Raw genomic sequence first — 60,948 nt, forward strand, 5'->3', positions numbered from 1 at the left:
CTTGGAGAAGTCATGGGCAGACTTTGTTCCTTCCCCACCGCAGCCAAGTTAAGGGAAAGGACTCACTGTGCCACTCACAGGTGCCACCCTTGGAGCCTTGCCCCACTTTTGGGAGACTCATGAAACAGTGAACGCTTACCACCTCTCCTCCATGTGATTTTGGACCTCAGCATGATCCTCAATCATCATGGAGAAGGAGCAGCCACCTCTGCCATAGGGAACATGCTGGCTGCAGTCCATACTGTGCTGTAGGACAAACAAACCATGAGAGGAAAAGAAAAGCGTGCTTCTACAAAGGTTGGAGGAAACCCACTGAGATCCGTATTTCTCTTAGATCATGAGAAGGGCTTGGCTGATGTTCTGATTGGCTGTTAGGAGATAGCGATGAATTTGCAATCCCAAGGGAAGCAGCCAGGACCTCCACACTTTGGGCACCTGAAATACCATATAACTCCCTTGCAACTCTGCTCTGAGTCTCAACAGCCTTTAATGCTGCTTTGTGGTGAGTTTGAAGACTAGTGAAACGAGCTATATTGAAGCCTTACTAGTAGCAGTCTGCAGTGTACATCCTACTCAGACTTCCTACAGCTCTTTTGATAGGGAAATGCCACTTCAAAATTGCTGGCAATAGGAAGTGCCCTTCTGAGTTTTATATAGTGTTGCACTGGCAAAGGTGGGCTGGCTGGCAGGCAAATGGGCTGCATAGAGATCAAGTGTGCCGACAGGGTGTTGGGAAAGGGAGGCAGGGAAGAGGATGGGGAGCTGGCTTTGAGGCCAGGCTCCCTCTTGCAGTCCGTGTTTGTAGGGAGAGATTGTAATGTGGGGTTGTTCCACAGTGGCATAAACCAATCTAAAATGGGGCTACTGTGGTGTTCATCCTCCTCTCCAGCCATAGACACACTGGCCTTGTGCACCCAGGGCTGGCAGAAAGCTGGCACAGGGAGCTCAGCTGGCTGAAAGCTAACACCACGGGGGAAAATGAGGAATCTTCAGACAAACCAGCTCTCTTTCCCAGCCATGGTATGGTGGCACTGGAACCAGTGCTGGTGCCAGGGGATGGAGACAGGAAGGATAGCTGCAGCCACAGATTATACCAAATTGAGGTCCCACAAATTATGTCAAATTGTCCCAGCTTGGAAGCTCCTTGAAAGACACTTGGCTCCTGGGTAATTCCTTCCTTCCTCGTCCACCCAATGTGCAGTGTGTTGCAGAAGGGGTGCTTTGTTCCCAGAGGCCACAGGTATGGGCCTCACTTCCTTGGCCATAAGGGCAAGTGGCATGGCTAAACTCTCCCTATCCATCCTGCCTCTTTGGGAATGGTCCCTGTATTGTTCATGTTCCCCAGACTGGGCAGGACTGGAATCAAAATTCATGCCAGGGAGTGCTCTAGTAACACCTGAATGGAGTGACAGTGCAATGGGTTGGCTCAGGAGGGTAGATGCTCTAACAGGGAATGGCTTATATGCAGGAATCCAGCTGCTGAGGACCAGCTGCAGCACAAGAGGAAGATATGGGAGAATGCCCATAAGGAGCCACTGACTGCCAAAGGGCAACTTATCCTGAAGGGTTATTCAGGATAAGTTGAGATGCCATGCGATGAGATGTGCTCTAAGATGCGATGTGCTCTGTAAGTATAGACGTCCCCCTGCCCCAAAGTAAACATGTGTCTGTAAAAATATCGTACATTTCAACAGTGATGTTGCTGTAAGGAACTGTGCCTTGCAGTGTTGTGAAGTGTTTGCGCAGCCAAAAGAGACCCAAGAGATGCTGCACAGTCTGTTCTGTGAGGGGCTTTGGGGCAAGACCTTCAAATGTCCTGGCTGCTGATATTTAAAGGTCAGTTCTATTCCAAACAGTTATCTTGATGGCCATGGTGGAAGTCTGTCTTTCTAATCCACTCACAGATTTAACCAGCTAACAACTGAAAATGTGGATTTCCAGACTTGCCAGTTCAAGGGAAGATCAGCTGCAAAAGCCAGAGCAGCTTTTCCTGGGTCTCCCATCCTCAGCAGTGAGGGCTGCCTAAGAAAGGTTTACAAGTCTGCAAATGGGGCTTGGGTGAGATGTGCAGATGTGCCTGGGAACAAGTCAATTCAAAACAAAAGATATATTTATCCACAATCAATATTTAGAGTAAAACTGAGCTTTGAACTTTTGAAGGCACTTTTGCAATAGAGGGGTTTACCATGGTGCCCTTGGCCAAAAATAGTCACTTACCTTATTTTCATCCTGCTAACATATGCCAGCTGGCTGCCACCCTCCGTTCCTGACATGGCCGCACTTCAGTTTTGTTGTGTGTGTTAAGTTTGTGCAGTGTGATTTTGGGTTCTTCAAGATGAAATGTACTATGTAAATATAAACTTTCCTTTCCTAAGCCTGTCTGTAGACATTAAGAGCCTAATTCATCCCACCGAGCAGGTGTCCACATGAAGAGCTGCCCAAACAGATGTGTCTCTCAGCATCTACTGGCACCTCACGTGTTCAGGCTCTGAAGGAAACTTCCTTGAGCAGCTTCTGGAAATACGACAGTGCTGTTCAGTGCTACAGCTCTTGGCTTTGGTTTGGACCAGGATTTTGAACATCCCGGTGGAAGGGTTGTTTGAATATAAGGGTTTACTTCAGCATTTTACTACATAAACTTGTCATTTGCAAACAGATTGGAATCCGGATTTGGAGTTTTGCATGTTCCTTCACACGAGGTTGTAGGATAGTCTGGATCCATTGGTTAATTTACCAATAGAGCCAAGCAGATGATAGGAATAGGGTGGGCTACAGCCATCTAAGTGCTTCTTTTTCAACCTTGTTATAAATAAAGACTGAGATTGAATTTTAGCACCATAAGAACTCCTTCTTTTCCATCTCTAGGTCAGATATCCCTGAATTGTGAATAATGTGGGATCTGGTTCAGTGTGATTATATCTTGCCACCTGTGACAAGTAGGGGCCTATCCCAGATCCTATTCAACACATATCCACAAGGCACACTACACAATACAAAATGCAACATTTGCAACACAGCAAAGCAAATAATCTACAAAATATAGCTGCCTATGTAGATAGCATCCTGAATATTTATCCATAGGCATTCCTGCATCCTTCCAGCTGTAGAGGGAGTGGAAAAATGGAAAAGTGGAAATTATGGCTGGAAATGTAAGAAAATAAAAAGAAGGGTAAAGTTTGCAAATCCAGCATGGTAAAGTCAAGGGTCCAAGATCACACACCTGCAATACCCTTCCAGTGGTTTTTAATCAGGGATCTTCAACCTCCATTGATTGAACAACAAGAGATTTCACTTAGTTTTTAGAACTCACAAAGAATAAAGCAGAGCTCATGTGCCTTAACAGCAGGTGAAGTTGAAATTTCACCTGTGCCCTGCCAGTACCAGCTTCTGTCAGCCCAGGCAGAGCCTGTGATGCAGAAGCCCATGCCCGTATTGTGAGCTGGTAAGCAGAAAAGTCTGCAGCCTTCCAGCTACACCTCCTGCAGCTGATTTAACTCAGATGAACATCTCTGCCTCCAAGAGCAGCAGAAATGAAAGTGGGCATCTTCCTTCATGAGTCTGTCAGCTTTGCAATGAATCCAGTTTCCCAAGGTGCAATAGCAGCCGCACATACTCTCAGGCTGGGCCTTTCATGTGCACCTCATATCAGCACCACACCTGCCAGAGCAGCAGGAAAGGGGAGCTGCCTCAAATAGGTGCTGCTCAGGATGCCCTTGTCAAAATTCAAACATGAAAAGAGACTGGTGGGCATTTGCCCCCAGGCAAAAAAAATAAACAAGAGCAGAAAGAACAGAGCAACATCCATGCCGTGGCTGGTATAAAATGCTGGGGGTTACTGATTAGAGGAGGGAGATCTGCTCTGGCAGCCCTCCTTGCTTCTGAGAGCAAGTGCTACTGAACAAACACCCTGGTCACCAGCAAAGCTTCTCATAAGCACTGGGATGCCATGCTGGAGATCACTGGATGTCTTCCTCAGACAGCTTATTGGGACTTCACAAAGCAGGCAGAAACACTCCACAGTAAATTAAAACCTGGAGCTGCTGGATTTATAAGCAGCAGAACTAACCTGGACATTGAACAGACACAGCCGATACAATCTCCAGGCCAGAGCTGTAATTCTCTGATGATGCACCTCTCCAGCCTACTTCAGTGGAGCCTGTGCCCTCCTGGAGGAGAGTCACCCCTCATACCTGTCTGAAGGCAGAAGAGATCACCAGAGAGAAGTCTTGGCTGTTGTACATTATACTACCCCAAGTGAGGGCTGGAGGCAGCACAAGGCTCAGGCACTGGATTTAGTTTAGAAGATAAAGACTGCAAGGCATTATTTGGGATTAGGTTTGTTTGGGATTAGGCACTATTAGCAGTTTGCTGACAGCATTTTGCTGACATTGTGTGTGTGACACCAGCAGGTGAGTGTGGAGCAGGGCCAGTGACCATGGCATGCCACAGCCAGTGAATGGCCTGACTCTTCTCCACTGAGACAATGCCCTGGAGCACATCAGCTCTCTCCTGGCTTCCTTACAGCTAAGTGACCACAGCATAGACACTGCTGCCAGGAGAGTTGGTGGGTCCATGAGTGGTGCCACTGCATGAGGGCTCCTCGGGCCAAGGTGCAGAGAGAAGCTCATTTCCCTCAGCTCAAAAGAAGGTGTTCTGGCAACCTCTTTGCAAGCCAGTATGTATGCGCATAGGAGTACATATACTCACCCCGTACACCTCATTCTCATTTACTAGGGTTTTGCCTTCCACCCCCATCACGAATATCTCAATCTTCTACCCCTACCTTCCCACCACACATCCCAGTCTCCCCTGCCGTACCCCAGCTCCTGTTCTCCTACTACTCATTTGCCTTAGGATATTTCTGTCCCAGATCCAGCTCCCTTATGCCCATCAAACCTGGATCAATCCCATCCCTACCTCCATCTGCTGTAAAGTCTCACCAAAGCCCATTTGTGGCCTGCCTGGACCTGCCTGGATTCCCACTGGGCTCCTGCAGCATGTGCTGGGAGGTGACTCTCCTCCCCGTATTACTCTCAATCAGCAGCAAAGTGTCTCTCTTGTTTTCCCCTGTAAATTCAGGGAAAGAGGGAAATTATTTGAGTTTTCAAATGTGCCTATGATTGTTTGAGGCTACCTGATGCCAGGGAAGAAGAGGGAAGTGTTCTGCACCTTTCCCCAAGTTCCTCTTTATCTCCACATCCACTACAGCTGCACCAACCTCACAGCACATTAAAAATCTGATGTTGAGCTCAGAACCAGTGAGGAGCAGGAACCGGCTGCAATGGCGATGCTCATAGATCTCCAGGACTGAGGTGCCTGTGAGCACCATGCCGGTCCTTTTGTCCTGATTGGGCACCGTGAAATGCCAAAGTGGCATTTAAACAAAGCAAAAATAGTAAGCATTGATGGAACCTTGACATAGCCACAGAGAGCTGAAAGACTCTACTCCCTTGCTGCTACAGAGATTGCTGCTTCACTCATGGTGAGCGCTTCTCCAGCACTGAAACACGGGACTGGTGCCAATGCATGAACTTGCAACATCTCTTTAAGCCCCATCCTTAGAAGAAGTTGAACTTCTCTCCCAGGAGCTCTCACAACTCACTTTTTCTCTCCAGGATCCCCTCTCCTCATTACATTCCTAATGTTTTCAGCTTTTTTCCTTCCAATTTGGCAAGGAGAAGTTCACTGCTGGGTTGTTATTCCCGATGCAAGAGTTAGGGCAGCAGAAGGTGCACCACAGGCTGGTGAAGGGGCCGGGGTGTGTAGTTTGCATATCTCTGGTATCAGCTGGGCTTGGGATGAGTCAAAGATAAATTAGGGAACAAACATGTGGGAGAGAGGGTAGGCCAGTCAGCAGCGTGGCAAGGGTGCGTCTGCGCTGACTCAGAGACCTCATCAATGTCTTATCATTTCTCACGCCTTCCAGCTCCAACACCAAACCTCCAGGAGGTCTCACTGGGGCTGAATTCCTCCTTCTTCTCTTCATCAGGAGCAGGCATTTGGGCCCTCTGCATGGGAAACACCCATCCAATGATTACACACACCAGATAATGATGGACACATGTATCCCAGCCAGTTGTACCTCAAGACATACTGCAGATACATTCTCCCTGGTTGCAAGTGCTATTATCAGCCTAAGGAATTATTAAATATATTTATGATGGAATTAGGAGATAGTAAGGGAAATGGAGCCTCAAAGGAAGAAGTTCAGGCATCCTGAAGAAAACCAGAAATGGTACGTAGGAGGACACCTATTATGCTAAAACATGAGTCCATGAAAGGACTATCTCTTGCTGTCATTCTGCTAGAGCTATGAAGCTTCATCTGAAGATCTGTTGTGAAAGCTAGAAGCCATGTTGTCAAAGAAATCCTCTCATCCTGAGAAGAAGAGGGCTATCCCAGTGCCTTGCATGTGAACCTTTCTGTCTAGAAGGGAGCCATACTGCAGTACTCCCTAACACCAGGCTTGAGACCTTCTTTGGCACCTTGGTGGAGCACATGAACACCTCCTAAAGCTCTTTGTCTTGTCCTTATTTTCCTCACCTGCTCTCTAAGGCCTTTCACTCTGGACAGGTTATGGTGGTTGTTAGTAGTTGCCAATCATTTCAAACAGCCTTTTTTCCTTCCTCAGGGCTCCTGACCCCTCCTCATCCTGGGCCTGGCTATAAATTGTGTTCCTTCTTCCTGCCTTGCCCCAGCTTTTGTTCTTTCTGTTCTCTCTCCCACTCCTTCATTCTCCAAAGTGCTTGGCATATGTCTCTCATCCGCCTAGACTGGGTTTCATGGGTATGCAATGAGCACAGAAGCTAATTAGTGACTGATTCCTCAGGGTTTTAATTTGAACCTTGTGGTGCAGCCACATCTAGAATGCAAATAAGGCACACGCTTTTGGGTGAGCCTGTGGGGTCCTTTGAGACCTCTTCAGTGGAGACCAACCTGCTGCTCCAGCTCGGGTGAGGAGTGACCTCTGCAAACAGCCTCTGAAATACTCAGTGTTACCATGTGCAACTCACAGAAGGGCTTGAGGATTTCCCTCAGTGCTCGAACAGATTTCATTGGAACATTGGTGAGCTACCTGCAACTGCACACACGTGTGTGAAAATGGTGGAATTCACTAGGAATCTTTAGAGAGGGAACTGTGGTGGTCAAGCTCTCAGGTGGCTGACTGGCACCCATTTCCGACCTCCCTTCTGGCTCATATTTACTAAAAGAAATTGAGTTTAAACAGAGGGAATAAAATCAAGGAAAAATGCTCCTAAAGCTAAGTTAGTAACATCGTAAAGAAAATGAGACAACAAATCAAAATTAAATAAATGCACCAAGATGATCTCAATAACCTCAACACAAAACCAGTTAATCCTTATAAATGTTAAGAAAGGCTCTTCAGGAAGCAGCTGTCCCTTTGGTTACAAACATGCTAAAGTCAATTTAGCATAGAAACTGGAACTGCTTAAATAGTTTAGTTTTGAGACATTATTATCTAATGTTCACATCACAGATCTAGTTGTAAAGCTCCTGTCTTGGATTTCCATTCTCACAGAGTAGGTAACCCTTTCCTCCCCTCTGCAGGCAGACTAAATGGCAGATTTCAAGAGAACAACTCTAATAAACAGAATTATCATGTTTTATTAACCAGAAACTATCTAGGGCAGCGTTGAGGGCTCTAGGTCACTTTTTTAAAGTATGAAATACTTCTTCTTTATGAGCCAACATTTAATTCTAAAATGTTTTCTTCACAGTGCAGACATTAGGGACAGACAAGTGCACCCATCCACACAGCAACACTTCCATGAAATAGCGCAAAGTCTAAGAAAGTCCTGACATTTCCTAGATATTAAACACAAACAGCAAACATTGATACAGAAGTCATTTCCAAAAGGACTGGGCCTGGAGCTGTAGTCATGGAGGCAGCAGACTTCCCCTTGGCTCAATGCTTCCCATGAACAGACCTTGTTTGGGTGCTGGCAGGGAGGCAGGAGGCAGGGACAACGTGGCTGGCAGCGTTTTCACTTCTCTGTAGAACAACTGTGCTTGGAGAGACTGGAGAGCCAGTCTACTGTCAGCATGCTCATTGAGCTTAAAGGTGAGTTATCCCAGGCTGGTCTTCAAGGTTCATGAACTTTGCTTACTCTGCCTGGTGACATCTCCCTCCCCAGCCTGCAAGCAAATCTGGTGCAGGGCCTGACTTGGAGCTACCCCAGATTTGAGCTTAGCAAGTGGCAGATTTGGAAGAAGTCCCATTTATATCCACAGAATAGAAAGTATTTGGTGCCTTACGGATCAGACACTGTACTGCTGTGAACATTCCCCTGAGTCTTCATTCCCCTCCCACCTCCCATTTTTGTAAATAAAAAATTAAACACTCAAGATGTTTCCTGAAGATTTTGGCATGGTCTTATCTGGATAAGAGGTCTCATGACGACTCTGTTGCCAACTTATAGAAATTTCAACACAAAACTATCCTATAAAAATAGCTGCTCGCCGGGGTTTGTTTGTTTTCTTCCCAACCATCACTCAACATTCACCCATCTGCAAACTCAAAAATAAATGTGTACAATTTATTACTACTGTCATCATTCTTCTCCTAAAGAAGGCAACTTATAGTCAGTGTTCTATTTTGGAAATAAGCTAGAAGTCAAGCAGTTTGTCTCTTGCACTCGTTTAGAGTAGCAAAACCTGCCAGTTACTTCTTTGCTGACTTGGCCTCTGAGCAGTGCAGGGCAATTTCCACAACTGATACCAAAAACCTCCATTACTCCAAGAACAGCATTCGCAACATCCCTTTGGAGAAGGGGTGGCTATGGGGTTTCTGAGGAGCTGGGATCTTACTATCATCCCCCGAGGAGACTGGCCTGGATGCAGGGCAAGGCAACAGGGAGCAGGAGCCTCCTCTCCCCATGCACAACCCTGCTGATGAGCACCGAGCAGCAGCAGGGCGGTGTCATCCCCTTCCCCATTTTGGGGGAAAAGGGAAAGTGTCGTGGCAGGGGAAAGAGAGAAGGGAGACACCATGTTCCTCCCTTCCCAGCTGTCCTTCCTTCCCGCTTTCTGGGAGGGCAGTGACGATAGCACTGCTCTGACACCATCATTAGTTTACAGTAAATAGTAACAATAATACATATTCTGTTTTCTGGACTTCTGTGTCCTTGGCCCCAACTGGCAGGGAGAAAGCCTTGTCCCCCGTCCAAAGTGTTTGGAACCTGACTCAGTGGGACTGGGAGGACACACTTTTCCCTTCTCCATTGCAGACTCATTTCGCAAAAAGGAAAAGATGTCCAGAGCTACAGAGAAGCACCCAGTTGGCTCATCCTTTGAAAACTGGACCCTAAACATTCTGTGCCCGAGTTCTCCACCTCTTCCCTATGTCCTGTTGAGAAACACATTCAAAACTGAGGAGTACTTAGTGATGGGGCAATCAAGTCCCCATGATAACAATAGGGAGCGAGATGTTGTGGGGAGGTGCCCCAGCATGTCCAACTGCTCTTGGTGGGACAGGACCACCACACTGATAGAAACTGAGGCCTTGCTACCACATCAGCTTTGTGGAAGCACAAGGAACTGAGAGCTTTGGCTGAGTGAAGCAAGTAGTGGGAGCTGAGCATCACCTGAGGCTCATGGCACCAGCAGCCCCAACGAGGAGGAAGCAATCCCATCGCTTCCTTGCTCCAAAGAGGAGGGAAAATAGAAGATTTGGACCCAGTTGCCTGATATAAACATTAAAGGGGTTTTGCATGTTTTTTTTTCTCAGAGACAAATTATGCTGCTTTGGGTTGCCATGGCTCCCTGTTTCCCTGGTTACCCCTGGATAAGGGGTGGGGGGCGAGGGAAGATGAGGGGATGGAAGGAGGAGCCCAAAACAAACAGGAGCCAATTGCAAAGATCCTGAACAAGGCAGATTATGTCAGCAGGCTTTTTTTCCACAGGAAAAAGAACAAAAAGGCAGAATGGATGCCTCTTGGCAAAGACAATGGCTGTGTTTTGCACCTTTTGATGTTTTATAACTCAAAAGGGGGAGAAGACTGTGCAACAAAATTAATGGTCACTGAAAGCCTACAGCCCAGTGTTCAATACTTCCTCAAACTTAGAAACAAGAAGATCAGTGGGGAGAGAGCCACGATGTGAAAGAAGAAATAACAGTGGCAGGAGCTCCTGGGGCCAGGCGGTAGAAGAGCATTGATGCAACTCGAGCTCCAGAAACAGCAGGTCAGCACAGCTCTCCTCCCCAGCCACATCCCACACAGCCTCACGCAGACTGCCCCCTTCCAAAAATCTATAGGACAATGTACACAGGGAGGTTTCCTTGTGTGGCCAAGCTCCCAGGCCTTAGTGAAACCCCCATGTGGTTTTCAAGCAGTCAAGCTTTGAGTAAGGACTGAACCAAGCCTGCGTGAACCCTCTTTATACAACCACATGTTTCAGTGGTTGGGTAAGAAATCCAATCTGATCCCAGTGGCAGCGCGCCAGTAATCCTCTCACCTCTGTCTTAATATCCTGTGACTCAATGATATATGTCAGGCCATTTAAAACGCAGCAGCGGAGTTCAGGTGCTGTACCAATTATATTGAGTGGATGGGGAGACATGCTAGTTGAATGGGAAATAGGTCACTGGAATGATTTAACTGATAAATTACATTAATGAAAAGTTCTTCAGGGAGCTGTAGGGTTTATAGTTCTGCAGAGGAGAAGAGGGTCAGCAGGAGCCAGAAGAAAAATGACAGAGTGGGTAGTGAAAGGACCTGGCAATAGATCTGGGTAGAGCAAACAGGATGAACTGAGCAGATCTTCTCTCTCTGGCACAGACCCCACTGTGCTGGCACTGAGATTGTCTCCATATGGCATAGAGATGCCCATGTCAGGAGGAAAACTTAACTGAGCTGCCTGCCCAGGTCAAAATAGGCACTTTCTCGTCAAGGCTAATTAGCTGGGATGCAGTGTCTCACCAGCACAGCAATACCCCAGCCCTGGCAGTAGCTCATTTAGATCTAGCCTGGTTGTCTTCACACAGCGTTGCATTCACCACACAGAAATATCTACAGGCCTGTCCAAAATCTGCTGATGTCAAGTCTTCCCAGCACTGGGCTTTGAATCAAGCCCAAGTCTGGCATCTAGAAATAGAGTTAGGAAAACTAAAACCATTGCCAGGAACACACAGTATCCTCAGGTTGCCTTCATTAACAGATCAGTTTGAAATGATTCCTAAGGACTAATTTGCTATGTTCTGATTGTTGAGATTTGGAAATGCAGGAGAGGGTTTTAGCAAGGGGGGGAGCAGAGATCCTGCTCCTTTCTGCAAGGTCCCATGGCTGCCTGCAGATAAATCAAGACAAGACATGCTTTCAAATGGTACTAATGGTAATTGCCAGGGAGTGCAGGACATTACTGGATGTTGAGCAAAAATTGCGATTAGTGAACAAAGTACCTTTGGAGTCTGGTCTCTGCCTGTAATAACAGAGATAACTTCAAAGTTATGTTGTCATCACCGCAAACAAAGAATCCGTGACATCTAATTCTGTCTGGTTTGAAGTTAGATCACTGCTGTCAGCCAGGAGCATAGCTCCAGCTGTGTTAAAAGGGAGGAGGCAACTGGGACCACATGCCATAGAGGTGTCCCTCTCAGCACTGGTGTAGGGTGGGATGAAGCCTCTGCTGCTGGTGCCTGCTCCCTGCCACCAGTTCAGACAAAGCCCAGAAACCTGATTTCAGTTACCTGGCTTCTGAGTGGGCCACATCAGGTGTACAAGCCCCACCTGCGCTGTCTGTTGGCAATGAAATTTGTGTCCCCTGTCCCAGAGCTCCTGCTGAATGTGACTGGGCCTGAGATCCCTCCTGGCAACGAAGGATGAAACTGATCCTGTCAGGAGATGGGCACGGGTTGGGACACCTCCCCATGGGGAAGGCATTTTGACCTTCTGCTTTCTCTCTGCCATAGAGCATCCAGTCCACAGAGTTTAATGCAGGTTGTGGGTGAATTTCATTTAGGGCTGATGCTGAGAAAACCCCTGAAACAGGTCCTTTATAAAAGCATTTATTTTTGTAGCAAGATTTGAAGGAGTTTTACAGTACCACCAGTCTGAAAAATAATCTTCAGCATTCATGAGATGTTATAAATTGGGGCTTTTATGCATTACAGACAGGGCAGTAAATGCCAAAGGGGATTTATTGGTTATTGCTGCTCTGATAAAAGGGTCATTAAGAGTTATAAAAGTCTAAACGATAATGGGGAGATGTTGTAAATGCTGTAAGTGAATAGAATGAAAAAACATTATATACTCGTCAGCTGAGGTCACTTCCTAATAGTTTATAACCCTCTTTTAAGCACTGAAGAGAAGCCTAGGTTTGCCCAGCCAGGCAACTGAAAATGCCTATCAGCCACTCCAGCTGGAGTACTGGGGCTTCCTAACCAGCACCTTAATGATGAATATCATAGAATCATAGAATAAGATCATCTAGTTCCAACCCCCCTGCCATGGGCAGGGACACCTCACACTCAACCATGCCACCCAAGGCCTCATACAACCTGGCCTTGAGCACCACCAAGGATGGAGCATTCACAACCTCCCTGGGCAACCCATTCCAGTGCCTCACCACCCTCACAGTAAAGAATTTCTTCCTTAGATCCAATCTAAACTTCCCCTGTTTAAGTTTGAACCCGTTACCCCTTGTCCTGTCACTACAGTCCCTGATGAATAGTCCCTCCCCAGCATCCCTGTAGGCCCCCCTTCAGATACTGGAAGGCTGCTATGAGGTCTCCATGCAGCCTTCTCTTCTCCAGGCTGAACAGCCCCAACTTTCTCAGCCTGTCTCCATACGGGAGGTGCTCCAGTCCCCTGATCATCCTTGTGGCCTCCTCTGGACTTGTTCCACCAGTTCCATGTCCTTCTTATGTTGAGGACACCAGAACTGCACACAATACTCCACGTGAGGTCTCACGAGAGCAGAGTAGATCCTGAGAAAGCCCAAGCCTACAGAGTAAGCTTATATACCATGCAGGGACTGGTCTCTGGAAGGGCAAGTTTGGAGCACGGGTGGGCGTGAGTCACACATGAGACAACACATGGGGGGCCATTCTGAGTGAGGAGGCACTAAATGTTCATGCAGGAGAACAGATCTATATGCCCCAGATATGCATAATGGAGACAAACCTCATCTTCCTCTTAAATGCAAAGAGAGTTTTGTCTGAAATACTCCTGAAGGGCTGCTGGTGACCTAGCAGCACTATTTGCTTTATCTGCCCTGCACGCAGTGTCTGACCAATGAGTCCCATCAAAATTTAAATGTGAAGATGATTTTAAAAAGAACACCATCAATTCCCACAGCTTATTATAAGCAGAGCTGCTGACAGCATCTGTTATTAAGGTCTCCAGCATGTCCCATTAGGAGCCTTGTTTTCTGTTGGTTATGATTTTGTCAAACTTGAACTGAAATTTTCATTCCAAACCTCTTTCTCCTGCTGAATTACTGGGGAAGATTTCAGGCAGATCAGTGCAGCTGTGTCCAGCTATGAGCCTAGAGGAAAAGACATCATTTTGTCTGTGTTAAATTAAGACACTGGCAACTTTTTCTTTGAGGAAGCTTAATTTCTCTAATCAGAACTCTGTCACAGCAGTGTTATTTCTTTTCAGTGATCTATTTTTTGCAGTTTCAGAGGAAAATCAGGGAAATCTCATAAATTATGTTCTCTGGAAGAAAAATAAATCAGCATGTGCCCAGTTGAGATGCTAGGGTATCACAGCTGACTTCCTGGGGTGTGCTCCAGCCCAAGGTGGTTAAGACTTTACCTGTGGTAAAGGTGGGAAGTGCTGTTGGTCCAGCGAGGGCTATGTGCCAGACCTAAGGGGAAACAGTGATTTTAGGTCCCTAAGGTGACCTCTGAATGCAGCTGGGAAGAAATCACCCAATATGAATGCAGAGCTGCGGGAAATTTAGGCTCTGATTTATGAGATATAGATGGAATAAACTGCAGGAAGTGGGGAGAAGAGGTTTACACAGGAGCAAGGAATTGTGGATGGAGATGGAGTGTCTGTACAGGAGGCTTTGAATTTCGCTGGGCTTCACTGTGATAGCACCCAAGGGAATTGCCCCTAGTTTGTTTCCCCCACTCCCCTGCATGGATGAAAGCCCACTCCCCCCTCCCTCAGGAGTGTTGTTGCAATTGCCATGTCAAGCATCCACAGATGGGAGCTGCCAGGGACTTCCTCCACATCTTCTGTTTTTCTGAGCTAATCCAGCAATACAGTCATATGAAAAAACCCAGGTAAGAATAAATAGCTGTTTTCAAAACAGGGTTTGAAGAGTGTGCAGTAAACATGGGCTGGGCACTCTCAATACAGAGTAAACAAACTGCTCAACCTGGGCACCGGAGGAGGGGAAGACACCAGTGGGTGATCATGTGTCTAGAGATAGCATCAAATCATTTGCCACCAGGAGACAAATGTCTGTTGAGTAAGCATTCTTAATTCCAGCATTTCTTAACTTTCCAATGTTTGCCTTTGCAATCTAATTGTGTTTACAGCTTATGTGATACACATGATACCATGCTGCGTATCACGACACTGTAGGCTCTCTCTGACCTACTAAGAGAGGCACATCAGATTTATTCTCATAACAAGACTTGAGCAAGCACACTGCAGACTTGCTCTCTGCAGTAGATGAGCTAAGGAGCTTGGCATTTCACCTGGCCTTAATTGCCCCCGTCGGCTGGCACAGACCAGTCGAATCTTCTTGTGGCACCTGGTTGATAGAATGCAGAAGCTCTATGGAGACAAGCTTGCTTAGTAACTTATTTGCTCTGCAGGTACCACAGCACCTTGAAATATCAATTTCACATGAGTAAATTAATCTGAAGAGGATTAAAAGATTGGCTGGCATTTGGCAAACAAGGTGGATATTTTTTTTCCTAGTGGGACCTATGCGTCATCTCTTCTTTGACTTGTGGGACAACTTTCAGATATTAAAATGCTTCTTGAAAATACTTCTTGGAAATACTTCTAAATCCTTCACTTATTTTAGTCAAAAGAGCATCGTTGTTGACTATACCTGGTCTTAAAAGCTTTTCATTTTCCAGTCAGGAGCAAGTACAATGATACATTTTACAGCTTAACTATAAAACACAGGGAATAAAGAATTTCAAAATATCACATGAAACAAGAAGTTATTGTCTGAATTATTCACAGAACACTCGCAAATAAGGAATTATGTAGAGAAAATAAGGACGGCTATGCCTGCTCAAAAGGGAAGTTTATCAGTGAAATAGTATGAGCAACCGTAACTGTAAACAACATTTCAAAACACAGTAACAGTATCAGAGAAGGCTTCTCAGACAAATACCTTCAAGCAACTGACCAATTATGACATTACTCAGAAAAAATCAGACCAGTCCCAGCCCTGCGAAGACTTCAGCAAATTATCAGCATCCACAGAGAGGATAACCTCATTTCCAGGCCACTGCTGAGAACAGACAAGTTGGGTTTGTTTTCCGTTTAATTTTTGTCTTCTTGTAAGTGGCATGCTGTTGTTTTGGTTTCCAGCACTTACGGTTAAGCTACTTATAGACAGCATGACTGTAACTTCACCCATGGAAATGATGGTGGATTTCTTTATAACATAGTCATTTGCACTTGTGTAATTGAGTGGAGAATTCTCCTCCAACCTGCATGTTCTCACCTGGCATTCTTCCTGTTTTCTTGTTTTTAATTACTTCTAATATGCATACTAATCCTCTTAATAACTTTGCTCATGAAATCGACATCTGCAGTGGGCTTTTAATTTACAGCTTGAATGTTATTGTTTTCATTTTCTTCTTTCCGATAACAAAAGAGCTTCAGATACAATCAGAGGATTTAAATATCCCTTAGGTGCTCAATGGGATGCTCACTGCTTCACCCATACCTTTCTTAGAACAAGCCAGGAACACGCATGGAACAGCTCCACACTTGCCACTCACTGTGTCACCTCTGACAAGCCCACAGCATCCCTCTGCACAAAGCCTGAGTATGCCCTGTATTGAAGTTTCCAACTACTGAAGCATGCTGCAAAAGGAAAATAAGGAGCCTTATTCCAACGCCTCTTCTCTTCATCAGTTCTTGACTTCTGTATCCTTTCCCTTTTCCCCAGTTAAAATAACCTCACAGCCTTCATAGAAAGCAACCTGACACCTCTAGTCCAAATCCTGACTGACTCTTCGCTTACTCATGCCTCAGTATAGTTTGCATAAATTACAGAGTAGCATGGAGCCTCCCATGCACTAGCAAACCTCACATCAGAGGATTAACTCAGAAGTCATCAGAGCAACATAGTGGGAATACACTTGCCTTCACGGTTTTCTGTCTTTCCAATTTTCTATCTAACCATGAAATTTGGGAATTTGCTTTTTTTTAAAAAAGCAACAAAGTGCACCAGGAAGATAACTGAGATCCTTCCCCCGGCACATGGCTGCTGGAATGTGAGTTAAAAGCAAAACATGAAACAAAAATTAAAGCTTTAGAAGTCACACGAAGCAGAACCACTGCAAAGACTAATTTGTGGGTGGCTTTTATTGTGTTACACAAGTAAATAAACTCCAAGGTCACATACCAAATAATGATTGTGACAGATAATCTATACTGTAAAAAGTTCTAGGTTCGGTCTAGGTTTTTACACATAAGCTAGCTAATTTTCTGGGAAAGCCTGTTTACCATGCATGGGCTTTAAAAGCTCTTTAACTATGCAGCACTATGTGGAGTAAGTAACATTGAACTCTGTATTTACATACAGTAAATGTGTACAGTGGTGTGTTTTGAAAAGGACTAGAGTTAATAATGCATGAAGGGTGCTACAGGTGGAGGTGGAAGCCTTGGCCTCTGGTTGCTGAAAATGATGTAGAGAGACTCACAGAGCTTTAACTGTTAGCTTCCCTGGGAGGCTTTTCTGGGGTTTGTTGGTAAAGTTGTGATTCATTTTATTTTTAGTTGCAAATTAAAAAAAAACCAAACAAATGTTTTCTGGAAAAAAAATGAAAGAAAGGTTTTGCATGAAACAAATATCAGCTTAAAGAAAATAAAAATTGCATTAAAATGTTACAAGTTTATGTTTATTTACATTCTATATAAAATTTTAAAATATATTGTAATATAATATCTTAAAAATAAACTGAGATTTGTAGTATGTTATAAATAAATAAATAACATACTAGACAACCCACAGTGTAAAATATCCTTTTCTCCTCTATTCATCCTATGTATCTGTTACCGTCAATTTGTGCTTCTTGGTGTTAAGCCTTTTCTCCCTTTCTAAGCCCTGCAGTCGTGCTCAGGCACAATTCATTTCACACACCTCCAGCTCTCAGCATATCCACGGCAATAGCTCCGACTCCAGCAACAGCATTTGCCGGGTGTGCTCCCTCACACCTCTCCCAGCCATCTCCTCCAGGATCGGCTGAATGGCCCCCAGGAGATGTCTCTTTCTGTCCATTAGCTCATCTGGAGCTTGAATGATGAGCTGCAGCAGCATGCCAGGCCTTCAGGTGGCTCAAGACAGGGGTGAGAAATCCCACCCCTTTTCCCAGTAACTCTGGTTTACTGGTGTTCCCAGGACTTCAGCTGAATTGTTTGGTCCTGGATGAAAAGGAGGAAACAGAACAACCGAAAAAGAAACCTGATTCTATCAGGAGCTGCTGATGAAAAGCATTTAATCCGAGCTCTGAAAGTGAGGCAGAAATATTGATCTGTTTTATTTTAAGTGACCCGTATTCATAAAGCAATGTAAAAGCGAAGGGGTCCAATGGCCTTCAGAAGAGGAAAAAACCCAGATTTTGTAGAAAACACATTTTGCAATCACCACCACGGGGCACTGGATCAGGTATGACAACAGCCATTAAATCAATAAATCCTTACAAAACTGAAGGCCGGTGCTATTGGGAATCAAACAGAGAAGGGCACAAGACTGGCTGAATTCTGCACTGATCAATTTCATAAACATTTGAGGACTAATGTGGACTCAAAGAAGTCCAAAGCTCTCCCATAGCAGCTGGCATCAGATGGGGCATGGTGTTTGTCAAGTGAGAAAAGCTGCCCTGCCCTTCTCCACTCTGAACCTGTTTGTGGGTAAATACATTAATTCGATGTCCCAAATGACTTCAGTACTTCAGGCTACTAGCCTGACCCTCAACTCCTATTGAAGCCTTGTTTATCAGTGCTAACGACCTATTTTACAGGGCAAGTCTTCATCTTGGCTGATATACTGTTCTTCCAAAGGCTGATGTAACAAGGGGCGCAAATGTCTTGTGACATATCTCTTCCACCCTCTCTAATTCCCATGTGAAATCAACTTGCATGTATCCTAGATTATATATTACCCAGCAAGGGGATGGCATCTTGGCACAAGCACATTTAAATCCCCCAGGTGCAGGGAAGGAGAAACAAAGATTCATTACAGTAATAAAGTTTCAGCCTTCTAGGGATGAGGTCAAATGAGAGCAGCAGAGTGCTGGCTAATGGGAGAGCAGCATCTTACATACACACGAGCTATAAATAAGCTTTCTGACACGTCTGTTCAACAGGGTCCGTTGAGGAAAAACATCCACCTCATCACTGAGCATTTCACAGGGAAAGAAATGTTCATTGAGCAGTGTTGAAGGAGTAGGATTTTGAATTTTGTCTCAATTTGCTTTCTTGGTTACTTACCTTTGAACCTGGCTAGCAAGTGATGAGTCCTGACAATTTCTGTATGTTTAATCCAGTGGAAAAACACTGTATTTTACTGGTGCACTTAACAATTTTGTATTTACTGAGAATCCTTTCTTTGTAATAATGGAAATTCAGTGTTTAGGGTAGGAACTGCTCACTGCAAACCAAGTCCGGAAACTGCAAGAATGCTGCCCACTTCTTTCGAGTCATTGAAAACGCATGTTCCTATCTGTATGATTATATTACCACATATTAGTATGTTTTTGTCACAGGGTAAAAGCTAGCAATCAAAATGACAAAGCAAACAGAAAAGTACAACTAATATCTAGGTTGCAGCATGTTGCCATAACATTTCTGAGAAACAGGAGCCGCCTGGGAGCAGTGTAGGTGGCATTTGCTCACCTCCAAGCCCCAGCATCTCTATCAAATTGCATTTCCCTGCCACTGCACTTGCCAGAGCCTGCCTTAATTTAAGCTGTGTTCTCATAAGACCCTGAACTCCCTTCACTGCTCCCTGTTGCAGCCACAAATGGCAGCCTCCAGGCAGAATCTCCCAGGACTGGTCTCATAAGCCTCTTGCCCCTCCGTTCAGCTCAGCAGAGTTAGGTGGCATACACATCAGCTTGGATTTAGTTCAGTAGGTCTCCAAATGCCAACTGCAAAAATAGGGTTGAGGAGGAGGAGTAGGGAAAACTCCACAAGCTAACTTAATACCCACAGGCCAATACTTCCATTAACCTTTCTAAGGAAAGGCAGGCACACTCATCTTCTAGCAGTCTGTCAGTTTTCTCCCCATTTATATACATACTCTTTGCCCTGGCCATAAAGTGTCTTAAACAAAAATTTATTGCAGGGGGCTGGCTATTGATTTGCAAGCCTGCACATCTGGAAGACATGAACCAAGAAAAATTACCACTCTTTGAACTAATGAAAATTTAAATTCCAGCATATAAGTAAATGTTTCAGGATAAAATTAACTGACATTTTGAGCACTCATCATCTATGCTTGGTTTTAATTTAGTAAAATCCTGTTTACAAAACTCACCAGAGTGGGACTATTTGCATTTACTGAAGCCTCATTGGACTCTTACAGCAATTAATTACACCCTCCTGAAGTATATTCCAGGAAAGGGTTCTTGGCTGCTGCTTCTCAGGGTCCCTGATGTCAATGGCGTGGATACTGTAGATTCTCTTGAGAATATCTGTGATGTTTTCTGTGAATGAAACAAGCTAGTCTATGACCAAGCAATCTGAGTAAACTTTCTCTCTGGGAGGGAATCCAGGTTTCTCCCTCTGTCTCTTTGTGTTTCATTCCTTCCCTGGCATATCTGCCAAAAACAATGAGTTCAACGACGAAGCTTAAATTTCCTGTCAATTCCTGTCCAAGTCATTGCTGTTGACGTCCTGACTCACTGAAGAGGAAGGTATTATCTGCCTCTGTCAACAAACATCGTTCTCTTTGCAATTCCCTGGGCAGGACCAAACTCTTCACCCGTAAGGTCAGAGTTACGTAAAGCTGGGAGGGATATTTAACAAATGATTTTAACATGATGTACACAAGAAAAAGTAGTACAGCCAACTAAGCTCAACCGCAAAGCCTGGTTTCCCCAGATTCTCTCATCACAGAAACCATATAAACGCTTGGCACTTTCACTAGCAATATGCACCAACACGTTGAATGTCTGCTCATCTGAACTCTCATAAATTAATCTCTTCACAAATTGCTCATTAATGATAGGTCTCTCATCCACCTACCATCCAGGTTGTCTGTTTTACCCGTGCAGAAAGCAATTGCATCATCAATTCAAAAATACCCAGAAAGATTCACATAGAAGTAAAGAATCTGCTTTTGTTTTGAGATTACTCTATTCAAATCAAAAGTCAAGTTTAGCCACTTTTTGCTTGAAGTAAACCAACAGCTTTCCTTCCCTCCCTCCACCTGCCAATGTATATTTGCTTCCTGTGTAAGCATTGCAATAAGGTATTACAGTAACAGCCAGTACAACACTGGTAATAATACCACTAATAATCATTATCTTGCATTAGCATAGTGCCTTTCCTCTGGGGATCACATTGTGCTTTAAAAAATAAGTGGGGGAATCTCCTTCAGAGTTCCCATTTGAATGGAATAAGCTGAGATCCCTGCATAGGCAGCTCCTCTCACTCATGCCATGGCTCCCTTTTGTTCTCCTCTCCATCTAAGCAATAAGGTTTTGTCCAGAGCTAGCTGAATGGGCTACTCACACTATTAGGGGTACCAGAAATGATATGACAACTTTCGCTGGAAGTAAAGTGCAAATCCAAGTGCGGCAAGTGCTGAAGCAATGCAGTTGTGCTGCTCAAAGTTTGAACAGCTTGACGAGTATTGGATTGTGGGACAGTTTGAGAAGAAATATTCAACTGCAAAAATGAGTCTAAGGCGAGTGGCATAAATAGAAGGATGGGGAGACTTAAGATGGAGGAGGAACGGAAAACCCAAATCATGGTTTATATGCTTAGATTTGTTATCCCAGCTGGGAGAATGCATCTGTCAGGAAGAGGAAGAGTCAGTCTGCAAACAAGCCAGAGATATTCTAGTAACAACATGAGCTTTGACACGTGGGGCAAATCATTCCTCTTCTTCAGACGACCCAATTTTACCACTGGATGAATCGCTCATCTTCATTAATTACTATTGAAATTACAGGCAGTAATCCACTTACTGTAGAACAAGCAGGAAACAAAGTATTCAGAGTATGATGAATCAGTGCTTTAACTAGCCCAAACACGCTAAGCAAAGCCTGCTGCCGTCACTGGTGATTCCCCAAGAAAAGCATTTATGTAACCGTATAGTTATGCATAATAATACAGTGATGTGTGTCCTGCTTACACGTTAGGTATATTTGTTCCGTGCTTTTTTCATAATGTCCCATGTCTCATAAAAGCAGTTATACTGACTGATGCAGGTGCCAGTAAAAGTAATGATCTCAAATGCGGCATTTCAATTCAGAGAACTCCAGGCTTGGGGAACATCGCTTCTGGGAATGAAGTCAAAGTCTGGCAATGCCAGCCAGGAGTCAAGAAAAGCTCAGGGAACAAAGCTGCTCTTCCTAGAGGAATCACACCTTTCCAAAATAAAGTGCCTGGCTTACGTTTGCTCCTTGGAAAATTACAGCTGGGATTTTCAGAGTTCCCTGGGAGTCGAGAATCCACATCCCAGGTGGATGTTGCAGCCTACATTGAGTAGCATTGAGCCTACACTGAGTGCCCCATCCACTTCTTTTCCTGTTGTCTAGGAAATCCTAGCAGACAACAGTTTACTAGCTTGGTGATAGCTAGTAGGTAAGCACAGCATTTTGCCTGTGTTGGAGTCTGTTTCTACTCACTCCACTTAAAAGCAGCACCAGCTGCAGAGGGCTGCTTCAGTCCAAAAAGTTTTAATAACACTGGATGCAACTCTGAAGAAGGGATCTAGTGTCTGTTTAGTGTTAGGGCTCTGAGCTATACTCCAGATTTATAATCTTCAAGCATCAGGCCAAACTCCTTCCTGCTTTAAGTTGGAAACCCATCAAAAGCAATGATATTGCCCTTCCTTCTGCCAGCAGTAACACGGCCAGACACGAACATGGAGCTAAGAGTGGGAGTCACTGTGTTAGAATGGGGAGATGTGCCTGAGTAGTTTATTTAGTAAGACACTAATGCACGAATACATTAAAGATTACATTGCACCACTTCTTTGAAAAATACTTATATAAAAAAAGGCCAACACAGTATTCCAAGAGCAATATCCTGGATGTGATCAGTCATTCCTGCTGATGTCAGTGCCAGGGACGGGGCTTCAGTGACATTCAGTCATGCTAGCCCTGCCCTGCAGGGACAACAGAGTGCCTGGGAAATGACCTGGATTCTAGTGCTTGTTTTGCACCAGCTGAAGTGTTTGCTAAGCCCTCATCCCATCATCAGCACCTGTGCAATGCCACCAACTGCACTGTCATCGCACAAGTGTCACCAGGGACGTCACTGGGAGCTGAGGAGGCTGTGCTGCTGCTGGCCAAGCGGCTGATTAGTGGTGAGGATGCTTCATGGGGAGGCAAGGGGCCAGGCTGCCTTTCTGCGCTGGCAGGGCAGGCTGTGTTGTGGAACTGCACCTTTATCCTCAGAAATGCAGCCCCAACAGCTGGGCTTCAGAGACAAAGGAGCCACCAGGCTCCGAAATCTGCAGGCAATGGTTAAAGAACCAAACGCTATCAAAGCCAAGGGTAGGTAGAAAGGAGGAAACACAGCTCTGATCAATCATAGAAAAACAAGAATAGCTCCGACCGAGCAGAAGTGACAGTGAAATCAGAGATGTGAGCACAAAGGATGTCGTCATAAGCAATAAAAACCCCAAATTGTGGTTTAGTAAGAGCTGACCAATGTTTTAGGTGACAAAGCGTGACTGAATGGAAGTGTTGAGCTGTGAGTCATTCACCTTAAAGGGCTTTATCCTTGGATAGAAGTCAAAGAGACAGCTCAGGGAGAAAAGAGAAGTGCAGGAAAGAACAGAAGCAATAGCAAAGCACTGGGCCTCCTCGCAGAGCAGAGGCCAAGCAAAGGGCAAGGCTGTTATCTATTGGCTATGCTCCCTTACAGCTATTTTTGGCTGGGCACATAACACTATGTGTTTTACAAATACAGTGGTCAAGCTCCTGCCTAGAGGAACTTTGTCTACAGTGCAAACAAGAACTAGCACTAGAGGAGGAGCAAGATTAGAAAGAGGGAAGTGGTACAGAAAGCAAGTCATATCACTAAGGGGGGTGGAGGATGGGGGGTGTTTACACAAACAAACAAATGTCAAGCTTTTTCTCCTGTAGTCCTTTTACCATTATTTTACTACCGACGCGGTGCTCCGCAGACACTTGGGCTGGAAGAGCAATACAGCAATTAACCAGCTGATGTGGCTTGGTCTTATGAAGAAAGATGAAAAGCAAGAAACTAATATAGAAAATTACAGGTCAAATAAAGGCAACTGTGATAAGGATCAATGCATTTTCAGAGGGTGAAAGCACAAAGAAGGGTGAGGAATTATTTAAGGCGTTTCAAAAATGCGATGGAGAAAATAATGGGGTTGTTAGAGGGATGTAGAAGAGAAAGGTGACAGGATGAAAGGCTTTAGAGCATCATGCAAATCTAAACACAGTCTGACTTATGAGTTAGTTCTAGATTACAGGGAAGCATCAGGAGTGATGGGAAGAAGAAAATGAATGTGCAGGATCTCATGTTGCTACAACGACAGGATTGAAAAAAGCATAATTGAAGACATGGTAAACACAAGGGGTAAATAGAAGACTACAGAGGATGTTGTTTGTGGTAACATCAGTAGTTTCCCCCATTGGGGGGGGGGGGAGGATAAAAAGGAAATTTACAATGGCCCCAGTAGAAATCAAAACATAGATTTATCACCAGAGGATTGAAACAAAGAGAGAACATAGCCAAAGCACGTTTCCATGTCCCCAACTCAGCTTCAGTCTGCAAATCAGCTCTATTGATTTAATGATATTAACCAAGTTTTACAATGAAGCAGATGACAACAGAACCTGACTCACATGCTGGGCAATGGAGCTGAAGTGCTCATAAGCACTGAAAGCTGTGTTGAGATAAGGTAAGAAGAGAACGTGGTAATATCCCAAAGATTCTATATGTTTCTATACAGTCCTATAGTTTGTATAGTTTAATATAGTTTGTATAGGGTTTGTTTTGTTGTGTTTTGTTTTGTTTTGTTTTGTTTTTTTGTATAGTTTAATTTTCTGACTTCTTAGGTCCAGTTTTAAGTAATGCTTCCATATTGTCATTATCCCCCAACATGCCCCCACTCATTTCCTTGCATTCCCCATATCAGGTGGGAGAGCACAGTGCAAAAATATGTCCCATGAACACTTATGTAGGCAGTATCTTTTTACAGCGTGGTGGAACAGGTACAGCTTTGAGGAGGGAAGGGTCTGAAATAATTAAAATAAGCAAAACCTTGAGATAACAGTAAGTCAAAACTATAACTTTGAAGACAGACAATTAACCCCATGAAAGGAGAACGGGTGAAATATCTACTGTCATTGCCTGACCATTGAATCTAAACTTTACATAAAGTAGCCATGGGAACTTTAGAGTACAAGAAAATATAACTTGCTTTTTTTTTTACAAAAGAAACAAGTACACATTCTTTACTTTTGACTATGTCCTGGGTTCAGCTGTAAGTTATTTTTCCTAGTAGCTGGTGCAGTGCTGTGTTTTGGCTTTAGTCTGAGAACAATGCTGGTAACACACCGATGGTTTCAGCTGTTGCTAAGTAGCGCTTACTCTGATCAAGGACTTTTCAGTCTCCCATGCTCTGCCAGTGAAGGAGGGGCACAAGAAGCCTGGAGGGACCAGAGACAGGACACTTGATCTGAACTAGCCAGAGGAATATTCCATACATTCTTCTGATTCTCCTCCCCATCCTGCTCAGAGTAGGGGGAGGAAGGTGGGGAACAAATGAGTGAGTGGCTGTGTGGTGCTGAGTTATTGGCTGGGCTTAAACCACAACAGAGTAATGACAAATATGCCCAGTAGTAATGCTTTATACTAAAGTACATCTGTGTCTGTTTGCCTCCTGACGTCTTTGAAAGAGAGAAAGATTGTTAAATGAGAGAACATCAGTATTGTAAACAAAAATGAAAGCTATGTCTGTAGGGCTTAGAAATATGAAAATAGAGGATGAATGCCATCATGCAGATACATGATGCATATTTGTACAGAGAAAGCTAGGAAAAAGAACACAACATCCCTGTATTTATTCATAGTAACAGGTTAAAACTTAAACAGGGGAAGTTTAGATTGGATATAAGGAAGAAATTCTTTACTGAGAGGGTGGTGAGGCACTGGAATGGGTTGCCCAGGGAAGTTGTGAATGCTCCATCCCTGGCGGTGTTCAAGGCCAGGTTGGATGAGGCCTTGGGTGGCATGGTTTAGTGTGGGGTGTCCCTGCCCATGGCAGGGGGGTTGGAACTAGATGATTTTAAGGTCCTTTCCAACCCTAACTATTCTATGATTACAGCACAATGTTGAGGGCATATAATAAGCTGTCAAATGAAATAAATTTCATATAATATTAGTTGCAGAAAGCATTTTGGAAGATTGAAGCACAGAATAACATTTTCAACATTACTCTAAAAGTTATTTCAGCATATTCATTCTGGAAGAAAGAAACTTGCACGAAAGATGATTTTTGGTTCTCTCACCTTGAAATCTGCGTTTTTTCCATAGAAGACATTGGAAAAAAAATAAAAATCAAGTGAGCAGGCTGGATTTTTCACTTCTCTGCTATCTGTACAGTTGTGCATGTAAAGAACCTGATGTGCATTTATAGTTCTACTGAACTCAAGTGTGGGATGATCCACATGCCGGAGCATCAGCAGAAAACTGGAGTAGCACAAGAAATTTAACTAGGTATAGTACAAAACAGCAGGTACAAAGGCAGCTTAAGAAAAACAAAATGTAGAGCATGACTGGGAAGTCATTTGTTTTATTCCTGTCCATGTATTGATGGTCTGAGTACAAATATTTTAAAGTATTGCTGTTGTTTTCATTGCAATGATTATTTGTGCTTGTTCCAGTAACTTACAACAGAATCAAATTATGAGAAAAATAAACCAGATCAAAACCAATTACATTAAAAATGCAACGGATAATTTATGGATCATTAAAAACATAAGCAACTCTTTTAACTATCCAATAAATCAACAACTGCAGAATTATTTTAGATTTTATTAAAAAATCCATGAAACTTAATAAATCTCATTTTACGCTCCAATAGGACACACAAATTGGTTTCGTTTTCCTTGCAGCTGCTTGACAAGTAACCAAATCAGTTTTCCAGCAGTTGATGGGGCACTGGCCCGCCTGCACATCAGAAGACATGTCAGAAGACATGCAGTCCCCAAGGTGCAATTCCCACAAACCCACTTAATAGCTCCTTCGATGGTTTGCTTCAGAGAGGTTTAAATAAGCCCAGCTGCTCTGCTCAGCAATGCACTCCTGCAGTGGGACAGGGTTGGCTGCTGAGTGCTGCCAGGCTCACAGCCTCCCAACCCCAAACTGAACCCAGGCAGTGCCGGCCTCAGCAGACTGTGCCTGGGGAACTCCACACACATACGATGAGATGCAGACAGCACAGGTCCTGGACACCTCCCAGTTATTTCACTCCAGTTACTTCTAAACTATTAGCAAATAGCTGGTGTCTTCAGCAACCTTTCAATATTTGGTTGATACCATCCTGCTTGCAAAGATGATAATCCTAGTCTGGCAGCTCATGTTCTGGGCAAGATTCCCTCAAAGGGTGGCAGAATTTAGTCCAGAGCACTTAACACAGGGAATAGTATCTGAGCTCTGGTCGTGAACCTTGGTGCATCTCCACACATGTGCCCCAGATCGTTAGAGATCCCCAACCTTCAACATTACAGGTCTAACCTAAACCAGATAAAAACCTAAGTGGGTTCTGCTAAGCATGAGGTATCGTCCCAGCCCTCCAGCTTTTGCTAGGCTATCTCTGCCAAGACCATGGTCCTTGGACCATGAGTCCATAGACTCCGGAGCTTCTCAGCATATTCTAATGCATGGGGCCTTTTACACCACCTATTAAAGAACTCACTCTGACCATCTGAGGAGTGGAGGCAAATGCCATGTGAAAGTCTACCCTGTAGTACAGCTATGGTCTGTTGAATGGCTGCCTCCCAACTCAAGTCTGTGCCTGTGCTCAGACCATCCCCTAGAGCTGTAGCAAGGCATTGGGAAGGAGACAGTAAGGTGCTCCTTGGAAAACAAGCTGCTTGGGAGCACTCTCCCCGCTGGAGTGGGTCCTGCACCGTCTCTCTTCATGCCTATGTACAGCAGGTTTGGACAATGTATGGAGGTCTTCCCCAGGGCTGTGGCCCACACACGCAGATGTTTCACCTCTTCCTCATGCGCTTCCACTGGGCTTCCTTTATCCAAACACAGGCCATCTTTCCCAAAAGCAGGCTGTAACTTCATTGGGGTGAGGAACCCCAATTTTTGTCCCGCATTTGTACAGCCTCTGTGACAGTGGGGTGCTGGCGCTGTGCTCCGGTGCTTTACCGTGATGCAGAGAGGTGCCCGAGGCTCAGCCACCATCTTCCACCATGCCCTTGTGCTGGCACACAGTCATGGCACGCCTGAGCTCCCCAGGCGATGCTGAGCAAGGGGGACCCCTCCGCTTCACGGAGGCGGCTCCCGGAAGCGCGGGCCAGCCAGCCACCGGCGCCCCGGTGCGCCTCGGTACGCCGCCGGGGCGCTCCGGCCGCCCCCCTCGCTCTGCCGCAGCAGTTCCGCCGGAGAAGGCGCCCGACGGCGGGAGCGGCAGCGGGGCGGCAGGAAGTGAGGGGCCGCTGCGCTCCGCTCGCCGTGTTATGCGAGAGCGCTCCCGCGGCCGGGGCCGGCGAGAGGCGGGCGGCAGCGGCAGGAGCGCGGGCGGGGCGGCGGCTCCCCGGAGAGAACGGCGGGGGGCCCCGGCGGCGGGCGGCGGGCGCAGGCTGGCGATGGAGGAAGGTGAGCGGAGTGGCGGCAGCAGTGTGTCACCCTCATCCCTCTCCGCCGCGCCCGGCAGGGCCTTGGTGAGGGCACCTCAGGCCTCGGAGCTGGGAGTCAGAGGGGAGCTCGGTGTGATGGGGAACGGGCTTGGGCCGCTTCCCCCGGCGCGGTGCCTTGGCGGGTTTGTGTCAGGTACGTGCCGGGGTAGCAGTGCACTTACGAAGGTGGAACACCCGCCTGCGGGACGCGGAGTCGGCGTCCCCCGGCAGTGCTCGTCCCGGCGCCGCAGCAGCTGATGGCAGCGCCAGTCAGGCCGGAGGGATCCCTCCGACAGCCCCTTGTCCCCGCTCCGGCCAGCCTGTCGTGTGCAGCACCGAGCGGGAGTAAGCTGGAGGGGATAGTCCAGAAACTCGGGGTCTGTTTCTGTTACCTACCCCGGCACTGCCCTTGTGCAGGTTACCCGGGGCAGCATCCTTCTGCTTGCTCCGTGAACACCTCTCTCGTTTCACTTTAGCCCTCTACACTATAATTTTTATCCGTGTCTCTCTTGTGCTCACTCCCTTTGTGGCCAGCAGGAGATGGCACTTAGTTTTCCTGGGGAAACGAGCAGAAACAGGACTCCAAGTAGGCACTCAGAAAAATGCAAGAGCAAAGAAGTGCATGCGGTGCTGTCCCGTGGCTTACTGCAGCCTCCCAGCTGTTCTCAGCGGGGGTACTTTCTGAGCCATACATGGTTTCTGTGTGTTCAGTAGTCTTTGGTTGGTTGTTCCCCACAAGTGTGTCCGTCTTATCTTGAGTCTGTAAACTTCTCGTTTACATTCTTTGGGTAGGAGTGGTCTACATGAAGGTGATGTGTGATGAACTGGTTCCTTTTAGCCTGACTCACTGGGTTTGTTTGATAGCTTCTTGTTTCAGTATTAGAAAAGAAGGTGAATCACTGTTTGTGCACTGTACTAGCTTGTAGACCTCTGTCATGTTTCTGTTGGTCATCCTCTTTTCCAGACTGAGGCATCCTCAACTTGCTTCCTTGTTCCTTGTATGGGAGCCATTGCACACCTTTGATCATTCTCATGGCCCTTCTCCAAGTGTTTCTCAGCTCTGTCTTACCCTTCTCTAGATGAGAGGACAAGAATTGCAGACAGTGTTCAATTTGCAGGTGAAAAATGGATTAATATAGTGGCACACAGGAGCAATGAGTTATGCTTTTCTTCATTAGATACACAAAAGTAAGTGGAATGCATGCTGTCTGAACAAAAGTTGAGAAAGATGTACTGGGAATTTATAGGGAACTAGAAAGCAATCTTGGATGAAAAAGTGCGTGCCAGATAGAGAGGTACTAGAAGCTGTGTCATCAGTTCAAAATCCCAGATTATTTTTAATTGTCACCTTGTTTGACTTTCATTTCACCCCATTTAAAGGATTCATAAAAGTGGGAACAGCCTTTTCGTTGTTTGAGGCAGCTGGGAATGAAACAGAAGTAGCATACCTGGATCTTTCTTTGTTTCTCTGAGTGGGGGATCTGTTGAGCAGTCTGCAAAACCGAGGTGAAGATCATTTGCTGACTGAGTGTAGTTGTTTCAGAATTAGAATTTTAAATTGTTCTTTCTTTGGGAGTTTTCTATTACTGCTGCTAACTCTAGACTTTGTAAGTGTGTTAAGCTTATAATACGGCTTACTTACCTGCCAGAAAAGCAAAAGAAATGCCTTTTCTTCCAGTGTTCTCACTGCAGTTGCTTTGGTTTTAACTAGAATGACAAGACTGGAGAGTTGTCTTTCTAAGCACATTTCTGCCCATTCTGGTGATGTCGTATTTCACCCCACCCTTTTTTTTTTTTTGGTGTGGTACAAGTGATTTTTAATGTCAGTGCCCTTGGTGTTTATGTTGCTGATTAACTTCGTATGCATGACATGAAGAAATACTGACGTGTATTTGGTTTTGGATTGACATAATGATAAATGTGATACTGAGGATCACAAATGTTTTGTTTAATATCTTTGCAGTTCTTGTCTTGTTAAAGACGGTAGACATCTTCTCTTCATTCCATGAAAAATGTTATCGCTGATATCTTGGTTTGCTCAGAATAATTTATAAATTGCTTTGACAATCCTGTTAAAACACAAATACAGGTGTCCTGATACAAGCAGACGCTAAGAGTTCATTTATATTACTCTAGTATCTAAATTTTAAATCTGATAGTTGTGATTAAATATAAACTGATTTAGACTTGAAGTGATATACAGTCAGAGTAATTGAAAGCTTTGTTGTGGGATGTGGAGATTGACACTTCAAGTTGGAAGTAGAATGGCTTTGTGAAAGAGCTGGTTTAAGTCCAGAGGAAATCAGTGGCCACAAAATTTCAAGCAGTGTTGGATGGTAGGTCAAATTCGAGAGCTGAAAGTTCTGGCGCATGAATTACAGTTAAACCTTTTCATCACACTTCAAAAATAACATTAGTGTTGTGCAATGTCATCTTTAATATAGTAATTATAAAGCACTTTTTGCAGTGAGTCTTTTTGTATGGAGCGTTGCACTCTGTGAATTACTTTCATTGCCTTTCAGACTGTGAAATAAATGGGCCACAGCTTCAAATTCCTGTTGTTTAGAGAAAACTTAACAGAAGCAGAAGCCCTCAGTCTTGTGATGTGATCTGTGTGGCCTAGCAGCCTAGGCTTTTTAACTATACATTAGGCTAAAAATTCTTTAATCTGCTTAGTGCCAATAGATCTGAAAGTAGGAAAAAAGTGATATTATATTTGCTTTATAGATGGCAGCTTAATTGAAAAGTAATGGACTAGTCCAATTTTTGTATTACGGTAATGCACTTAGTACACTTCTGTACTATAGCAACAGAAAACCACGATGAGAGTAGAATAGAATTGGCATAAATTTCTCTCAATGCCTGTATCAACCTGTCTAAGCTAATACTTTCCTTCATTTTGTAATACATTCCCCATAGAATAAACCAGTTAGCTTCCAGTTTGGTTTCAGAGCATGGCCTCGAGAGAATACTATTGGAATTTCTAAGGAATAATACAGACGTTGATTTGCTGTATTGTTATATTGTTACTTCAGTTAGGCACATGATGCACATCTGACAAAAAGACTCAAAGTATCTGCTGTGGGATTGAATCGGTAGCGATAACTGGCTATTACCTGCTGCTGTGTGGATCTCTGAGTGTGATTTTAGGTATTGTGTTACAATAACTTAAAAACATGTCTTCAGGGGCAGCAGACCTGCGACAGAGAAAGAAGCAAAACTGCACAGAATCTGACAAAATGGCTCCAGAGGAGAGAAACAAAGAAAACTCAAAGCTGGGAAGGTTGCCAAAATGTAAGCTACAGAATTTTTAGCCAACTTCTGATTTCTTCTTTTCATTATTCTTTTACATTTTATGGGAAGATATTTGTAGCACAATAATTTATAACAGACTTATTTTGAATTATTTTTTTGAATGTTTCAAGAAAAAACAGGAATGCACATCAGAATTCTTTAATAATGACGTTTTATGTATTGCAGAGTAGAATGGTAGTCCTGGATTGTTTCAGGTTGGGTGGGGTAGAGGAAGGGGGAAAGGCAGAGGGGTAAGGAGCCTTACTGTTGTTTCTATTTGAGTACAAATTGTGCCTGGAATGATACTTTGGTTGGAAAGCTGAAAGACATGAAGTAAGGGTGTTGAAACACAGACAAAAAAGTCCGTACAGCTTTTCAAGAAGCAGAACTAAAACCAGGTGTAACTTTAGGCAAGTGCTCACCAAGCAACCAAAAACTTTTATATTAGAAGTGCATACTAACTTGACAGAGCTACAGGTGAAATAGACATTCATTGAATGAGTTTGGTAAAATTCAGATTAGGTTCTTTCTCTTATTTAAAAACAGAATAGAAAATAGAACGTTTCACTATTGATGTTAATGTCTTTAAGAAGTTTGCGGTGTTTTGGGTAAAATCTAAAGTTTGCTCTGTTTATTTGGAAGAATTCCTTCTTGGAATTCACTTGGAAATAAAGCTAACTGGAATGGAGAGAAATTTGCAGGATAGTATGTGAGCATTTTATCTGAGAGTCCTATGAAGGAATGGTAACAACTGGAAAAGAAAACTCTGCAGCGCAGAAATAACAAACCGATTCTTGATGTATCTGTGCTGCTGCTGGTGGTGCGATAATTCTGATGCCAGTAAGTTTATTTGCTGTTCAGAAATGGCTCATATGCAGAGCACACTGTTAGCTTCTAAATCCTCTGTACTATTTTAGCTTTTTCACTGTCCCTTTTCAGATATGTTAATTCAGCGATTTGCGAAACTTTTCTTTGGCTGTCTCGCGGCAGTCACTAGTGGGATGATGTATGCTGTGTACCTCTCAACCTATCACGAACGGAAATTCTGGTTTTCCAGCAGGCAGGTAAAAAAAAAGTTAAACTACTGAAACAAAAGCCAGATTGTGTCCTTGAAATCAAAGCTGATCCATGTTGGCTTGGAACTACTTCCTAGCAGAGTCTGGCCTCTGTCTTTGATATGGTCTCCTTTTTTATTTTCTTTCTTTGCTATATCATTGAAATACCTGTTTAAAATCTGGAGAAAAACAGGAAGCATGCTGGGATTACATAAACTAAACAACAGGAACGTATGGTTTTGTTTGGGCTTTTTTTTAAAGAACTGTGTTATTTAGTGAAGTATGGAAAGTTGAATGAAATTCAGGTTTGTGATATGAAAGGGTCCTGTGGGTCTTGTGCTTGCAATGTGGTTTTGAATTGCTCTGATTCCAAGCATGTTTGCAAAGTTACAGAGAGCGTTACGTATCTGACAGAGGTGCTGTGAAGATTAATGTTTTGTGGAATACTTTGAAGATGTACAGTGGAGTCGTAACCATGTGCTGTGTTACAAAACAAGAAATATATAGTCTCCTATGGGAAGAGATTGCAGGAGGTGAATATATTTTTTTTTTTTTTTCCTAGGAACTTGAACGAGAAGTTACATTTCAGGGTGACAGCGCCATTTATTACTCATTCTATAAAGAACTGCTAAAGGCTCCTTCCTTTGAAAGAGGTACAAAACCTGTTTGTTTTATTACCCTTGAAAAGTCCTGTTCCTTTTAGAGGCAGTAAAAACTCCTGCAGACTGGGGAGACTGATTTTATGCTTTTAATAGGTGTACCGGTCAGATTAATTCAGAACTTCATGCTGTCCTAACTTTTCAGTGCCTTTTAAAAAACAATACATATCTATCCTGTATTCCAGCAGATGGCCTTTAATCAGTATGCTGGAACAGGATTAATATTACCCCATGCAGAAATTATCGTTGGGTTTGCCTATGCTACATAGTGCATTTTCTGCAGTGTAAGCATGATTTATGTTTAATTTGGAAAGGGAATGGAAATTACTGTTTTCCATTCTCTGTCAGAAGATGGAACAGTTTCTGTCAAGAGTTGATCTGCTCCGTCCTGTCCTTGCCAGAGTTCTCTGCTCCTGTCAGCTGTGATGAGTAGATGTTGATGAGCACTAAGAGATGGGGACAGAAACCAAAAGGAAAGGGAACAAACTGGGTGGCGATGGCTTCCTTTGCTCTCCTGCTTTGTCCTGCAGTGGCTCTGGATCTCACAGACCCTAGTTCCCTAAACCAGCAGAAAACTAAAGCAATGAAAAGACAATGGAACACTTTCATGCTGGTTTAGTGAGTTCAGAAGGGCACCAGGGCTACCATGGGGAAAAGGCAGGAAAGAAGAGGGAATGAACAGCCGTGTCTTGACTTGGTCAGTTGTTGATTCAGCTCAGTCCCTCATGAAACCTCATCTGAAGTCAGTTGAACTTTGTAGATAGAATTTTATTGTTTGAACAGTTTCCCAGCTGATGTAAAGCACATCAGCAGTATATAATAAGTCTTTGGTACAGTCAGTTCCTCATTATCTGGGGAGATTACCTGTGCTGTGAATAGATGGACTGCCTCATTCAGGCATGCTGCCTCTGCAAACAGGTAGACTCATGTACTAGGTATTATGGGAACAGTTTTCAAAGGTGTTTCATAGCTGTGATGAACACACTTTTAAGTCCTGCAAGACCTGGTTTGGCCTGCAGAGAACCAGCTGCAGACCACATACCAGACACGCTCAGATCTGGAAACAGTTATCTCGTTTGGCTGTTCCATTGATGTTGGGTTTTTGTGTGTCATGTCCCACCCCCTAGTTTGGATTAATTTTTCTCTTGCCTCTATTGTCCTAAGTAATGATAAGTCTTTTCTTTAATTATAATATTTCAGAATGATGTATCTGTCAAGTCTGCCAGCTTCAATTTCATCTCAATCCCATACAAAGGCGTATTGTGTTAAGTGATTCTTAGAAGTCTCAGAGATGTGGGGCTGAAAAGGGTGACAAGGCCATCATATCTGACATGTTTGTGGAGACAGGTTTAATACATCCTGCTCATCCCTGTTAGCTCTTTGTCTCACTTCTTAAGAACCTCCTGTGAAGGTGATCTTCACAAGTAGGTAGGTGGTTCCAGGGCTGTATCAGTACTTTACTGAATAGACTGGTTAACTTCAGCTGGTTAGTTTTGGGTCTATTTAAAGACTAAATCAGAAAATGATAACAACTTTGTCGCTACATCAGTAGGGTGGAATGGCATCTGGCACAGAAATTTCTCCTTCCTTTAAAATTATGAGAACTGAATCAGTCAGTAGCTTTAATAATTGAATGTTTCCCCCTACCTGTGAGTACATTTTCCCCCTTTTTAAGAACAGCAATAGTAAGTGATTCCAAGTGTAATATATTATTTTTTTGTCTATAGGTGTTTATGAGTTGACACACAACAATAAGACAGTATCACTGAAGACGATAAATGCAGTCCAGCAAATGACTTTGTACCCAGAGTTGATTGCCAGTGTTTTATATCAAGCATCTGGTAGTGAAGTATGTGTATTTCTCCTTCTTTTTGTGCTTTCATTGTGGTTGTGTATGTATGAGACTTTCTATGCTGTATACAATAAAAACATGCCATTTCTGTTGAATGAATTGGGCTAAGCCTCTCACCAGGTCCAGTGTCTCCTCAATTCTGATCAGTCTCTGGTGTAAGATTCTGGGGGTTTGTATGTACTAAACTTTTCTGTCTGTTACTCTACTTCTACAAACCACTTAGAAATGTGGAGAGTATCTGTGCTATCCATTAAAAACAGGAAAGTTAGCTCCTTTGGAGTACGAAGTCTGTTATAGTGGTACCTGTCTCTGCCTATTCCTATATAGGTAAAAGCAGAAAGAACTTCTGGAGATAAATGTTTTGTTTCTTTCTGCTCTGCTCAGGCTTTGTTCTGCTTACCCTGCATACCTGTGTCCTTTCTCATTAATGTTTTTTTTTTATTATCTATTTATTTTGGAACGTTTTTTGCCCACATCTTTGCTTCTCCAAGTTCCTGCTCTACATGCTCTACATAACGTCTTCCAATAATCCTGTGAACTTTATAGCTCACTGCAGTATAGATTTATTAAATCTGACGCATACAATGTTCATGCTAAAGCAAATACAGAAATGATTGCACTAGCAAGATGAGTCCTGAAGTGCTTTTAATTCACACTGCTTTGTTCTCCCTCAGCCCAAAATAAAAGCATGCTCAGTACTTTTCTAGAATAGGGGCCATCTCTTACCTGTTTGTAAAGCACCTAGCATACTGTTAGCAGTATGCAAATAGTAAATAGTAATCATTTCCAGCTTCAGCTCAGTTGCCGCTATGTCTCTTCGTTTTTATTTGTAATTTCAGGAAGTTATTGAACCAGTGTATTTCTACATTGGTATAGTTTTTGGACTGCAGGGAATTTATGTGACTGCATTGTTTGTAACCAGTTGGGTTATGAGTGGGACTTGGCTGGCAGGAATGCTGACTGTAGCATGGTTCATTATTAACAGGTAAGAAAAACATCTTTATACAATTTAGTTTGTCAATAAGGCATTTTAAAATACTAGAGTGAATTGAAATGCTTTCTGTTAAACTGTGTGTTCTCATTGTGAGAGCAAGCTTTTGTGCTGAATACCAAACATCTCCCAGAGATGCACTGATTCTCATGATGCTTTTATTAATGGAAAGGCCTCCTGTTGTCCAAACCAACCATGCTGCCAGTTGAACTGATTTTATGTATGTTTGTGAATACAGGAGTGTTCTCACACAATTCCATTTTGCAGAAACATTCCTCAGAAAGTTTTGGGTTTGTGCTGGTGAAGAATGAAAACAAATTTCTGAAGTTTCTGTAAACCAGAATTGCTCTCTGTGGTCAACTCTAAATATTGTGACTGTTGTCGCTTAGAAGGAAATGACCAAGGGCATTTTTCTTGTAAAGAGTCTTTGATATGTTTTTTTTAATCTGCTTTTTGTAGTGGGTTTCTGTGCAAAGTGGAATCTTAGAATCTCTTGATCTCAAGAGTTTTGGTTTTATTTTAAAGCATTTCACTTGCAAGAAAATGTCCATTCTCTTATGAAACACTGCAATAATAGAGAGCCTCATTTGGGCAATGAGAACTTGTGTTCAGGCTCCTGGTCTGTCACAAAGTACCTCTGGGGCTTTCTGTGAACTTGAGAGCACCTGAAAGAAAAGATCTATGGAGGAGCAACCTTTAAAGTTGAACTGTTGGGAAGCATCTTTTAGTAGTGTGAAGTCATTATGACTGAATCTGTGATCAGTAGCTAAGAATACTGTTCATCAAGCTAATGTGAACAGTGGAAAGAAGGCAAAATGGTGAATAAATCTGTATTTTTTTTTAACAGGAAAGAAGATTAAACAGTATTAACAAATTCAAAGGTCTAGTAGCTAAAAAAGCTCCAAATACGCCTCTGTAAGAGGCTTCAGACGTAAAAATGAAAGGTGACGCTTTCAAATACCTAAATGATAAAGGAGCTTGAGGCTCCTTTTTAAAAGCATAGTAGACACAAAGAAGACTATGTACTTCTGAAACTGATACCTTTGATCACATTTGAAAGTGTGACTTGTGCTTCTAAGTCACTTTAGCACCTTTTAAAACTTTCTCCTACAGCTGTAATTGTGCATACAGTCAAGTCATTCCATGAGAAGGCCCTGCATGCTCCCTATCCATCTTTAATCTCTTGTTTTGCTGGACAGAGTTTTCCCTGTAAACAGAGTATCTGCTGGTGCTTCTACTATAAGGGAGCACTACTTTGGATTCTAAGTATGTTGTGCTCGACCACCTAAATAATTTACTTAAAACCTATTGTATTAGATCTGAAGGGAATCCTTCTCTCTCAGCTATGAGCTGATTTTCACTGTCATGTGAAAGCTGCTGTTTCAGTAATGGTGTCCTGCCTATGGACATAAGACCATTTAGCACTGCTGGTGGCCACAGGAGGCTCTGTTGTCACAGTGCAGGTTGGCAGGGACAGCACATGATGTGTCCAGCTCACAGTGTTGTGGTGGGTCAGAAAAGGCTGGAGGCAGATGCTTTCTGGCTTCAGTCCTATAAACACCACCTAATAAAGAGACCTGCTGAATAAGTGAGTAGAGTTTGGACCTTCCATACTGATACTAAATTTGTGACCTGTGTCAGCAGTAAAATTGTGTCACAGAATCACAGAATATTAGGAATTGGAAGGGACCTCAAAAGATCATCTAGTCCAGTTCCCCTGCCGGAGCAGGAACACCTAGATGAGGTTACACAGGAATGTGTCCAGGCGAGTTTTGAATGTCTCCAGAGAAGGCGACTCCACAACCCCCCTGGGCAGCCTGTTCCAGTGTTCCGTCACCCTCACTGAGAAGAAGTTTCTTCTCAAGTTTAAGTGGAACCTCTTGTGTTCCAGTTTGAGCCCACTACCCCTTGTCTTACCATTGGTTGTCACCGAGAAGAGCCTGGCTCCATCCTCGTGACGCTCACCCTTTATATATTTATAAACATTAATGAGCTCACCCCTCAGTCTCCTCTTTTCCAAACTAAAGAGACCCAGCTCCCTCAGCCTTTCCTCATAAGGGAGATGCTCCACTCCCTTAATCATCTTTGTCGCCCTGTGTTGGACTCTCTCAGTATTACTTGACACCTAATACAGGAATAGTTTGCTTGCAAGTCCACACTGATAACTGGAAGTGACATTTAGGCTTTCCTTGATATTTTTGTTCCATAAATATTTGAATAATTTTGTTTGTACTTTATTCTAGGACAGATACAACAAGAATTGATTACTCCATACCATCAAGGGAAAATTGGGCTTTGCCGTATTTTGCATGTCAAGTAGCAGCTCTCACAGGCTATTTAAAAAAAACCATAAATTGTTCTGCTGAGGTAAAGCAAAATTAATTTCTTAATAAAGAGTTGCTGCAGAGCTGTGTTCTTTGTCACTATTGCCCTACTAGGCAAAAAACAGTAGATGTTTTATTTGTTCTTTTCAAAACAGCCACTTGGATTTCACCTAGGCATGTGCAGTTTTTGCTAATCAACTGTTACCCTGCCTTGTTATGCCCCCATGAGGGATCGGAAAGAGCAGTGCAGTGATGAGCTGTTTAAAATGAACTGATGCAGAGTTTTTCTCACTATGTAAACTATTTTGTTGCTCTTCCTGTTGCTCAGAGAAGATGGTGGTAATTTGCTTTTCCTCTCTCTCTGTCAAAAATGTTTCTTCCGATTGGCTTGAAATATATTTGAATGTTTCAGTAGGTATTTGCTTCCCTCTGAGAACATTCCATACGGCTGCAGTCAGTATTTTAATTATTTCCTAAATTAATTAATTTCCATAGATTCTGCTTTAATGACCTCTTAGTAACAGAGATGCATTATTTAGTAACAGAGATGCATTATGAAATTAATGCTGGTTTTGTTTTCTTCTTTTTTTCTCTAGAAGTTTTGTTACCTTTTGGTGAGTGCTTCAACATACACCTTCATGATGATGTGGGAATACAGCCATTATCTCCTGTTTGTCCAGGCTGTTTCTCTTTTTCTGCTAGACAGCTTTGCCCTGGCACAGACAGATAAGGTATTAGAACTCTTCAACTTACTGATAGTTTGGGACTTAAATACAGCCTCAGATGTGCATGCCATAAATACTGCTCAGGAGCTCCGAAGGGCACGGTCTGAGTGGTGCTTTGGTGTCTTGCAGCTTTGGTCCAGGTGGTGTGCGTGTCATGTCCATCAGAAGAATACAATGGCTTCAAACGTACTGTCTTTTGGACTACTGTGTTTAGGACAGCTTTCCTAACAAAAGGGTCAGAAACTAAACAAAGCTTTTAAGACCTGGAACATCCTTGGAAAGCTGAAAAAGTGATGAATGATAGTCATGCATCCTTCTTGGCCTAGCTGTCTCTTCTTTCCTATTCACACTAGCGTCACACTGACCAAAATCTGTTCTGTTGGCTCTGTACAGGGCTCATTTTCACCCTGAATCACCCATCCTGTATTGATTTAGCCACTGAATAGTCTAGACAGATGCTGAAGGCAAATTGCTTTTTCAATACAAGAAAGTATTTGAATTTATTCTGTAAAATCATTCTTAGAAATGTTGCAACATGAGGCAATTTTACCCTGCCTGTTGCAATGGTGTATCTGCTACTTTGTACATGTGTACCTTCTAGTTTTATTAGGTGTAACTTCTGTTTCAAACTTCATGCAGTTCTAACTCATCACCTCCTAATATATTTCAGTTGCTTTTCCCTGTTCCTAATCAGTGGGAAATGTTTGATCTATTTTAGTTCAAAGCAAGCTCCTTAAAATATCATGGAGAAGATGGGTGTTTTGGTAAAAGTAAAGAACCAAGTATCAGGGTTTGTAAGATCTGCTTATTAATTAGTAAAAAACAAAGTATCAGTAACAGTCTGTGTATTCTTGAGAGAGGTTAAAGTAACAGTTTATTGTGAGGGCAAGTGAAGTGCATGTTTATGGTGGTCAGCTCTCACACAAATTAGGTGTTCATACTGTTGCTTTGTGGTTACTGCTTCATGCTGCATTGCAGTGAGGTGTTACAGAATGGAGAGACCTTGTAAAATACTACCACTTTGGGCATTTTTGCAGAATTCGTGTGAAGTAATTGTGCCCTAGTGACTGAGGCTGACCAGGATCATTGCGATGTGAAATACTTTCCAGAGCCAAACAGTACCCTGCTAGATTCATGAGTTGGAGGATAGAGATCCATTAATCCCCCAATTAACAGAGGAATGAAGTGACCTATCTACTGCTCTAAAAACCAAGACATATATCTGCTGTGATTTTGGTTTACAATGTTTTATTTTGTTTCTTCAACAGGTGCATGAAGTATACAAAATATACTTGTTTTCTCTCTGCGTGGGATACCTCTTGCAGTTCGAAAATTCAGCCTTACTAGTGTCACCATTACTGAGTCTTGTAGCAGCTTTAATGCTCTCTAAATGCCTTCAGGTAACTGGACTCTCCTCTAACTCTGAGTGTAGCTTTCATTATTTAAACTGAACTCCAAATGATTATGGCATTCTTAAAATATTTTTACAGATGAATATGAAAAAAGGTACATTTATGTCAAGATTGCTGAAAATAATGTACATTTATTTGGTACTCATGATAACAGTGACACTAAACTTCTTACTAAAGGTAAGATTCCTCTGAAAAAAAAAGGGATTTTAATTGTCAAGTTCTAAATGGAAAGTTGCAGATGTATCTTGGAAAAATCTTTTTGAAGTGTTGCTTAATTCATAGCAAATTGGAGTACTAAAATGAGTCATTTTATATCTATATAAAAGGCCTTTATCTAAGAACTCAAGCAGCTGTTTTTTGTTAGGATTTTGGTCTTTTGTTGAGGTCACAGCACAGTATAGAAATAACTCTTTAAGTTACACTTTAGCTAAGTTACACTTTAGCTGTTTCATAAATATGTTTTTTGCCATAACTTGGATGGTGTCGACACACTGGTCTGAATATTAAAACAGTATTCTTGTGCACAGACAAGACCTAGTAGCCAGAAGCAGGTATGTGTAGGTAGGTGTTAATTTCCAATTAAATTTCAACTAGAATATGAGAGCAGAGACTTCCACTTGGTGTCAGCTAGAGGTTGAGATTACACAATGGGATTTTAGCCTGGTCTTGTATTTTGGTTAGCAACTCCCTCTTCCTGGCTTTAGTCTTTTACATAATTTATTGTGCTTTTCCTCTGTGTCTCAAAGTTACCCTGGTTGTGTTAGTTAACAGTGTCAGTTTAAAAGTAAAGAAATGAGTGAACCCCAAAAAATCTGAGAGAATGCTCAGATATGATTGTTCTCTTGTGCCACTCAGACTGGCTAGCCTTGCTGTGTCTCCAGGAAAATAAAACCTAACCTTGAAAAATAGGGGTTAAATAACATGGACACTACACAGAACCTTTGGCTGCTCAAACAATTTATGTGAAGATTACAAATGCTCATAACTCTTGCAAGGCTGCAGTGCTGTTGTTTAGTGGAGCCAAACACAATGTTCTTGGGCTAGCTTGGGTGTAAGTCAATGTCTGTATTTCATGATCCTTTTTATACTGCTCAGTAGTTTTTCAACAACTTTCTGACAGCTTTTCACTTTCCCTTTTGGTGCATGGATGAAATGGAGTCATACTCTCAAGGAAACTCTAAAGGTAGATTTATTTAAGCGAAGATTCACGAAACTGTGCCAATACCTTAATTGGCACACTTAATCCAATTTGTTAGTTTTAACTAAATCTTGAATAGTTGTTTGTTCCCTGACATTTTGTTATCTGAATGAAGTGACTGCATGAAAGCTGCTTCCAGCACTTGGTAAGATTTTTTCTCTGCTAAATTAATTTTCAGATGTTTGTTCCTCATAAAGAAAATGAGCATTTGCTGAAGTTCATTGAAGTAAAACTTGGCTTAAACACAACTAAGTAAGTTTCTAAACTCTTTGTACCTTCTAAGATACCCAAACTTCTGAAACTGCTCTGAGAAGTGTAAATTTTCAGTGGCTTCTGAGAATTTTGTGAGGAGTGAAGGAAATAGTTTCTGTTTGTCACTTGGTTTTAAGATTGAATCAACAAAAAATGCATATACAGAATTTAGTTAGAATTTTGAGGTTGCTGAAGCACCCCAATATTTTTCATGCCTTGGGGTGAAAGCATTTCATAAATTTTTGTTTTCTTCTGATGCTGAAGAGCAGAAGTTTTTTGTAACCTGCCTAGTGCTTCTAATAAGACTTGAAAGAAACGATAACAGAGTAAGGGTGGTGGTAGTAACTTTTTATAGCCTGGAAAAGAAAGGGCTCTGAAAAGTCATGAACTGTCAAGCTATCTTAAGACAGGGTTTGGTTGTGAGGGTTTGTTTTTAGTTTTGTAAGAATAACACCTCCAACCCCTCCCCTCATATATTTTGGAAGAAATTAGGACAAGGGACTACTTAGAAGGAATTGTTGTATTCTAAGAAAAACTGTTTACAACTCTTCTGTAAGAGTTGAGTGTTGGTCTACAAGAAGATGTCATGGCTGCAGATTTTTTGAGAAACTTCAAATGGAGTATTGGTAAGGACTGAGACACCTCCTGGACCCAAGCCAAGACTTGCAATTCTATGCAGGAATTGGGACTCTCTTCTGGGAGCTGCATCTCTCTTACAAAACTACTTCACAGCCTTTCAGGGGAAGAATTGGAAAATGGCATCACACACAATTGGGGAATTTTTGAAAGACAACATGGTAATGTCATTGACTAACACACATTGTTTAACACACAAACATGCATGTTCTTAAGTGTTTTGCAAGAAAAGAAAGGACTGCTTCTGGTCAGGATTTCAGTTTATTCAGCTACCAGGTATTATGGATTTTATTATTTTCCTCCCAGGGATTTGCTACATGTTACTTTCCAGGCTGTCAGACTCTGCAATGAAGCCAGTGATTGAGGCAAACTGTGTGCAACTGTGCCTAGAAAATTGTTTAACTGTGGGTTTGAATTATGGTTTGCAGCACAAGAGCTTCAAGATCTGTCTTTTAAGGCCAGTTTGGACATGCCCAGCTGTTAATCTTTAAACTGGTTCTGCCTAATGGAAAGTGGTTCAGTTCTCTAGTCTTCCTTTAAGGGAAAAGAAAAAGAGGGAGGAAAGCAAAACAAAGTAAGACAAGAATGCGTTCACCGCATCATATGCTGCATCAGTTTCCAATGAGAATAAACACTGATAGTGCTTCTTGGCAGAGTATATAATCTTTCTGCTCATTAATTGGAAAAGAAGAATTGGTAAAATTGGGTATTTATAATATAATATATATAATAAAAATTCCAATAAAAATTGGAAAAATCGGGTGGGTTCAGCTGCAGAACAAGAATTTCAGCATTAAGGATTCTGTTCTTGGCAGTGCCTCGGGTTTGTTTGTGATCTCAGATGACCACTTTCCCTTCATCTCCCTGTTTGGAATGAGGACAAGCATACCTTCTTGCATCAATATCTCTAAAATCTTAATCCACTGTGACAACGAAGTGCTTTGTGGTCCCCATAATGGAGTTACATGGGAGGCCGGGTTTTTGTGATACAAAAGACTTGTAGTCTGATCTCTTCAGATCACAGATTCTTTTTTTGGAAGGCAAGCTTTTGTCAGTGTCGTGGTTTAAGTTACTCTGAAGAGTACTTGCAAAGCAGTTTCAATTTGTAAGAAGATAACTTCAGAGATGAATTGCAGATAGTTTCCTATGACATGACTAGGTTAAGCTGTGAATGGTTTTGTGCTGGGTTATTTTTCTAATCTGTGGGGTATTGCTATTGTTTTTAATGGAATTTTTTTGCCTTACTAGGAATTTTACAATGAATTGGCTCCTTTGTCAAGAATCTCTTCAGGCACCCTCCCAAGACTTTTTTTTGCGACTAACGCAGTCATCACTGTTGCCTTTCTATATTTTAGTATTAATTATCTGCCTTTTTTCTGTAACTCAGGTCATTTTTAGGAGAATTTGGTAAGTAACTTATTTATACTGAAAAATATGAAGTTAAAAATAAGAGATTCATGGATATCTGAGTGAATGGTCATCATATTTGTGGCTACAAAGTTTGCTGCCCCCATTGAACTTGACAGGGTGTAAGCACCAAGAGAAAGACTCACCAGAGGTTTCTGAAGAAAGTCCTTTAGTGAGGAGCTTCTTGAACATCCCTGCAGTCAGGACAGGGAGCTGTCAGTTTGTTTCCCCAGAGGCGCAATATCTGCAGAGCTCTCACTAATGTTCAGCGACATGTTTGTCTCTTCCAGTCCAAGGGAGAAAGATATTTTGTCTGTTTCCACTTCCAACAGCAAAGTTATCTGACTGTTGCAAAATAATTTGTTTCTCTGCTTTGTTTTTGGGTTTTATTGGGTTTTTTTAAAGTTAACACACTATGAAGGATGACACGGGTGGAGTTGTGAGGAATTCAGATTACTAATGCTTCACCTTTTTTTAAACTCTTGTTTACTGTGATAAGGTCCATCAGCCTTTGTTGCTTAGAACAGAGCTGAAGTAAAACTGAGTCAATTATTTTTAGCTTCACAGTGATTCACAGTTCCCTTGAGAAAAGGTGTAGTGGAGCTGTCTGTTTACAGACTAAGAATAGCAGCGCTATATCCTAGTGTAACTTGTCTTGGGAACTCAATAGCTAGGGAACTATCTCTTCCTGGCAGAAGATGAACGGTGTAACTGCTCAAGTATTAGGACAAATTTCTCACTTGTCTGCAGGAAAAATCAATAGATTTTCTCAAGGATCAAGATTTCTAATAGATAAAGATTATACTGCTATAAATGAAAATGTTTGTCGGGTTGGATGTGTGATAGTATATTCATAACAATGAAACAAACTTCTGATTTTTTTGCTAGTAGTTGAAATAGCTGTTTGCTATTTTGTAGTGAGCAGTGACTCCAGTATGTCCATCAGCTTTTTGAAAAAAAGCTTAAAATAAACCTTTTCCTCTCTTATTTCCATTTGTTGTGAGGAAGTTTATTATAAAATTGTAACCTGAAATCACATCATGGTAGCATAAAATGTTATTTATTGTGTGCCTTGCTACCTTCTTTGTAGAAGAACGTTTGTTGTAAGATTTTGGTTATTATTTATAATATATAACTAGAATTTATTACTATGTGAGTAAAAGCAGTTTTTGTTATCTTACTTTGTCATAAAGTGGTATAGACGTTCCCTACACATCATACAGATTCCATAATTCTTCACCAAGCTAATGATATGAAGAAACTTAGAACACGTGTACAGCATGCTTCATCTAAATGTTTGTGGAGTGTGCATGCTCTTAAATTAGACTGTCTCTTGGAGCTAAATTGCCTTAAGATAGGATTTACGGTCATGGGCAGTGATCCTATTGTATTAATTCACAGCTGTTGCTCCAGAGAGGTTATAGTCTAAAACAAGGGACAGAGGGTCCTGATAGATCACTGATGAAGTACAAGAACCAAACAAGCAGGGCAACAATATTGTATGATATGACATAGAATGATCTCAATGTACTGCTGACTTAAGGGTCATAAAAGTATTTTTATTGGCACCTCTGCCTGAGATAATGTCTGAATTAAGTGATGTTTCATTTTCTCCAACTGCAGTGGTGAACCACTGAAAGAGACAGTTAAACTTGAGGATGGTCGAATTGGAGAGAGGCCAGAAATAGTTTATCATGTAATTCACACAATTTTACTTGGTTGTCTAGCGATGTGTTTGGAAGGGTAAGTCTCATTTTGATGTATCTCTTTTGAAAGCAACAGAGTTTCTAACTAGACATGATTCACCTTCACTCCTTTTCAGAAACGTATGTGGCATATAGTGGTACTATATATTAGTTAGTAGGCGAGAGAGCAAAGATAATTTTGACTATAAATGGGATACAGGTATATGGTGAATTGTGCTTGGTCTCTTTAACTTGTTTTCCAGGCTTTAATGCTGCCAAAATCTGAGGCATTAATTGAAGCAAATCTTAATAACTTTCTTTCTAGTATTTAAATGTAGAACTCTGCTCTGTAATTCTTTTAATATTGTATTCTAGCAAGGTGCTGTGTAGTGTTTTGATGAACAGTCTATGTCCTGGAATATTGGGACATGAAAGATTTCTTATCCATCTTCTTGAGTCTAAGCTAGCATGAAGTATACTTCTGCTTAACATGTTAAAGCAGTAGCAAAGAAAGGTATTGTGTTACTCCTTAAAGCTGCAGAAGCTAATATTTGGAAAACATAGTTGTTCTAATCTTGGCTTTCAGCTATATCAGCTTGAAGGTGGCAGACTTGTATTACCCTCATTATCCTAAAATGTGAATATTCACAAATTCTTAAAGTGAGCAGACTGTTGTGTCACCATGTAGTTGTTTTAACTTGACTGGTCTATTGCTAAGAGTCAGACAATACCAGCAAATCGTAAATTGTTTATGAAATATTTTCCTTTCCTTTCTTCAGGAAATCCCTTATAGTACAATTTCTGTACAGCTTTGTTGAATAGCTGGTTTTTATCCTTGCTTGGCTGGAAAATTGCAACAGCCAAGTGGCTTTACAAGTGTCTCTGGTTTTCTTTCATTCTCCCCTGAACTCTGTGAATGATTTTGTCATCTTTTACCTTGGCTCTTGCTCCTACATCTTACAGCAATAATGAGGTTCCTGCTCTTCTGCTAGAGATTTCCTTGGTTTACCCTTCAGTGCCATCAAATTTGATCTCGGATTGCTTGAACATCCAGACTGTGTCTGAAGTGAAAAAAAACTGAATGTTTGTATAAATAGCTTGAATTCAGAGACACTGGAGAGTCCCAGCTAAGTTATTGCACTGTTTTTCAGAATGAAGTATTTATGGACGCCATACGTTTGCATGCTTGCTGCATTTGGTGTGTGCTCTCCTGAACTTTGGATGACGCTTTTCAAGTGGCTTCGACTGAAAGCTGTGCACCCAATATTGCTGGTGAGTTGCTGTTGCCAGTGTCTTGGGAATTACAGCTAGTGAGCATATAACTTTTCCAACCACAATTACCTAAGACCTATAGAAGAACCCAGCAAAAGAGCATGTAGTTCTGTGAGCAGTAGATCTCATATAGTCTGCGTTTCTTTGTCTTCTGTTCTTAATATCTCACTTCACATGTTCTCTGGTACATGGTGACAAAGTTCTGTTCACACTACAGCCTTTCTTCATAAAAAGCAAGGCTGTCTTCATATCTCTTTCACTTACTTGTTTAATTTCTTTTAAGAAACGTTTGAGACCTCAAGCTCTCTGTCATATTTAGTTGAGATTGGCCAAGAAAGCCAATTACTTCCTAAATTACTTTTTAGGAGTAGTGTGGGAGAACAAGTACACACATGCAGGCAAGCATTGATATAAGCCTTTTTTCACTAGGAAATGAGGCAAAAAATGTGGTAGTTAGGTGTATTTAATTGCTGAGAGTAAAGCTGCTTCATAAGAACTGGTAAGTGGGATTACTTTGCGTAGATTTGTTTACGTGTGGCCATTATAGAGAAGTGTTGCAATTGAAGATGAGCTTGTGCTACAATGCAAACAACTCCCCTACTTCCAAGCCTAGCCTTATTCTTAATATGTCAACAGTTGCTTTGTGTAATTTTTAGCAGCTTTGTGCATTTGTTTTATTAATAAAATAAGGGTATTACCTTAATTTTAAGAGGCTTATAGGAATAAATACTTAAACAGAGATTCACTGTGTAGCTTGTGAAAATGCCATACAGTTATATCAGAAACATTGACAGTGTTCTTCCAATAAAGAAGCAGCAATATATCCATGTACATGGTAAACGCATTCTTCTATATACCTTATTCTTTCTGCTATATAGACCTGCTTTTTTACTGTAGTAGATATGTTAATAGCTTATTATCAAGAGAATGCCTTGTCTGCATTCTTTACTGAACATTTCCTGTACCATGCAAGTTATTTTCTCCTCTTTGCAAAGCTGAAGAATGGTTTCTGGACTTTGTGTATTAATGTTGTTAATGTGAACGAAAGCATCAACAAGATCAGAGGTTTGAAATGGTTGTTTCATACTTTTTTACTTTCTCAGATTCTCTCACTGCATTAGTATGTTAGGTGTTTGCTTTCTTCTGTTCCGTACATTATGTGCATGTTGCATCATTGTTATTTGAGTAGTAATTGACCCTCCCCAATATTGATGGGTCAAAGTTATTGTGAGTCATAGAATTGTAGAATCATAGAATAGTTAGAGTTGGAAAGGACCTTAAGATCATCTAGTTCCAATCCCCCTGCCATGGGCAGGGGTCAAATAAGTTCTTCCATACTAAATTATGCAAATTCTTGTGTGTGAAGAATTTTTTGCCTGTTAGAAAACCACAGTTTCACCTGCTGTCACTCAAAGGTTTTGGCATAAATACGGCTTACTATATGAACGGAATCAACAGAGTCCAAGGCTGGAGAACGATGCATAATCTATTTCTTCTAACATGTATTTTCTAGGCTCTTATTTTGAGTATGGCAGTTCCCACAATAATTGGATTCAGCTTGTGGAAAGAGGTAAGACAAGTACCTTTGTTTCTTTTTGTTTTGTATGTAGGCACACTATGAGTCAAAATGATGCGCAAATATAATGAAATATGCTTGGTGAAATGAAATATGTATATAAAAGCTGTCATCCACTGAAAGTATGTTTGGTTTTAGGTTTGGGGTTTTTTTAAACAAAACTGTTTGCATTTTTCAGTATGAGTTATTTGACAATTTAATTTGTTAATGATTGCTTACTGTAATTAAGTGTTTAAATGAAGACTTTATAATATGCAGCTATTAGGCTTTGGATATATAAGCTGACTCAACAAAGAAAATACTGCCAAATAAAAACTCAGGATATTGAAAGCTGTGTTGCCCCAATCTTGGTTTTAGTGAGAGGGAGTAAGGTTAGATGGAAGTAAAATTATGGGAGGCCATATGCGAATAACCTGTTTGAGAATCTCCCATCAAATTATAATGGAGTTAAATCTTTCATGCAGAGCACTGTGTAGAGGTGTGTGTATACTACATTACAGGGAAGAAAAGCTACAGATGTTTCCATGTTTAAAATAAAAGCTTAGTCCTTTATTGCAAGTCACAGACACCCTGGGGAGGGGAAGAGTATTTGGAAATTATTTTTTAGACTTCTGTAAGTGCAAAAAATGTGGAAAACATCCCATAAAGTCTAACACTGCTGCATTGATGTAGCTTCAAAATAGTTTGGATAACTTTATAGGAATTCAAATGTGAAAGCCAGTCCTAACCAACAGTATTGTAACATGTTTTGTAACATCAATGTTGTTATAAAAACTTCGGTTGCAGTTTAATCTGACTCTTCAGACATTTCTGCCAGAGCAGTAGATGTTCTCTTGAAAAAGAGCTACAATTGCTCAAAAGTGTTATGAAATCTATTATAATAGAGGAAACTAGTTGACCAAATAATTCTGAGTTAAGGCTGGGCAGCATATGGGTTGAGAGCAGTCCCAAGGAGAAGGACTTGGGGGTGTTGGCTGATGAAAAGGTCAGCATGAGCTGGCAATGCGTGCTTGCAGCCGAGAAAGCCAAATGTGTCCTGGGTTGCATGAAGAGGAGCGGGGCCAACAGCTCCAGGGAGGTGATTCTCCCCCTCTGCTCTGCTCTCTTGAGACCCCACCTGCAGTCATTCAGCTCTGGGGTGCCAACAAAAGAGGGACATGGACCTGCTTGAGCGAGTCCAGAGAAGGACTGTGAAGGTGATCAGAGGGCTGGAGCACCTCCCTGTCATGGTTTAACCCCTGCTGGTAACTCAGTCATGAAGATGAGAGAGTTGGGCTTGTTCAGCCTGTAGAAGAGGAGGCTTCAGGGAGACGTTACTGCAGACTTCCAGTACCTGTAGGAGGCCTACAAGAAATCTGGAGAAGGACTTTCACAAGGGCATGTAGGGATAGGACAAGGGGAAATGGCTTTAAGCTGAAAGAGGGGAGACTTAGATTAAATATTAGGAAGAAATTCTTTACTGTGAGGGGGATGAGACATTGGCACAAGTTTCCCAGAGAACCTGTGGCTGCCTCATCCCTGGCAGTGTTCAAAGCCAGGTTGGATGGGGCTTTGAGCAACCTGGTCTAATGGAAGGTGTTCTGCCCATGGCAGGGAGCTGGGACTGGATGATCTATAAAGTCCCTTCCAACCCAACCCATTCTGATTGATAAAAGCAGTGTGGGAGTTTGGACTCTAGGGGGCTTCATTTATCGCAGATCCAGCTTTTGCTTTTAAGCAGCGATGAACACTTTGCTCTCCAGGTTCATAACTCATCCCTGAGTTTAAAAACTTTGATTAATAGTAATGGGACAGTGCAAATGCCTTGAGGCTCTTAGCCTGTTACCGTGCCTATAAATGGCTCAGTGTACAGCTCAGCATCTTTCTGCTTGGCCACCTTCTGACTCAGCCTGACATAGTCCCTCATCTAATGAAATTTTTCTAAGGGCTTTGATTGATGAGTGAAGCTGGTTCTCCTTGAGGTGGCAGTAGCGATTCCTTTTTCTGCCTATTGTTCTGGGGACACATCAGGTCTATGTGTTACAGCACTACTGCAGCTTTCTGCCCCTATACAGACATACGGCAACTGTTCTTGTGCTACCTTAACATGGCTGGTTGTGAACTGCTATCACTTGACAGCTGAATTGTCCAGGTAATGGGGTGGAAACCCCGCAGTTAAAAGCAGGCTCCAACTTCTGACTGTCCTCTCTGGCTGTCCCCAGGTAAATTGTTACTTTAGTCTGGCATAACCTGTAAACTTTATCCTTTTCAAAAAGAGCTAATGCCCACTAACTTTCATTTAGCATTTACAACAGCATGAATGTGCTCCAGCTCCCTGAGGCTGACCAGCTTCTAGCTGTGCCTTCTTCAAATGTTTAGCTGAAATAAGCTAAAGGAGTGGCAAAATCTCACGTCTTAATGGAGGACCTGTTGTTCCTTCACCCCTCAAACCTGACAGGATGGGGAAGCCATAATGCAGGCTTGCAGTCAGGGCTGGTCTGAAGGAGTTGGCATTCTGCTTGACTTCCAGAATCCCTTCTTTTCCCAAAATGTTTTTCAAGAATGTAAACTGAGATGTCCTACTTCCTACAATATATTGTACTTTTCTTCACTGGTTGAAGTAAAAGCCAGAGGAAAGTCTGGGCAGACTACCTACCTATTGCTCTTCTAGGAGATTTCTTTACTCCTGTCCTTCTTGCATAGCATCTTTCTGACAAGTCACAACAGTCCAACCCCTCCTGCTCAAGCAAGTTTTCCTTGAGACGTTTATCAGCTTCTTGGTTCAGTGCCCTCACTTGTATGTATTTGTGTTTGAAAACCTGAACTATGGTTTTGATGCACTTAAGACCGGTTAAAGTTGATGGATGTTGTTGTCCTATAGGGTATTTTTGTTAATTGGGTTTTTTTGGTTGGTTTGTTTGTTTGATTGTAAGTTTTCTAATAAAATAGAGAGAGGTGAGAGCTTGTGTTTAACATACTTATTTTGGAGATGGTATCCTGCTGTTATGTAAATATAAACTGTGTTTTGCAAAATATTCAAACAAAAATACCAATCAGGAGGGAATGCTCAGATGAAACCCATTTCTGTTGTGTTACTTAAGTACTTAAATAATCTAGAGAGCATCTCATTATATTAACTGTAAGTAACCAAAGATATATATGTTTCCATCAGTTTTTCCCTAGGATAATGACAGAGCTTTCAGAGCTACAAGAATTCTATGATCCTGATACAGTAGAACTTATGACATGGATAAAGTAAGTTTGAAGTCCTACATTTCTGTTTTACTGCTTTATATCAGGGTATTTTTATCTCAGCATTTTGTGGAGCTCCCTCTATTAATCTGAGTTTTCCCTTGCCAATGCACTTATTAATGTTAATGCACATTCCACAATATATGGGAGGAGAAGTGTGTATTTTAGGTTTGGTATTATTCCCATGGAAAGAAACAGGAATGTATTTATCATTGATTACAAGAGGAGAAGATCCTGAAACACCCAAGCTAATCATGTTTAATATCATTGCTAGACCTAATTTCCAAATAAAAGTGGACATCTCAGTACCTGGCTCTTTGCATGCTGCCTTTTCAGTAATTACAGGATTCATGTTGGCTCTCATGATTCATGTGATGCCAACAGGGGGCAGAAACGCTGCAGTTCCTGCGTGCATGAGCCTGAATGTCACCATTTAGACTTCAGTCAAGATACATACATTATAACATGTATGATTCAGACTTACCCTTTGACCAGAAGGCTGGAAGGGTTCTTGCCTGTCTGGCTAGGTAGGGCATGGCAAATACTGAGCTATGTTATGTAGTTCATACTGAACCATATACATAGCTAATACTGAACCATATACATAGCTACTGCTGAGTCAAGTTACTTTCACAGATGTGTGTTTCTTCTCACCAAAAGTTTCAGAACTGGATTCTGGTCTCATTCAATCGAACTTTGAACTATGTCATTAGGAACTGCACTTCTCTGAAAATGAGATCCGCTGTGTTCAGATAACTTACCTTTAACTGTATTTTTATATATATATATATTATTTTCTGTGTCTATGCAGTCTTTAATGTCAACCTGTTCATCTTCAGAAAAGGAAAGGGTGGTAATTGTGGTGTTCCAGCCAGTTTCTTCTTTCTGTTAGTAATAGTGTATGTTGTTTGCCACTGCTGTAGCTCTTCACGGCAGCAAATGGAATAATGCCAAGTACCTAATGGCTTTTACATTAGTCTGCATGCATTACACTTCAAGCACATAATTAATTATGGTGAATTGCATTGAGATTCACTCTGCTAAAAGCAATTTGACTACCCTTACTTGTAGCAGCTGTTCATATTTTTAATGAAAATAAGGATTTTTTTTTAATTATTTTTTTTTTAAGGATATACTTAGATATCCATATTGGAATTTTAATTGAATGTCATCATCACAGTATATTTTCTTAAGTTTTTCCTCTCTGGTAATATAAACTTATTTTGAACTTTCTCTGCAGGAAAAGTTGCCCAAAGTCTGTAATAAAGTATGACAATGACTGTTTTCTTTCACTAAAGCAGGAATGTGAATAATAAAATGATTAAACCAAACCCAGAAACAGAATTACTGCAGACATTATTCTGTAGCATGATACTGTTTCCTCATAGATAATGAAATATGTGCTCCTAGAGATCAAATGAAAATAATCACAAATCTTTGGCTTTCAAGATAACATTATGTTTCTATTTCTACCTGCCCTCCCTCTCAAGCCTGTTTTGTCACAAGTTAGCAACCATTCAGAAGAGTTTGATGTGTTCCAGGACCGCATCACCGTTCTGAATGGTGCTCCATGGATTGCAGGAGGGGGAGGAGAATGTCCAGCCCTTGCCCCAACAGGAGAAATTCCTTACAAACTCCATATTGCTGCAGGTCTGAGCTTTTCCTGGCAAGGAAACTACTGTCACTGCAGCATTAACATCAATTGTAATTAGACCCCCAATGATTTCTTCATGTACTCCAATTCATACCTTAAGAAGGTTCATACAGTGTATAAAATTAAAACCATTCTTTTGAGAAATGCATCCTATACTCAGACATGTGTTGATGTTGCTTTTTCAGGCGACAGGCTCCTGTGGCTGCTGTGTTTGCAGGCAGCCCACAGTTGATGGGTGTGATTAAGCTTTGTACCGGATGGATGGTGTCAAGCTTGCCTTCGTATAATGATGATGATCTTCTGAAAAGAAACGAAAATGTAAGTATCCAGTTCTATTACTGTGGCATCTCACAGGAACTGTCTTCCTTTTCACCCAAATGTAATGAGGAAAATCGTCAAATATATTGGAAGGAAGGAAGACATAGGAGTCTAGCAAACAGGGAAGGGAATATCAAGTAGATTATCAGTGATTCAATCTGGACAGGAACAAATATCAGAATATTATTTCTGAAGACTTTTCAGGCCACTTGGAATATATAAAATGAGAACTTGCCTTCGGCAGAGACAAATACTTCCCATTCAGCTGGCCATTACATCACTTGTTTTGGAGATTTCAAAACCAAACATTTTATGGTTGGGTGTGTACATATAACTTATTATTGCAGATAAGTTACCCTCCTCCCCCAAGTATTTAATTTATCACTGGTTTTTGCATTGCATGAATATGTTTTCTTAATTTATAGATTTATCAGATCTATTCAAAGAGGTCAGCAGAGGATATTTATAAGATACTCACGTCTTACAAAGCCAATTTTCTGATTATTGAAGATTCAATTTGCAATGAAGTGGGACCTGTAAGAGGATGTAGAGTTAAAGATCTGTTGGACATTGCTAATGGTCATGTAAGTAACAGTAAGAAAAAAAGAATGTTTGAATGCACAAATAATTAATTTTAAAAGAAATCTTCTTATGAGGCTGATCTTATTTTTCTGGTTGTAATTGACATGTAGACAAAGACTCATGAATTTTAAGTGATGAATGAAGTTTTGATTTGTCTGTTTCTTACACACCTGTAATCTTATCCCACATTATTCTTTAACTGCCCTAATCCCTCCTGATATGTTAGTACCTGTGCTGCTTTTCTGCTAATCATTAGATACCATTTAACTATATATAAATATTTAAGACTGTAACACCTGAAAAGGTTATTACAAAAGGAGTAAAGCCCTGCCTCGGAGGGCATTCTTTACTAGCTTTGAAGATGAAAAGATTTTAAAATGGATAAACGGAGTTCTTCTGAAACTCTGCCTGGGATGAAGACCAGCCTGCCATTCAATCCAGTTCCAATTCAATTGGTTGGAATTTATAGGGTGATACGTGTGTGTGTCTCCAGGCTTTATTAGGTATGTCAAACTGCCTTGGCCTGGAAAACATCATTGAGGCTTTCCTACCCTATACAGGTGGTATGCTGTGTGCAAGTCAGGTTTGAATCACTGGGTGAACAGGGCATGTGGATAATTTCCGCTGCCGTTGTTTTTTATTATATGAATAAAGTTCATGTCTGCTATCCTGCAAAGGTATTAATTCATGAAGGCTGTTTTAGATGGTTAAATTATTGAGGAATATGTTTTCATCATACAGCATGGAAATTAAATGTTTATTGTAAATGAAATTTACAGAATACAGAAGTAAATTAAATGTATAGAGTTATGTTCTGTAACCACCTATCTTCACTATTTTAATTAGATCTTCTTTCCTGGCAGGTGGTTTGTGAGGAAGGCGACAGCTATGCCGACTCCAAATATGGACGATTTTGTCATGAAATCAAAATGAACTATTCTCCATATGTTAATTATTTTACTCGAGTATACTGGAATAGATCCTACTTTGTATATAAAATCAACACTGTGATATCCTTCCAGTCATGAAAAAGCATGCAGGCTTCTTTCTGAGGATTGATTGTGAATGGAATTCAGTTGGAAGAGTACCTTTTGATCAAGGGAGTTATTTTTGCAGATACATGTGCATATATGCAGTGTATTGACAATTTTATTTTACCAAACTGGAATTCTTTGAACTGCAGATCAGCAGACACAAATATCATCCTTGAAGGAAATGGGAAAACTTGTCAATTTTACAGTCTCTACAAAGTGTGACAGTCTTCCAGATTTATGCATTTTTCTTTGCATTATAAATCATCTTCATGTAAATGAGATTTCTAACTTTCGTGTTAGAGAGCTGATGTGGATAGATGTCAGTAAATGCAGAAAAGTTATTTAAAGAGCTCATTTAAGACGTATAGCTTTTATTTTCTAGTAAGAAAGCAGTCAGTATCCTGAGTCTTTTCAAGTAAGTGTTTGGGGTTTTTGTTTTTTTAATTCTTCCACTGTAAGCATTTCTGTGTTTATCAAACACACATTCATGCATCATATGTGTAGCTGTAGCGTTTGTATAAATCAAATAAGGAAGATTTTATTTAAACTGCACTTCCTTAGATTAAGGCACTGATGTCTACATTGTTAGAGACATGTAGAAGACATGGTGGAAGAGCTTGGACTTATACCTAGCAGTAGGAGTTGACCAGGTCAGATATTCAGTATGGAAAGAACTTGTCTTCAGGATTTTTCCGTGCTTAAGTGTGTATGTGTGTATGCATATGTGTGTCTCAGCAGCTATAAGAATGGGCCAGTATAGAACAGTATGCCATACTTGCTTTTAGACAAGTGTAGCAGGACAACTAGGTTTGCTACTGAGACTTCTGCACTTCTGTTTCACCCCTTCTGCTTGCGTGCTGGTACCTCTGTGTGTGTGTGTGTGTGTGTGTGTATAGGGATGGATGATACTCATTTCATTCAACTTATTATGTTATAGCTCCATAAGATATTGCCATAACTATAATTTAAAACACTGTAATCACCACCATTAATGCATAATGGTGCAGTTTTTCATAGCTATTTTATACCAATTATGCAACTACACTGAGATCTTTTAAAATTTGGGAAAGTACTCTGCAATCTTGCTTCCCTCTAAAATTTGTCTTCCTTATATGACTTCCTTTGCATCTACAACTATTTTTCTTAACATATTATGTGTTCATCATGTTTCTTGCTGGCTGATATGCTTTCAAGAGAAAATGATGCTTTAATTACAACTCTGGGCCTAATCCTGGTGTTGTAAGTGGAAAATCCAGTAAAAGGTAACAGTAGCTTTGCTTACATAGGTGTAGCTGGACAAAAAGCCAGGACGTAAGTTTTGGAAGAGATTATTCACCTACTAGGAGTTACCTGCAGTTATGGATTCGTGTAACACCTGGCCCAGAGATCAGTCTGTCAGGCATGTGGGTATGTTTCTTTGGAGCCCAGATGTCTGTAGTGAAGGGTCTGGCACAATAGGATGAACCTTCAACTGAACAATCTGCAAACCATTCTGCAAAGGAAAGCTGCAAAACTATCCTTGCCACACTTGTTGATGAAAAGCAGATTCGGAGATTTTAACTCTGAAATTATTAGGAACTGCAGCATGTTGGTGATGTGGGTGATTCTTTTCTGCTCTATGCAGATGCATTTGCTTACTTTACACTAACAGATAGTGCCGAGATGTTTTAAAACCCGTTATCACTATTGGAGTGATTTAAAAGAAAAAACTTTATTGTTATTAAAGTCAACATGTCTGTAATCTATTTTCTACATTCAGTTATATTTTTAGGCCTCTGAGTCTTGACAAGATGTTAAATTATGTATTTTATTGGAAACCAATGTTCAGATAAATCCATAGAATATACTGGGTATAGTCATTGATGAAAACCTTAATCAGTATAACTGAGTTACAAATTAAAAGTAAATATCCTTTCTTGGGATGCGGTCGTGTTGAGGACAGTGTGTATGTGTGTCTCTGGCCAAATGCAGTCTGCATTTATTTGCTTACGCACAAGTGCATATGTTTTGCTGAACTGGACTTTGCAGTTACCATATAAGAACAGAAGCTATGGCAGGCCTGCAGGAGCCTTCTCTCTATGTGCTACTATGGAAGTAGATGTAATATTTGGAAGTAAGATTAGCATTCCTTATACAATATAAGTTTGTTTGAATAGCTGTTACATGTTTATGTGTCAGTCACTTGCTCGCCTGAAGTTTATCATTCATTAATATCATTTCATAACAGCAATAAGGCATTCCAGGTAGCAAACTTCAGTGTTACAACTGCTCTTGGGTGGATGAAGTCGCACAGCTTACGGCTTCGTGCCTTAGACTGCCATGCCAAGATGCAATATTTAACTATCCTTGACTGCCTGTTGCTTTTTACTGCAGTACTGTATGTATGTTACCCCACATAGTTTGAATGCTTACATGTAGAGCACACATGTTAAGAAAAAACCCACAAAAGAGGCCATCTGTACTTCTAAAGAAAACTGCCTTGTAGCGTGTTGGCCTTTCTACATGTTTAAACAAACATGTTGAACTTTATTTGAACTGTGACATAGTTTAGTTGTTAGTTTTGTCATAGTTTTTAAGATGTATTCTTGATACTTCAATTGATTCTGCTTTAGGAGAATCGTTTAAGATTTTTACCTTGCTTTTTATATTAGAGAAAATTGTATTGCAGCACAGTTGGCACAGCAACCTTAAATAACAGAATGAACCTTTTATGTGGTGAAAGTACTGCTGTTGTTCCAGTAAAAAGGGCATCGTTTGTAAAATGGGTGACTGGAAGAATCATATCTTACCAAGAAAGATAAGCCTGAATTTCTTATCCAGCTATCGATTAGCAAAAGTTTTACTGTCTAATTTAATCTCCACCTTCTGTGAAAAATAAGCAGTAATTTTCATCATAACCTTCAGACAGGAACAGAGCATAATTACATCAGACTAGTACACAACCTGAGCTTGGTTTTCAGCCATGTCTCAGGTTTAACTCCCTGAAAGGGCTGGAGGAACATTTTACAAGTTTTGATCTGTTTTGCCGTAGATGTTGCAATTCAGTTGAAATATGTGCCTTGCAAGCCTCTATTAAACAAACAGAAAACTCCCTTGGTGTTTCTTTTTGTGAAGATTGTTGGGTTTGTTTTGATTGTTTGTTTTTCTTTTTCTAAATCCCTGTCCATCTGATTTCTAAAGCTTCCATTGTGTCTTAATACCCCAGTCTCTGAGGATGCTCCTGTAGTAAGAGATGCAGCTGGGATGTATGCCAGCCATCTAACAGCTGATGTAAGAATTTGCATGGCAATTTGTGTTGCTATTTTGCTGGCTTATTTCCTCCTTCACATTTCCAGTTTCTGATATGCTTGATCTTAGTAAAGGCAGAAAGATTACCTTGAAAAAATAAAATGAGTATAGTATTTACTGTGAGGGTGGTGAGGCACTGGAATGGGTTGCCCAGGGAGGTTGTGAAATGCTCCATCCTTGGCGGTGTTCAAGGCCAGGTTGGATGAGGCCTTGGGTGACATGGTTTAGTGTGAGGTGTCCCTGACCATGGCAGGGGGGTTGGAACTAGATGATCTTAAGGTCCTTTCCAGCCCTAACTATTCTATGATTTTCAGGCACTCACCTGTTACAATTACAGTTGTGGGTTAAAGTTTAATCGAGCCACAGCTAAACTGACATGTAGTTCTGTCTTAGTCTTAAAAAAAAAATGCTCTTTCACTTCCTGAATTACCACATACTTGAATTCAGTTGATAGATTTGCCAGGAGATGTTTGACACTAAGTAAAGGCATTTCAGAAGCTTCTTTTCCTATTATTTAAAAAAATACTGCCTTTATTTCTTCCAAAGTAAATGGAATGCAGTTTAAAACACTACAATCCTAAATGCAATTTCCATTGAGAAGGGGTAAGTAAGAGATGCACAAATAAGGAAGAAGGAAGGCCAAAAGGTTTAACAGGCATTGAAAATTCTTCAAACTATTTGCTCTGTGGCATTACTGGTTACTGAAAGGTAGAAGGTTAGGGACCAAATCTTATTCTTACCACCTTATTTTTACTAAGTCATCTGCAAATGTCCAAATCTTATGATCCTTCATGAGCTTTTCCGTGCAATTCACATGACTAGGAGCTGTGCAGGCAGGTTGTAGGGATTGTAAGCTGTCATTGAAACCCTTCTTAATGACTGCTGTAACTTGTATAACCAATCCTTTAACCAAAAATCTAACAGCAGAAAGTGTAGGCTGTTTGTGTGGGTGCGTGGGCATGTGTGTTCTATTTCCGTTTAGAGATGTCTGGTTTGGTATTGTGTTTAGAGATGTAATGAGTGACTTCTGTTTTGCTAATTGGTGGTCGAACCTATGAATCTCCTAAATATGGACTGACAGGTAGACTCTAGAGTACTGTGGTATTAGAGATGAAAGAAAAGCTAAGTTGATTCCAACACAAGCAATATTTTATGTGAAATAATACCTCAACATAAATCTGTATAATCATGCCTTTAGTACTCTTTTAAAAACTTTAACAAAGTGGTAATTCTAAAACATGCAGTGTGTGTTATTTTAGTAATCATTCCTACACCATCAGTACAGCTAAAAGAAAACATCATCTTTCTGTTGCTGCACTCTCACTACGTCAAATGCAGAGCTAGTGATGCCTAAAGGTCTTCTGAACTGTTTGGTACCTCAGCTAGATGTTTAAATAATTAATCTGGCAATGGTTTTAACTTCAGCACAGCTAAATGTATGTAATTCTGCCTTTCAAGTGATGTTTAAGGTTACCTGTTTATTTGATGGAAAAGAAGTGGGTGCTTAATGCCTTCAAACTTTGTTACTTAGTAATGCAGAAGAATTTCTGGTGGTGCTTTACTTGTTAACAATGATGTTTAGAAGTAGTGTATATGGCATATGGACATATCTATGTGCAGCTATTTAATAACAACTCTAAGGAATCCAATTCCGTTTATTTGTTGTCTTGGACAGTTTTTTATCGAAATAATGTATACATAGTAAATATTTTTCTCTTGTGACAGCTTTTTTTCTGTTAAAAAAAAAAAAAAAGTAATAAAAGCCAAGTCCAGAAAGTGTGGATTGTTTGGGACACAAACTGGTTTTCTTCTTTCATTTGAGAAGTCTGATAGCCTTTCACAAAATCATGTAGTCCATAATGAATTAACCTCTTTCCTCTGCTGCGGTAATGAAGTGATTTTTGTATTCTATTGTATTATTTGCATATGCAATTTTCAGTCAAGTGAAGACTGTACGGCATGGCTCAAATGCGTGTCTTGGTGGGGCAGCATCAATACACTTGCAGATGTCAAGGTACAGCAGCATGCTCAGACTGGATCCTTATGTCGTGCTGGCTGTGATGACCTTTTGAGACACACTGGCATGAGGATGAGCAGCAAAACATGAGGTGCTTCATATGGAACTATTGAACTCTCCCTTTCTCCCTCAAGATCCTCCCCACAGCAAGCATGTCACCTGGAAATAAATTGCTATGCAGCATCAAGTGCTTATTAATTTTATTTTATTTTATTTTTTTAATCAACTAATGTACCATCTGTCTTGACT

General features: G+C 41.5%; 1 protein-coding gene across 1 annotated transcript; it reads left to right on the plus strand.

The window, feature by feature from the left end:
- Positions 1-28,078: 28,078 nt before the first annotated feature.
- Positions 28,079-55,388, plus strand: DPY19L4 (dpy-19 like 4; the record flags this gene model as incomplete). The annotated part of the gene is made up of 19 exons (XM_080611130.1): positions 28,079-28,217; positions 31,424-31,531; positions 32,471-32,595; positions 33,149-33,239; positions 34,973-35,094; positions 35,937-36,082; positions 38,332-38,455; positions 39,009-39,143; positions 40,406-40,537; positions 40,628-40,726; positions 41,926-41,999; positions 43,884-44,042; positions 45,666-45,785; positions 46,879-46,999; positions 48,513-48,569; positions 51,727-51,809; positions 53,646-53,778; positions 54,204-54,362; positions 55,224-55,388. The coding sequence occupies 19 exons, from the start codon at positions 28,079-28,081 to the stop codon at positions 55,386-55,388; spliced, it is 2,292 nt and encodes a 763-aa protein (XP_080467256.1).
- Between the last annotated feature and the right edge of the window lie 5,560 nt (positions 55,389-60,948).

The sequence above is a fragment of the Psittacula echo genome (assembly GCF_963264785.1).
Source record: "Psittacula echo genome assembly, chromosome: 2".
Taxonomy (NCBI): Eukaryota; Metazoa; Chordata; class Aves; order Psittaciformes; family Psittacidae; genus Psittacula; species Psittacula echo.